The sequence below is a fragment of the Mesoplodon bidens genome, assembly GCF_964165515.1.
Source record: "Mesoplodon bidens genome assembly, chromosome: 5".
Taxonomy (NCBI): domain Eukaryota; kingdom Metazoa; phylum Chordata; class Mammalia; order Artiodactyla; family Ziphiidae; genus Mesoplodon; species Mesoplodon bidens.
Window position 1 is genome coordinate 4536638 of NC_138161.1, and position 70432 is coordinate 4607069.

Sequence of the window (70432 nt, forward strand, 5' to 3'; positions counted from 1 at the left end):
TGAGCGCCTCCACATCAGGAGGTCCTAGTCCTGGAATGACAGCCAATGATCTGACCTGCATGTGCTGCAGGCAGCAGAATTACCTGGGTGACCCGCACAACGAGCTGGCTGGGACCACCCCTCCCCCCCGAGCCCTGGTACCCATGGACCTGAGGCTTCTCCTCCCTGAGCCGAGACCTGTGGCTCCCCGGGGCCCTACAGTCCCAGGTGCAGGCCGCTGGCATCCGGATGACACTTGAGGGCAGGCGCCCCACATCCTGACTGCCTTGGCACCAAGCCTCCAGCTCTTCCTTGTCGTCCGGTCTGTCTGCCCACATTTGCTCCATAAGGAGGGAGATGGAGCCCCCTCTCCATGGGAAGGAGTCCCTTCAATGGGACACAGACCCACCCTGAGTCTTTGCAGAGAGCCCGGCCCAGCATACTTCCCAGGAAGAGTGAGGGTGCAGGATCCGGGGCTTGGTGCCGCTGTTTACCGCCTGTTGCACTTGGGCCTTTCACCTCCTCCTGGGTGCACTGTATCACCCCCTCGCGTGACCATCTGCAGCTTGCCCTCAACCCCAGGAATTCTCTCTTCCTAGTTTTAGCCACAAAACAGGGTAGCAAGGTCACAAAGGAAAGAGAAGACACGGCCGCAGTGTTGGGGGAAATGCTCTAGAAATCCACAAGCTGCCCTGTCGGAGTCTCCAGGATGATCCGGGGCTGGGGTTGAGGGTGCTGGGTCAGGAGCGGCCGCCGTTTCGTTTGTGCGTTGCCATCCTCTGTTCTGGGAACGCACACGGACTCATCACCTGGATGTCGCCAAGGACCATTAAGCTCGCACGTCTGACTCCGAAGTTCATGACCCCCGGCCCCAAACCTGGCGCTCCCCGACTGTCCCCACTCACGGCCCACAGCCCTGCCCTCCACCTACTGGCACGGGTGGGAGCCCAGAGCCATCCCACGCTTACACCCCCTGTGCCTTTGGGAATGTCTGGGTGTCACCATCCCCATGACCACCTTCCCAGCTGACAGCCCCTAAGGGTCCACCTGGGCCCCTCTCGTCCCCAGGAGTCTGTCCTCCACACGATGGCCTCGTTGGTGTCATTCTATGTGTCACCCGCGCACCAAGGTCAGCTCCCTGGACACGCCGATCCTTTCTGCGGCCTCGAGCCTGCGGGGGCTGCCCCGCCTCCCTCCCCATCCTCTCCCAGGGCCTCCGCTCGCCCAGCACCCTGAGCCCCCGCTTGGTTAATGCTGCTTGGCCCTCAGATGGCGGCTCAAACGTCCCTTCCTCAGAGAAGCCTCCTGGAATCCCCCGGAAGCCCTCATTTCCCGCCCTCTGATAGCAAGCAAGCACAGTGCGCCCAGTGGGCAATTACACTGGCTGTTTACTCATTGTATGCATTTGTTCCTATATGTGCCTCCCTGCTGTTCAGTAAGTTCCAGAAGGGCGGGGACTGTGCTTCTTCTCATCATTTCATCATTTCCTCTGAGCCCCCCCACCCCCCGACAGTAAGCCTGACCCACAGAGATTAATAGGCAAGTGTTTTTCCCAAGGGTGGCCACCAAAGCTTTGAAGCACTCCCCCACAAAAACCTAACTAACTTCGTTATATCCGGTTGGAATTATCACTTGAAATTTCTGTCTTCATGAGACTCTTGGAAATCCTAATCTCCAATGACTCGATTTTATGGATAAGATTATTAATTACTTCTTCAACTTTGTTTATTAAGTTATGATTTTTGCCCCTTGTTAACAAATAGTAAAACATAATCAAGCCTTTTGATTCTTCATACTTCATGATTAATGGCAGATGACCATTTAGCAGAAAATGGTTCTTTCTTTACAACAAGTGCCCTTCGTTATGTTAAATGATCACATAATGGAAATGGCAGTAAAGAAGACACTCGGGCTTCCCTGGTGGCGCAGTGGTTGAGAGTCCGCCTGCCGATGCAGGGGACACGGGTTCGTGCCCCGGTCCGGGAAGATCCCACATGCTGCGGAGCGGCTGGGCCCGTGAGCCGTGGCCGCTGAGCCTGCGCGTCCGGAGCCTGTGCTCCGCAATGGGAGAGGCCACGACAGTGAGAGGCCCGTGTACCATTAAAAAAAAAAAAAAAGAAGACACTCATTCGACACAATCATATAGGGTTCATGTCCAACATTGTAGTACATTTCTGCAGACCCTGAAGTACATGTCAGCAAGCACCCTATGGTTTTCAAAAATCGTATTCCCTGGACTGCCCCCATGCGTGCCAGTCATCCCTACATCACTTTCTAGCATCCTCGGTGTAACAGTCTATTGGAGACAAATGATGAGTGGAATAGAACAATGGAAGTTTTTTTTTTTTTTGGAGTATGATCACTTTACAATGTTGTGTTAGTTTCTGCTGTACGACAAAGTGCATCAGCTATATGTACATATATCCCCTCCCTCTTGGACCTCCCTCCCCTCCCCTGCCATCCTGCTGGAAATTTCTAATAAATGCTATAGTGAAAAACAAAATACCCATGCCTCGTGTTCTTAGTATCTCAGTATCTTTTCACTGCGCTTGGTTATCTTTTTGGTAGGTTGGACACTGATTTTTCGAGTTCTTTAGAAACGGAGCTGAAGTGCATGTCCCTAGATTTTCAGTTTGGATACATCTCGTAAGCATCAGCAAAAACATAACTGAAAGGAGTTGTATTTGTTTATTTATTTTCTGTACGTGGACCTCTCACTGCCGTGGCCTCTCCTGTTGCGGAGCACAGGCTCTGGACGTGCAGGCTCAGCGGCCATGGCTCACGGGCCCAGCCGCTCCGCAGCACGTGGGATCTTCCCAGACCGGGGCACGAACCCGTGTCCCCTGCATCGGCAGGTGGACTCTCAACCGCTGCGCCACCAGGGAAGCCCAAAAGGGGTTGTATTTAAACAGCCTGCATGTCAATTTCAGATAAGAAGAGTGACAGCCCCAACTCCTGCTTTCTCGGGGCTCCACCACCGTCAGCTCAGCCAGTCCCTCCAATGGCCCCCTGAGATGGCTGTCGTCTCATAGTGACATGACGCGGGGTTTCTCAAGCAAAGGGTACACTTCACTGCCAGTGGAATATCGTTAGAAAACGTTGTCTTAATGGATCTGTAATGTCATGTGTGTGGAATTGGGTTTCTTTGCTTATATTTAGAACCGTGTCCGTACTTTTGGAGACATTGTGAATTTTTGCCTGAATGGCCAAACAGTTCCTCTTAAGAAAAGAAGATGCCAGTGTAGCTGGCCCACACCAAGCCAACATTCTTAGGCTTCAGACTAAGAGCATCCCACAGGGATTCATCAGAATGTTCCCCAAATAACCAGCATCTGAATGTGGCACCAAATAGTACAGAGACTTTTTTTTTTAAACAGAGGCCTATTTTTTTCCTTTTTATTTTTTACAAAATTGTATTGAAGTATACTTGATTTACAAAGCTGTGTTTAATTTCTGCTGCACAGCAAAGTGACTCAGTTATACCTATATATATTCTTTTTCATATGCTTTTCCATTATGGTTTCTCACAGGATATAGTTCCCTGTGCTCTACAGTAGGACCTTGTTGCTTATCCATTCTATATATAATAGTTGGCATCTGCTGACCCCAAACTCCCAATCCTTCCCTCCTGCAACCCTCCTCTCCCTTGGCCACCACAGTCTGTTCTCTATGTCTGTGAATCTGTTGCTGTTTCGTAGATATGTTCACTTGTGTCATATTATAGATTCCACATATAAGTGATATCATAGGGTATTTGTCTTTCTCTGTCTGAGTTACTTCACTTAGTATGATCATCTCTAGCTGCATCCATGTTGCTGCAAATGGCATTACTTCATTTCTTTTTATGGCTGAGTCGTATTCCATTGCATATATGTATCACATCTTCTTTATCCATTCATCTGTCCGTGGACAGTCAGGTTGTTTCCATGTCTTGGCTGTTGTGAATAGTGCTGCTATGAACATTGGGGTGCATGCATCTTTTCAAATTATAGTTTTGTCCAGATATGTGCCCAGGAGCGGGATTGCTGGATCATATGGCAACTCTACTTTTAGCTTCTTGAGGAAACTCCATACTGTTTTTTTCCTCTTTTTAATTGCAAATGCAACAAAACATTATGACTTCACTGGCTCCCATCCGACTGTTTGTCAGCCGTGGCTCAGCTTTCCCGCTCTGGCTGTAATTACCCTCACCCCACCCCCGATCTGCCTTCAAGGGGGTCAAAGCCTAAACAGTCTAACCGGCTAGTCACCAGGCGCAGTCAGACTTCTGACTCTCCAGGGCTTACCGACGCCTCTAGCTTGCTGTGCAAATCTACTACCATCAAAACTCCTACTGGGAACCAGCTCATCCCGGGCTCATCCCTGGCTCCGGTGACTCACAGCCCAGAAGAGCGTCTTTTCCTCAACTTGGGAACAACGCAAGCTTTACAGCCCTGAGCTGCCATTCGGCAACTGATTTCAAACCAAGAACAGAAACATGGCTAAACTCCCCCAGACATGATTTGTTTTATTGTTAATGAGGCAAGTGGAAGAGGTTTGTAATTAATGTAATTGTTTCTGTCCAAAAACATCCTCATGTCGGATAATTGAGGGTACTCCTTCCTGTTCTGTTTGTGATAAATATCAACGAGAGGTGATTATAGCCTTTTGTCTAATAGCCTTTCACTTCTCAAACCCACGAACCAACTTCCTAACCTGCACTAGTCCTGCAGCCTTTTCTCTTCATCTTTTCTCCTCTCGGACTTCCCCCTGAACCTTCAAGGGTTTCAATTTTCGTTTTTTATTGAAGTATAGTTTATTTACAATGTTGTACAGCAAAATGACTCAGTTATACATATATACACATTCTTTTTTTTTTGGCTGCGTTGGGTCTTCGTTGCTGCGCGCGGGCTTTCTCTAGTTGTGGTGAGCAGGGGCTACTCTCCATTGCAGTGTGCGGGCTTCTCATTGCGGTGGCTTCTCTTGTTGCGGAGCACGGGCTCTAGAGCATGGGCTCAGGAGTTGTGGCGCACGGGCTTAGTTGCTCCATGGCATGTGGGATCTTCCCGGACCAGGGATCGAACCCGTGTTCCCTGCATTAGCTGACGGATTCTTAACCACTGCGCCATCAGGGAAAACCTAGAATAGGTTTCTACTCTTCATATTCATTGAGCGTGTTTTTGCAAATGAGTGTTTATCAGTACATCAGAGTGTAGGTAGAAATGTCTTCTGAAATACTTACATTTGCTGATCCATTATCACAATTTATATTTAAAATGTTGTAATCGCAATTTTATTTTGTTTTGATTATTTCTATCTGTGTTCAACTCTGCTTTCTGTGTGGGCCTCACTGGTATTTACTTTTACCTCATGTAGATTTTCAGGAAAAATATGAGTTATATGTTTAAAGAATCTTTTATTAAACCATACTTTACTAACAAGTTTATGTTTCAGTTTTTGGTGCGTTTGTGTTTAATTTTAGAGCATGTATTTATCAGTATTGTAGCAAATACTTTGCCAATAAGAGAATTCTGTGGAGCCAGATTAGAATTCCTGGTGAGTTAGAATGCTTTGTACTTTTCCGATAATGCACAGATCACTTTATGGAAATTTTTTAACTTACATTAAAAAAGATATGTCACTTTATAACTATGTACTAGTCTATTCTGAAAAGGGTAAAGAATAAGTCAAGTTTCTGAATTTGATTAATTAGAGTCTACCAAAGCTGAGGAAGGAAAGACCGAGGTGAATCCCTAGAGAAAATGACAAATTCATCTTAAAAAAAAAAAAAAAAAGGACTCTTTATATTCTGAATTTCCTGGTAATGAGGTTTTTTTTAATGGTGGTTTTCATTTTTTTGGCACCTGGCCCATGATTTGATGCTGAATAGTTTAGCATAGAAAAATGTTTGGTTTCCATAGCAACTATGATTTCTTTCTCTCAGTTCATACCTCTGACCAAGGCAATCTGCGGTTGCTTGCAGTGTTGGGGGCGCTTCATTCTCCCTGCAGCTTTGAGTGGCCACGGGGAGCCCCTGGCAGTTAGTAGGGACCATCCAGTCCGACCTTCCCTTGTCAATGCACCGAAGGGAATAGGAAGCCAGCACGGGGGTGGGGGGTTGAGGAGGAAGGGGGCCCGCGGAGCCCACCCCCTATCATCGTTGAAGTAGAGACCATCCTGGAAGTGTGGGACCACTGGGCTGTAGGTTAAAATATTTTAAACCGCTGCTTTAACACACGCCACAGCACCCTACAAATAGCTGGGGCTTGTTGGAAACAGAATGTATATTTATTCAAGACAGTTGACATTCCTTTAAACATCTTTGCTACTAAATTACCTTTTAATAGTAATGCAAATATTACGGCGGTGGCTTGCAAAGGCTTTTGTCTGGTTTTGCACATTGAAGAGGTAAAATCTTGCCTCAGATAAACCGGATTGTTTTCGCGTTTCCACCGATTTCCTTTTCAGTAGCTACGCAAGCTGTCTGTTGTGCCCTGCGGTTTGTGTAAATGTCTCCTCTCTGAGACAGACGTCTCTGGAATTGTGGTTGCTGTGACAACTGGGCAAAATCAGGAAGACAGCTGGACGAAAGTAACGGAGGTTGGTTGTCCTCAGGGATCACTGGTAGCAAGCCAGGAACCGTACACCTGGGAGGTGTCATATGCTTAACTATAACACGAAGCTTCTTACCAGCTTGAAGAAAAGTCAATGGGATAGTTGGTTTTTTTAATTAAGTAAGACTTTATTGAATGAATGAAAGAATGATCTTCAGCACTTCAAGTTTCAGATATGATGGAGAGGTTGAAAAGCATTTCTGATTTATGTTATGCGATCTTAAAATAAGAAAATGATCATATGAATTTGAGTTAATAAAATATCAAATTTTTGCTTAACATCTTACACCAATATGGAACAAAGCCAACAGAAAAGAGAAAGACAAAAGGCTATATCATTTAATATTTTCTCCATTAAATTCATAATGGTGATTTATTTTAAATGCCATACCTTTCTTAAATTTAATTTTTATTTTATATTGGAGTATAGTTGATTTACAATGCTGTGTTAGTTTCAGGTGTCCAGCTAAGTGATTCAGTTATACATATACATATATCCATTCTTTTCCAGATTCTTTCCCCATATAGATTATTATAAAATATTGAGTAGAGTTCCCTGTGCTCTACAGTAGGTCCTTGTTGATTATCTATTTGATAGATAGTAGTATGTATATGTTAATCCCAGACTCCTAAAAAAAATGGGTAGTTTCTTTTGTTTGTTTTGGGTTTTTTTTTGCGGTACGTGGGCCTCTCACTGTTGCGGCCTCTCCCGTTGCGGAGCACAGGCTTAGGACGCGCGGGCTCGGCGGCCACGGCTCACGGGCCCAGCCGCTCCGCGGCATGTGGGATCTTCCCGGACCGGGGCACGAACCCGTGTCCCCTGCATCGGCAGGCGGACTCTCAACCACCGCGCCACCAGGGAAGCCCCCAAAATGGGTAGTTTTTTGTGTAATAGATACAAAAGCATCTCCAGGAGCGCTTATAGAAGGCTTTGGCGTGAACGGCAGGGATCTCTCCTTGAACTCTAACCCCAGGTTGTACCGTGGCCCTCAGGGGACTGACAGCCCAATCTTGCTGTCTCCTCCGGGCTCCGGCCTGTCAGTATTTACCTGGCTAAGGTGCACCTGGCTCCCAGCCCACGTACGCACGTCTGCCCCTTCTGCTCGCTAGTGACTTGTACGCAGATATTAGCCGGTTGCAGAAGAAATTATTTCCACAGAAAGTGAAAGTATTTAAAATTGATCCCAAAATGGAACACTTAAAAAAAGTCGGGCTTCCTTGGCATTGGTGGGAGATCAAAATGGTTCAGCTGCCTTGGAGAACTGTCTGTCAGTATCTTCTAAAGTTAAGCGTACATCTCCCCCTCAGTTTAGCAATCCCACTCCTAGGTATTTACCCAAGAGAAATAAAATCATTTGATGGGGGTGTCTCAAGGTGAGTGCCCCAACCGGGGCTGGGAGATGAGGTGTGAGAAGTGGAGGGTGTTCTGCTGCCTTGTCCTCCCTGGTTTCGTTCTCTTCCGAATTTTTACTTTGTGGACGTGGAGCACATACTGTAGGCCAGTCCTGGAAGGTCCCGGTGTTCTTTCTTTGATAACTTTCCAATCTCTCCATTTCTCTCTCCTCCTTTTTTTGGAATTCCTGTGAATTGGACGTTGGCCTTTTCCTGCTGATCTACTCTAATTTTTCCTTCCATCTCTTTGCCTTTTGTTGAAATCTCTGGTAGACCTCCGTGGCTTTTCAATTTTTTAGTTTTACAATGGTGTGTTAATTTCTAAGAGTTCTTTCTGGTTCTCTAGTAATCTTTCTCCCCACCGCCCCATCTTGTTCTAACTTCATAGGTGCAAATATCTTGTTCCCCTGAGCTTATGTGCAGGTCTCTTGTTTTAAGTTTCCCGCAGTTTTCTCTGGACTGGCTCTGTTTCTTCTGAGTTCCCCTTTTCTGATTATTTTCTGCCTCTCACACTGGAGACGTTCCTCAAAGCTCTGCCGGTCCTGCTGGTTCTTTGGGTGCGGGTAGGGCTACCTTCACCAGTCCCTTGCCCAGAGGCCCCCGAATGCCATGTGTAGAATGTGGGGTCATCTGTGTGATGGGCAGTGGGTGTGGCGGGCATGTCTGGGTGACGGTGCCCTGGGGAGGGGGTCTGGTGCAGCTGAGTGGGGAGACCCTGGTTCAGGTTCACACACGTGCACACACACAGGGTAAAGAAAAGTGCTTTAGACCTTAGGAGGGAATGCAGTTTCAGAATAAAGTTTTATAAAAGTTAATTAATTTTGCCATGTATTCTGCAGTCATGCCTTTGATCTTTTCCCTGCTTCCCTCTAGACAGGTCTTGTATTTCAGCCACGTTCTTTAATAATAAATATTGACTTTTTTGGGCTTCCCTGGTGGCGCAGTGGTTGGGAGTCCGCCTGCCAATGCAGGGGACGCGGATTCGTGCCCCAGTCCGGGAAGATCCCACATGCTGCGGAGCGGCTGGGCCCATGAGCCATGGCCGCTGAGCCTGCACGTCCGGAGCCTGTGCTCCGCAGCGGGAGAGGCCACAACAGTGAGAGGCCCGCGTACCAAAAAAAAAAATTGACTTTTCTCTCTGCAAATTAAAAAGGAGCATTTAAAAATGCACCGTTTGTTTAAGCTTTAAATTACAAATGAAATGTGTAGCCATAAAGCAGAGGTGTGTTTGAGAATAATCGAAGGATGACATTGATGGAAGTCACCTTCATCTGAGTTCTCTCCAGCTTTACAACTGCCAGTGCCTCTCTAGGTGAACTCGTGGGAACCTCACGTGACCAGTCTCTCAGGATCAGCAGGTGGGATTTCACTCCAATCACCTTCCAGCATTTCGGATCAGGAGTCCGAACAGGAGTCGATTACTGAAAGTATGAAAACCCTGATTTCTGCAGAATAATTTTATTCGTTGCATGTATAACTTGGACCTACTGTTGTCTGATGACTCTCAAACGCGATGTTATTCCAGAAAGTGAATAGGTTTTGTTGACCTTTAGAATTAATAGTGAAAAATAAAAAATTTTGATAATCTCGTCAGTGATCATGAATGGAAGTCATTGATCAGGCGGGGAGGGCTTTGGCATTTTAAGAGACTGTAAGTAAACTTTGAATAATCTATCTCACCTTTGATTCTCAGGATGGCCTAAAGGTTCACTGCAATAAATACAATGCCTCTCATTTTGGTAGAAATGGGAATTCTGTGTCTATATAAAAATAGTTGACAGAAGGTGCAGCGGAGGAGAGACCTTTGCTGTTTCAAGGAACAACCCCCCCCCATATATGCACTTAGATTATGATGGATAACCAGCCCAATTTACAGCACGTTTACAGTATCTAATTTTATCAGTTCTGCTGACGACTCTGAGCTAATATTCCCTTTAAGTTCAGAGCTCCTTAACTTCCACTCTCTCAAAAGGAAAAAACTCCACAACACAGGTAATAACAGACTCTGAATATCTCATTTGCTTTATTCCTCAACATACACCAGTCCCAGAATAATAATACCCACAGCATGATTGTCGGGAAAGGTCTAAGATTTTTCTCTCTTTCTCATTGTTCTTTTTGTCCTCGGGTATTTTCCCCAGGAGTGACTTTCAAATTTCCATGTTTCCAAGTCACCTGAGATAGCTCCCCTCTGGTCAGTCAGGCCTCCAAAAGGATATACACATGGTTTGTCCTATTTTATTTTTGACCTTTAGGGATTGCTTTTTAAAAGTTAATTTGTTTTGTAAGTAAGTGAAATATTTGCATGGTTCCAAAGTGAAAACTTTAAAACAAGGCACGTCCAAAGATGGTGGGTTTCCACCCCAGGTCTTCCTGTTCTCCACCCCCCCACACACATAGGTATCCTTCAATGATACTTATGGATTATTCTCCTATTGCTTATTTTTAAAATATAGATAGATAGAAGATAGATAGATGATAGATAGTTGACAGTTGATAGATTATGATAGTTAGATGATAAATAGTTGAATGATTGCTGATTGATAGATGGATTATGCTAGATAGGTACATAGATAGTTGATAAATAGTTGATAGATTATGATACATAGCTGATAGATTATGATGGGTAGATGACAGATAGATAATTGAACAGCAGTTGATTGATAGATGGGTTATGATAGATGGGTAGCTGGCTGCCTTCCTATCCCCCACCTGTCCTGGACAAGCTGTAATGCACGCTTCGCGCTTCGCTCCCCGTTGCTCTGTCCACAGAGATCTCTGTGATCGCCCAGCGCCACCCCTAGGGATTGACTTCCTGCCTCTTCCTGACTGCCAGCTACTCCTCCATGTGGATGAGTGACAATAATTCACCCAGGGCCCCATCACTGGGGATCTGAGTTGCTTCCACTGTTTTGCTTTTACAAATTGTATAATATTTTAACAGAAACGTATTTTCAATGGGAAAGTACACCAGATGGAATTAACAGCAGAAGTTTTCAGTGCATCACTGAAAGCCCATGAAAACAGCCCAGACAGGAAGAAAAAACACAATCGTGCTGACGCTGGCACAGGCCATGCAGACACGGTCCTGGGGACACGTTTGTCTGTTTAATTCCCACAATCCTGAGAAGTCGGGACCCTCAGTTCCACCTTCTTCCTTCTACAGAGGGAGAAACTGAGCAAAGAGAGCTCATTCACCCGCTGGGAGGTGGCGAGGCAGGACTGGACACCACGGGCAGCCCGAGCACCACCATGCTGCCCCTGTAGCCCAGTCTGATGGACCCTGGGGGCCAGAGCCAGGCCACGGCCACCCTTGCCTACACGGTGCCCGACACAAAGCTGCGCACCACGAGGATCTCTGCCGAGCGACCGGCAGACCGTTTGGCTGGGAGCCTGATTCCCCAGCGGCCGCCGTTGCAATTCCCACGCTCGGCCCGCAGGTGGCAGAAGTCCACCTTGCCGAGACGCTCCCTTGAGAACTTGGTAAGGCCACCTGGGTGTGTGTGAGAAGTACCCAAGGACAATTCCTTTCCAAATAGACGTCTTGGAGAGGAAGGTCTTGGCTGGTGAGGGCTGACTGATCTGGAGCAGCGATAGGAGAGACCCTGCAGGCGACGTGCATGCAGGACCCGGGCCCTGGGGTGGGCGTGGCTCAGGTGTGGGGGGCGGGGCGGGGGGAGGGGTTAGCCTCCTCCTGGCTGTGTGAACATCTGTGTACAAGTTTTGTTCGAATTCCTCTTTTCAGTTCTTTGGGGGGATATTCCTAGGAGGGAAATTGTAGATTTTATGATGATTCTTTGCTTAACTCTTTGAGGACCTTCCAGACCGTTTTCCCATAAATACTTTTCAAGTTGTTTGATTCTAAGTTAACAAACAAAACTTCCGGGCACTTCTTTGGGCCTAGGCACGCTGAGATACTAAACGTACGTGTGGGGAGGAAGTCTGGGGACTTCCTGACCTAGGGAGCCCGTGCTGTACCACCCAGGCCCTGGGGGCTCTGGAGGCCAGCCAAGCAGGACTCATCCTGAGTCACCGAACTCACCAAGAGTGGGTGTCAGCAGAGAGATGACAAAGCCCCCAGCCTCCCGCGTGACTCCGAGGGGCTGCCGTCCGGGTAGAGTGGGTCAGTGCTGTTGTAGACAGGAAGGGGAGGTGGTGACACTGAACAGACAGAGATGAAGGCAGGTGAGGCCCACCGACGATTAGGGCCAGAGCGTCCCAGGACCAGGAGCCACACATGCAGAGGGGCCGGGGAAAAAAGGCCAGTGGCTGGGACAGACAGGGGGTGGTGATCAGTGATGAGCCAGGACAGGTGGGCGGGGCAGCCTCAGACATGGGCCTCTGCCGGGGGAGGGAGAGAGGCTTCCCTGTCCCCACGGGGCCCAGAGTGGAGGAACCAGGTATTAATCAGCAGCCCCCCGGTAAACACGATGATAGACCCAGCCACATGCCCCATGAGCTTGTAACAAAAGTATGTGACTGGGAAAACAGAGAGATGAACTGAGTGGGACTAAACTAGGCTTCAGCTGAGCTTCCCAGACAGACAGGACAGCTTGTGCAAAGGCCCTGGGGAGCCTGAGTCGGAGGACCTGGGAGAAGCAGGGTGGGGGAGGGCCGCCCAAGGACAAGAGCAGTGGAGACCAGAAGATGAACCTAGAAAGGCAGGTCCATTTCCAAACTCAAACAGTGAGGTGGGTTTTGTGTTTTCAGAACATCAGCTGCAGTGTGAAGACTGGAGGGGGGCTGTAATGACCCCGCTGGGAAATGACCAAATGGCCCAGGGGCTGGCATGGGTAAAGAAGTTCCCCCAGGAGGTTGTCAGTAGGGTAGAGCTAGTGTCTTGGTGATCAGACCGTGCAGACATTTCTCCCGGGAATGGGTACAGACTGAAATCTACATGCTAATTGTCAAAATTGGTGAAAATTATAAATCAAGCTATAACAAAATGTTAAATAAAATGTATTCTGTCCTTCCGCTTTGACAAACACACCTTCACAACACCTTGGAGGGCCAGAGTCCAGCTGGGAAATCTCAGACCCCAGCCCCTCCTTCTCTCCACCTCCAGCTTTGTGGCCTGCAGAGAGAGGCCTCCCAGGCCCACCCCCAGGTCCACCCTCATCCCCCGCAGATAGCTTCCTCTGGCCATGCCTTAGGCCTGGGGCGCTCACACCAGCAGTGGGGTCATCCTCTGGAGGACAGATCCATGCAGGGGGTGAAGAGTGGGCTTCGGGACATTTGGGCTAGGAATTCCGGGGTCACAGGTGCCCAGAGCTTGATGTTGGAGCGTGAGCACCTCCTGGCTCTGTGTAGATGGGCAGGCCCAATAAGGGCCAGACAGGGGCCCTTTGGAGCAGCTCTGTTGTCCAGTGCGGCAGCAGAGGGCCTGGGTGGGGCTTTAAGGAGCCCAGCATGCAAAGCGGTATTACAGGTGTCAATCGACAAGCATCTGCTTAGTGCTGAGCTCTTGCACCTGAGCGCCTCTGGATGCTCTGTTCCCAGGGCACTGACCCAGTGAATGACCTCACAGGAAGACCCCCAGGAAGGACAGGTATGGGACCACTAGCGTCAGAGAAGGGGTCTCTGAAACGGGAGGTTTGGGTAAAAAGAACATGTTTGCTTGAGAAAAGCTCGAAATTGGGAGTCAGGCCCCCCCTCCTTCCTTTCCTTCCCAGCCCCTGGGGCGGCTGTGAGAATGCCCGCCAGGAACCCTGCTCCTGGTGCCCTCTTCTCCCAAATCACTTTTTCAGAATTAATGGAGGCAGAATGGCAGCAGTGAACAAGTTATGTTCTTTCAGCAAATAGCGTTCAAATCATGCGGAGAATTCTCAAGAGCAGCCATGCAGGCAGCGGCAGGAGTTGCAGCTCCGGGAAAGCAAGGCCACCTTCCTAGGGAGGAGCCTGCCGGGCAGAAAGGGGGGAGGGCTGGGAGGAGCCGCCGGGAGGATGGGGGAGGGGAGAGGGGCCAGGAGGGGGCGGGGAGAGGGCGGGGAGGAGGAGGGAAGGGGAGGAGAAAGAGGGGCAGGGCGGGGAGGAGGTGGGGAGGGGGTGGGGAGGAAGGGGAGGGGCGGGGGAGGGAGGGGAGGGGCGGGGCCGGGAGGATGCCGCCGATTGGCCTGGGCTCGGCTGCCCCCTCCCTGTGGGCCGCTCCAGCGGGAGGACATTAAAGGCGCTGGCTTCGTTCTGGACCCCGGGACCACGGTCAGCTTGGCTCCAGGACCTAAGTGAGTCGTTCGCCTACGAAGGCTGTGTCTGGGGGCGCGCTGCTCCGGGGACCCCCAAGGAGGACAAAGATAGGTTTAAACCCACGGAACAGACACACGTCCCAGAAGTAATAAACCACCGACGCTGTTTATCCATCGCCTGGTGCCTGCCAAGCGCAGTCCTTGGAGCCCGACGCCATCCTGAGGCAGGGACCTCCCCCCCCGCCCAGGGACCGGCAAACTCATTCATAGTCAAGGCGCCGGGACCCTGCCCCATGAGAGTCCTCGCCCCTGTCTGTCCTTGGCCTGCAGGGTCGTCCTGACCACACGGTGGGACAGAGAGGCAGTTCCCGGCCCCTCGCCGGCTCGCAAGGTCAGCGCGCCGTGCTAAATGGCCACGTGGAGGGGGGACATCCCCTCGCAGCCGGGCACAGCCGGAGGGACCGCCTATGAGATGCGCAGGCCGAGGACCCGAGGGAGGAGGAAGCCGACCTAGGAATTCTTAGGGAAAAGGACCAGCAGCATCCCTGGGGTCTCGCTCCTCTCTGTCCCTCCCCTGCTCACCAGCGCTCCCGTGCGCCACAACTACTGAGCCGGGGCTCTAGAGCCCCGCGAACCACAACTGCTGAAGCCCGTGCGCCTAGAGCCCGTGCTCCGCAACAAGAGAAGCCGTCGCAATGAGAGAAGCCCGCGCACCGCAACGGAGAGTAGCCCCCGCTCGCCGCAACTAGAGAAAGCCCACGCGCAGCAACGAGGACCCAACGCAGCCAAAAATAAATAAATAAAATAAAATTTAAAAAAGAAGTTTTCAGTGATATAAAAATTATTGACACTGGAGTGGGTTCAATCATTTCAGCGAATATGAATGTTTACAAAATTATAGATGAAGTTTCTCTGTTTACTAAGAAACTTGCTACAGCTCATTAAGATGCAAAATTCAATCCAGTATGCATTTTCTTATGTAATATTCTAATAAGATTTATTGTATTTGAAAGCTAACGTTAAAAGTTTTGAATTTCAATTGTATATGCTTGATCTCATATATAAAACGGTATGTTAGGAATTTTTTTTGAAAGCTTACAAGTGCTAAAACATCTACAGTTAAAAATAATGGATCTTTATATTTTGTGCCTTTTAAATGATTTGCTGTGTTCATTTTAAATCTTTTCACCTAGTTCATCGCTGTTACTTGCCATGTATTTAGGTTAGATATTTGCACAAGAAAATAAGACTATAAAAAATTTCCTTTAGACTCTTTAGTCTCATATCTTATATCTTCTATATGTAAACCATCTTTGGAGTTTCTTAGATGGCCATGGAGTAACCATGAAGGTTTATCTCCTCACACAGTAAAATAAACAATGCTAAAATAACCATTAAAATATTGAAGCTATAACTTTTTAAATCAGTGATTTATTTTATCTTATTGAAGTATAGTTGATGTAACTTACAGGTGTACAATATAGTTATTCACAATTTTTAAAGGTTATACTCTATTTATAGTTATTATAAAATATTGGCTGTATTCCGTGTTGTACAATATATCCTTGTAGCTTATTTTATACATTACAGTTTGTACCTCTTAACCACCTACCCCTATATTGCCCGTCTCCCTACTGGTAACTACTAGTTTGTTCTCTATATTTATGAGTCTCTTTCTCATTGGAAGTTACTTTTATACTTGGAAATGTCAACCTTACCTGCCAACGACCAACAACCATTAACATAAATAACGATTACTCTCCTATAACCCCATAGGGTCTGGAACCCACCTGTCTTCACGATTCCTGCAAGGGACTTTGTTTTCCTTGTACAGATTAAACACCTGACCCTCAGAGTGGGTTGAGTGGCCGGTATGAGGACGCTAATGAAGTTAGAGGAGCAGCCAGGCCAGTCCACCCCACTTTGGGCCCACCCATCCTCCTGCAGCTGGGGGCTGGCCCAGGAGCCCAATGCTGAGCCTGCTGCAGCTAGTCTGTAAATATGTGTCGAGTGGAGCAAGCAGGTGATTAAAGAAGTGAAATCGGTGTGTCTTACTACTAGACTGGTGTGGACTGTTAGTCACCGATGCCGCTGAACTTCCTGTAGATGAGACTCTGGATGTGATAGGAAGTCTAGAGAAAGGTGCCACAAGCAGCACCGACGACTCATTTTCTACTCAGTTTGGTTTTTTTCCCCACCAAAATAATGACCATGTTTATATATTTCAAGGTATCTTTATATATTTTAAATCCGATTATTTTTAAAATGTTAGTTTAAATGTTAGTTACATTTGCCACAAACAAGCTTGAGATAACCATTTGCCACTCCAGTCTCAAGGAGACCAATTGTGATTTCAACATCGTATGGAAAAGGATGTGGCTGCCTGATCTTCCTAAGGCCCTGGAACAAGCACTGTCCTGTTCCAATGTGTGAACACCCCCCGCGGAAGAGAAGCCCCGGGAGAGAATGGGTTCAGTTACTAGCTGTAAAATTAGATTATGTGCCCAGGGGAAGGTAAGGTCTGTAGAAGCTGAGTCTGAGGCTTCTATGTGCTGGCTAAGATCAACCTCTCCTTTTGCGTGACTGACATAAAAATACAGTTGATATCATTAAAATGCTCCCTCTCATCTCCCCCATCCTGCCCCCATTATTCATGTCATTTGGCCAAAAATAAATCTTCCTTCACTGCACAGTCTACACCGATGAGTGTTTTTTTAGGCGTAGAAATTCGCAATTACACTTCCCGACCTCTGACCCAGTTATCTTTGCAAGAGCAGGTTGCATTCAGGCTGGAAAAATTTTTTTTCCTCCCAAAGGTGGAAAAACATCTTCTCAAGTGGTCTGTTCTACAAGTAAAAAGAAGCCCTACCCTAGGAAAGAACAGGAACCCCTGCTGTCTTTGGAATGCACTTTAGATTTGCTGTCTGGGTAACTGGAAAAAAAAAGAAAAGTGGAAACTTCGGTGTAAAAAAGCGAAAGGTGGATCTCCAGGAAATTATGCTGAGTGCAAAATGCCGATTCCAAAATCTCCCACGCTATGCGATTCCTGTGCGCAAACATAATGTATTTTGAAATAACACAATTTTAGAAATAGAAGAAAGATTAGTGGCGGACGGGGCTTGGGAGTTCAGTTATAAAAGGGCCACGGGCGGGGTTCTCACGTGATGTAATGTCCCACAAACTGACTGTAGTGACAGATACACGAACCTACACAGGTGATCGCATTGTATAGAACTTCTTACTCACTGACAAAGACAAATAACATTGGGGAAATCTGAATAAGACCGGTGGATTGTATCAAAGTATCTACTTTTTTCTTTTTTTGCAAAGTTTTGCAAAGTGATAGCACTGGGGAAACATGTGGCAGAGTGAATTATTTTTTACGACTGCATATGACTATACAATCATCTAAACACACACACGCGCACACGCAGGTCAACAGCCGCCCGCGGCGCCCGGGCCTTCTCGCGCAGAGCACACGGGGAGGCAGCGCTGGTTCCTCACCGGTCCTTGGGTCGTTTTGCCGCGACCCGGCCCGGGGGGCGGGGCGCGTTGCGGACGTGACGTCAGTGGGCGGGGCGTGCACCTGGGCACCTGGGCTGCCGCGGCGGCGCGGAGCGGCGGCTAGATGCGCGCCATGGAGGGCGAGAGCCGGAGCCCATGGGCCCTGGGGCTGCTGCGCACGTTCGACGCGGGCGAGTTCGCGGGCTGGGAGAAGGTCGGCTCGGGCGGCTTCGGGCAGGTGTACAAGGTGCGCCACGTCCACTGGAAGACGTGGCTCGCCATCAAGTGCTCGCCGAGCCTTCACGTCGACGACAGGTCAGCGGCCCGGGTGGGGGCGGCGGCGCTGGGGCGGGCGGCGGGGCCCGGCCTCACAGCGGCGCGCGGCGGCCGGCCGGGGCCGGGGTGCTTGGATTCCGGGCGTTCCCCTTCTCTCCACCTGAGTCGCCTCGGGAGCAGCCTCGGAAGGAAGCGCCGGGCGAGACCGTGAGCCCCCGGCGGGGTCCGCGCCTTTTGCTCGGCCGGAGGGACGTTGGGGTGGTTTGGCGAGCACCGGGTCTAACTGCTCACGCCGGTGCCCCGGGCTGCGGCTCCTACGGGGAGCCTCGGGAAGCCGCGTTTGCCTGAGACGGTGTTCAGCGCCCGGCATTGTTACCTGGCTTCCGGTGAGCCCCGGATTTTCAGGGTCGCGGGCTCACCTTGCGCCTTGGACCCGCGCCCCTCGGAGGCGCGTCCGGCCCGCCCAGGACCCACCCGGGCGCTGCGGTTTGCGCCCGGCTTAGAAAAAGTGCCGTGTGGGGATCTGGGTTTTGTGAGTGAGTTAGACTCCGTTCGACTTACTTAGTAATTTACTTTGGAGCGCAAATTGGTGTAAGACGGTAATTATTTCGGTCGGAAGCCCTGGCTTGGCTTGGCCAGGCTTCCTCGGCGCCCGGGCACTTGAGCGTCGGCCTTACCGGACTTGGGCCTGGCCGTGGGGTCCGGCATGCGGCCCGGGGGGCCAGGTTCCAACATTCAGCGCTCTCTGGCCGTACCCTCTCGTTTTAGCTGACTTAATTTCGAGGCCGAGCCTCTGCGGAGCGGCCTTGCACTTATGGCTGGACCACAGTGCCCTCCTGGACCCCAGTTTCCCCATCCCAAAACTGGGAGGCCACCTGCCTGTCCCTCGCTAACAGAGGTGCTCAAGTTAAAGAAGACAGTTGGAAAGGACCGGAGCTGCCCCAGTTGAATTCGGTCGGTGGATTGTGGTCTGTGTATATAATTTAAGGGGTGGGGTGGGAGGAGGGTCTTGAGAAGTAGCTCTTTTTGGGTGAGGGGTGTTCACTATTTACAGTTGCGTTTTAATAATTTATAAGCTTCGGTTGCGCGCATTTAAATTACCTATCCTTTGGTGAAGTTTGCGTTCTACGTGGAAGGTGTGTGGTGTTTGTGTTCTGGTGGAGAGCCCCCTGTACAGTCAGCCCCGAACACACACAGACTCAGAAAAGCAGCTCCTTTCCTGTCTCAGAGACCTGGTTTCTAATCCTCGGCTTCCTGAGTGCTGGGGCCTCCAAACTCCAGCTTTTCACCCCCAGAATGGTGGTGATGCTCATCTCCGGGGTGGCTGTGTGCGTGTCCCTGGACTAAGGTGCACAGAGGATTGCAGCGTGTGCCCCCTCAGGTCCCGGAGAGGAGGAAGCCCCCGCGCACTTAGTGGCTTTGTGTTTTCCTCCTGGCCTGGGAGGTTATACAGCAGAACTATTGGTGGCTTTTTGCTCTAAGCCTCAAGCACAGTGTCTCTTGGAAACTTCAGCAGAGTGGTGACGAGTGTCACGCAAATACCACCAACGCAAAGGGGAAACCGCTTGTGAAGCTGTGCCTCCCTCGGATCCCAGGAACTTCTCAGGCCGGGAGGGGCGCCGTGGCTATTTTGATGAAATCCAAACCTCTTTGAATGCCAGTCACTAGTTAGAGCCTGAAAGGCACGACTCTTGCCGGTGTGTGGATATTTTTACGCTCTCCGGGACGTTTATTTGCCTGCTGGAGTCTGGCCGAGTTTTCTTCATCAGCCGCAGGTTTTAGCACCAGCGTCTTGTATTGGAAGAGCCTAGTAAACAAGCACGTCCCCAGGCTGACTCAGCAGCCTGCACCCTCAGGATCTGTTATTTCCAGCGACCAGGCCCTTGTTTCTTGGGTGGCCCAGTTGGAGGTGGGGTTTCTCCACGTGAGGCGGGCCACTTAGGATCTTGCATTGCCTGGTTGCAAAGTTTTTTGTCCTTTACCTGGAAGGCTTTCCTGCCCTGCCCCAAATAGGCAGGTGGTGGCATGTACTGGACAGCTGGGTAGAGGTCAGCATTGCCCAACAGGAAGAGATTCACCTCTTGCACTTTGCCAGGCTGGGTGGGGCAGGCTGGCCTTCTGCGTTAGCGGCAGGAGCTGGGCTCTCTGAGACGGTGGTCAAACCCCCGCTCCTTGTAAAGAAGAGTCTTCTGGGTTCATTATTGACTCTCTCTGGCTTGAGATTCCCATTAGGCGCTTGTGTCACGTCCGCTGTGGTGCAGGAGCAGCTGCTTGCGTGGCGGGGTTGCCTCTAGACCTGGAAATGGCCGCTGTGCTCCCCGTCCTGCCAGCTTTTGGCAGGTTGGCCTCGGTGCTCTTCTGATGAGCTGCCTCCCATCTTGACCCTTCTATCTGCAAGGTGTTCCCTGGAGTGGGGAATAAGATTTTACTGGGGTTCCTTGGTGCAGCCCTCAGCTCCGTACCCCTCCCGGCTAAGCCTTGTCTCACCTGTTTGAAGGGTGGCGCCTCTCACCCCTGCCATGAGGGCCTGACCTTTTCTTTCCCGGGGCCTCCTGCACTGGTTACATAGGGACCCACCGCCGGTACAGGTGTGAGTCCTTTTCATCGCCTGCTTCTCCCTCCAGGCAGGCTGGGGGCTCCTGGCCCCAGTCTTCATGCCACCCCTTGACCACAGCAGGGCCTGATCCCCAGCATGCACCCTGGGCCCTTGGAGCAGCAGGCTGCCCCAGGCCATGTGAGCAGGTACTTCTGGGTGGGGAAGGTCAGGGGCTGCCCGATCCCAGACACCCCTTCAAGTTCCCAGAGAGCAGAGAGACACCTGCCAAGGGGCTTCCAAGGGGCACCCCCGGGGAGTTCCCAAGTGATACCCCATTGATCTGCACTCCCTCTCCTTACAGGCATATCTGGGAGCTTTGGGGAGACGTGTAGCCACCCTGGTTGACCCTGATTAGGGGATCATGAGGGCTCGGCCGGAGTCTAGTTGGGGGGGGACATTCCCATTTAGGTGAGAACTAAGCCTTGGAGGCCCGTTCCTCCGGCCCCCAGCCCCTGGCTAAGAGGAATCCCAGGATAACTGAGCGCCGGCAGCTGCTGGAGATCGGCCGCGGCTCGTCAGGGCGAGCCCGAGCAAACCCCGGGTTTGTAAGCACAGAGCTGACAATTGGACAAGCCCGGTTCTTGTCAGTTTTAAAAATAGCAGTGTGGGAACCCCTCGCAGGCTCCCTGGGAACATAAATGGATTGGTGTGCAGTGAGAAGGCCTGGCTGGGAGGCATCAGTAACAGATGATTAAACCATTTTTCCTGCCGCCTTTTCCCACAAGTGGGTCCCAGGTTTCTCCCTCTGAGGAGCACTTTGTTACCGGGCGCCCTTCCCTATACCCCGACCCTTTTCCCTCTTCCCGTAGTTTCCTGCTACTCCTCTTTCAGCAGGCCCGTCCCAGGGCCCGTTTTCTCCCCCTTCCAAGGTACATGCCTCCAGAAAGCTTCTCTCGCCCGCTGGATGTCTTTGGAATGACTGAGCCTGGAGGAGAACCCCACCGCTTCTCCAGAAAGTGTCCGTTAGAAATAATCAGTTTGATGAGATTTCTCATATCTCTCCCTACCCCGCTGCCCTCCCTGGGTTGGGGGAACTATGCTTTGGCCAGCCTCAATTGGGAAGAAAAATTGAATGGATGTAAGTGCTGTTGAGAAAGTATCTTTAACAAATTTTGCCCCGACTTGGTCCCGTTAATGCCTAGATTTTCCATCTCAGACCAAGAGGGGTGGGGCAGGGGTGATCTCCCCATTCCTGCTGGGAAACGGAATTAGCAACCCTTCCCCAAATGGGGGAAAGGAGCTGTGATGGGAATGATTTCAGAGGAGAAATATGACGCCAGCCCTACTGAATTGTGCCTAATTGTAGACACACTTTTAGCATGTCACCATTCTTAGGTTGTATGGATGAAGACTGATGTCCGTGGACTCGGGTGGCCTGGAACGTTGCTCGCTCGTCACTGGGTAGAGTGGGATTTGATGCTGATGGTGTGGCCGTGAGGAGGCTGGGCTCCTGAAGGCCCCCGGCCCCCCTCCTGCACCTGGGCTCTGGGACTGGCTTGAAAATCTCTCAGGTGCTAAAGTGATAACAGTCATCACAGTAATCCATCTCCAGTTCCTTTGTGCTGTCGTCGGCATAAACTGGAAACACTGCTTCGAGGAAAATATATTTAAAAAAATAATTGACACAGTGGTGGCTTCATTCTGGGTGAGAAGCACTTTCCCGTCTCCTCCAGCAGTGCCCGGAGAGGGCCCAGCCCAGGCTTATGGATTGCTGATGCTGCCAGCTGTGGAGTTGGGGGGAGTGGGTACTGGGGGGTATCCTGGGGGCAGCTGAAGAAAGACCTAGAGGATGGGGTGGCTTGGATTTCGGCTCAGTGGTTACTAGAATGTAAACGGGATGAACGTTTTTTGTGCCGACCCTTCTGAACGCGACCAAAGAGGGCGGTTAGGGGGCCCAGCCAACCCACTCCCCAGGCCTGAGTGAGGGGCTCCCTGGGGGGGGTCCCCTGGAACCCCCTGCTGGGTGATCCTGGGACCTCCTTCCTCGCCCCAGGGGTGCAGCCACGGCGGGGTCCTCGGCCCTTAGGCATTTCTGATTGAGCCGTCACGGAGAAGGTGATTTGTCCTGGAAACAAGGCCTTATCTTCCAGGAGAGCTGGCCTTCCTCCACGAGCTGTCCTGGGATGTGTGGTCTGCGGGACTGAGCTGCCTGGTGTTGCTTCCGGAAAGGGTGAGGGCTGTCTGAGCACATTCCGGCTGTGGCCAGCTTTCTGGAGCAGACAGCTGCAGTGGTTCTCAGTGCGGTGGGGAGGGCCCGGGGCAGGGGAGAGAGCCGCGAACCTGCTGACCTGGGTGCACTGGGGCGGGGCTCTCCCGCCAGCCGCTCTTCTGAGTCTAGTGAGCTCAGCCGGCAGAAGTCACCTGGCTCTGACGTATGTATGTATGTATGTATGTAGCCCTTTGGGCGAATGGAGCCTCACTTAACAAGACCTGCAGCTTCAGTGTCATCGTCGACATCCTCCTCAGCTGTCGGTCTGGCTGCATCTCAGAATGTCTGCTGAAAGCGGAAAAAAGCCATCCTTGTGAGTGGCCGGCCTGTAACTCTGGAACCCCTAGTGCCTGGAAGCCTGCGGGCCTGGAGGGATCCTCCCTTGGTCTCCCGGCGGAAGCGGGTCCCTGTCCATCCTGCGGCCGGGCCCGTGCCAGGGCCACGTGGGTGCAGTGTGCTGGACTCACGCTGGTGGGGAGCGGTGGCACAGTGGCCACTTTGAAAGAGAATAAAGGCAGTGGGACCAGACAGGTTGCAAAACTGATTCTTAAAATAGGAAACAGAGCGGCAGCGGTACTGATCCCCACCGCGACCGCGCGGGAGAGAGTGTTAGGAGTGTAGTTGAACTGGTTAGTGTAGGTGACGTGAGGTCTTCCCCGGGGAGGAGAAAGGAGATGGGCCCGAGGGTGCCATTTTCTCTCCTTAAATGACCGCCCTTATTTGAAATGTTGCTTGATGCAGCCCTTTCCTCTTTCAGATGTCCCTCGGGACTGGGCACAGCGCCGGGGTCTGCCTGCATGTCACCCTGGCACCCAGCAAGCACTGTGGCTGCACCGGCGCTGGCTGGCCTGGGCCAGGCACCTGCACCCCCTCTTCAGCCCGGCCCGGGGACCCCCACGGGGGCTCTTGTGGGCCTCGTGTTTTCCATTCGTTGGCTCTTTGACCAGAGCGCTAAGAGAGCACGTCACGCTAAGCTCAGTGTTGTTCTACAGTCATGTCATGATTCACTCCTGATACCTGTCGCACTCCTTCCTGAGGCCAGGGGGGTTCTTTTGCTCCTTGAGCCTGTTCAGAACCAAAGTCTTGACCCCCTTGCCCCCTGCCTGCCCCGCTCCTGCGGATTCCGTAACTGGGGAGCCGCCCAGTGATCCCCAGTGACATCTAGGGTCATCCTTGCTACCTCCCTCTTCTCCACGTCCAGTCAGTCACCAGGCCTTAATGATTCTCCCTCGAAAGTGGGCCCTGCGTCCACCAGCTTCCTCCCTCTGCACTGATGGCGGCCAGGGCCCCGGTGACCACCTGAGTGCCTCGTGGCCACTCTGCCCCTCTGCTTCCAGCCTGGGGCTCCGGTGCAGGAATGGGGCTGGGACCTTACGAGCCCAAGCTGCTGCCCTCTGCCCACCTGGGTTAGGGACCCCCTTTATTAAACATCCCCCGGTCCCTGTACTTCCCCTTCAAAGAACTTGGATCTTCAACTACACTTCTTTTTTTAGGGGTGATTTTCCACCTTCTCCCCTAGAAGGTAAATACCCTGAAGGCGCAGGGAAGGGGTCTCTTTTGTCCTCAGTTCTAACAGGTAGAGGATGCTCAGTAAATACTTGTTAATAAATGAATTTTAATTGGATGCAGATTCAAATTAAAGTAACTGCTGGGAGTACTTAGGTGGGTGATTCCAGACTGTAGTGGTTTATTAAAAAAAATTTTTTTTGGCCGCACGGCATGGGCATGAGGGATCCTAGCTCCTCAAGCAGGAATCGAACCGGCACCCCCTGCAGTGGAAGTGCAGAGTCTTAACCACTGGACCGCCAGGGAAATCCCTTTAGTGGTTTCTTTTAAATTTGGCTGAAAATGCGTGAGCTCTGTTCCAGTGGTGGTTAGGCTTAACTCTTGGCCTTTGGGGCTGGGTAAGTCTTTGCCCGGGGGGCCGTCCTGTGCGCTGCAAGGTGCAGGGTGGCGCTCCTGGCCCCTATCCGCTGGATGCCAGCGGCGGTGCCCGATGTCCCCCGGAGGCAAAGTCGCCCCCAGGGGAGAACCACTGGTCTGCGCCCAGGGATCCTCTCCCTGAGACACCCGCCTTGGCCAGTGCTCACCTAGGGGAGGGCGGTGGCGGGGGGGAACTCCTCTCCCATATGCAGGGGCTGGACGGGCGGGCAGGGGCGCTGTGTTCCTGTCCAGCTGAGCCCACCGCAGGCAGAGCTGGGTGCCGCAGACCTTGGTAAACAGTGCGGCGTGGTTTCTCCTTGCAGGTGGCCTCCTCCCTGGGAAGTGTTTTTGTACCTGTAAAGGAGGCCTGGGAGTGAGCTGCGGTCTCAGAGAGGAGGTCAGATCAGTAAGAAACAGCCTCATTTCCGTGGTAGTTTCTGACTCTCCAGCAGGCTGGGAAGCAGGCGCAGGCGCAGTGGGGCGGGCAGGTGCACCCAAGCTCCGGAAGAGCCCCCGTGGTGGGAACGGAGCCGTCCTGGGTCATGGGCCCGGGGGCTTGTGTGGGAATCTGCATTCTCGGGCGGGGGGTCGGAGGTCCCTGAGGCCGCCCCGGCTGCTTCCTGCCTCAGTTCCCAGCTCCCATAGGCTGTGTGGTTCTAGACTCTTCCTTTAGGAGCTTCCTAGAAAGCAGGTTCCTGGCACCCACCCAGAGCTCATTCTCCAGGAGCGTAGCCCGGGAGTCTGTGTTTCAGCCAGCTCCCCCGGTGCTTTCTATGGTGGCCGTGTTTGAGAACAGGCCAGACCCTGTCCTTGTGGGATTTGGCCTCTTCTCCTGAACGCACTCTGAGACTTTGACCCATCACGCTGACACCGACCAAGGCCCTGGATGCTAGTCTGTAAAGGCTGCACCAGGAAGTGACCTTAGACCAGAGGTTGGCAGACTTTCTGTGAAGGACAGAGAGCAGACCTTTCAGGCTCCGCAGGCCACGGGGTCTGCGTTGCAGCTACGCATCTCTGCCGCGAGTGCGGAGACAGCCTCCGCCCCGCCGGACGTGGATGGGTGAGACTGCCATCCAGTCAGTTTCTTTACAAAACAGGGGCTGGCTGTGGACAGCAGTTTGGCAGTTGCTCAAAAGGTTAAACACTGAAGTACCACGTGACCAGGCAACTCTCCGCCTCGGCACGTATCCAAAAGAGTTGAAAGCAGGGACTTGAACACCTGTGTGTATCGATGTACAACATTAGTTACAGGAACCGGAAGGTGAAAACGACCCAAGTGTCTTGTCCATCCACAGAGGAGCGGATAAGCACAGTGCAGTACGTTCATACAATGGAATAATGTTCCGCCATAAGAGGAGTGACGTTCTGGTTTGTGCTACAGCGTGGATGGACCTGGACAACATGTGATGAGTGAAATAAGCCAGTTACTAAAGGACGGATGTTACATGATTCCACGTATGTGAGATCCCTAGAGCAGGCACATTGATAGACGGAAAGTGGAGGAGAGGTTGGGAGCGGGGCCTGGAAGGAGGCGTTCCTGTGGAGGGGGTACAGAGATTTTGTTGGGACGACGGCGAAGTTTTGGGTGGAGTGCGTGGTGTTGGTTGCACAACGTCGTGAATGGGTATGATGCCCGTGAATTGCACACTTGTGAATGGTTACGGCGATAGATAGTACGTTACGTACATTTTACTACAGCTTAAATAATGGTTTTAAAAAGAAGGTGGCTCTTGGGCAGCGGTCCGCAGACCCTGCTTTAGACCAGTGCTCCGTTAATTTCAGCGTGGGGTTGGGGTTCAGTAATGATGGGGCCAGCTAGAGCGATGGGCTCCGCAAAGAAGGGGGCCGGGCTCTTTGGATGGATGATTCGTTAAAGCTTCTGGTCAAACCTAAACGTCCCTTCCGTCACCCCGAGAGAAGGGATTGTCAGTGTCGGCCTCCCCATCTGAAGCTCAGAGCCTGCACTGGCTCAGTGCTCCCTGAGGGTTTTCAGATGATGATTGCAGTCTCTCTCCTTCCCGCTTACAACAACCCCACGACGCGGAGATGCGTTTGAATAACCATGGACTGAAGACATGGGAAGGCCTAGAATTTAATTATGGGACATTAAAGTGAGCTCTGTGTGTGTGTGTGTGCGCGCTCACGCACATACGTGCACTTGTGCACATGTGTACGTGCATTTTAGTAATTTTCTCAGCCGTGTGGAGCTGCTTATCTCCTGGACACAGTGCCTGTGCCTGTGGCCAGGTGACCGCTGTGCACACATTCCTCACGTCTTTGAACTTTTCCAGGGAGCGCATGGAACTTTTGGAAGAAGCCAAGAAGATGGAGATGGCCAAGTTCCGTTACATCCTGCCCGTGTACGGCATCTGCCAGGAGCCCGTGGGCCTGGTCATGGAGTACATGGAGACAGGCTCCCTGGAGAAGCTGCTGGCCTCCGAGCCGCTGCCCTGGGACCTGCGCTTCCGCATCATCCACGAGACGGCTGTGGGCATGAACTTCCTGCACTGCATGGCCCCACCTCTCCTCCACCTGGACCTCAAGCCCGCCAACATCCTGCTGGACGCCCACTACCACGTCAAGGTAAGGACTTGAGGGGACCAGGTGGCCGGAGTGATGGATGCCCTGGGTGGGGGGCCACGGGGCTGGAACCTCAGGGCCAGCGAGAGGGCCGAAGAGGAGGTGGTTCGCTTGCGGGAAAGAACTCAAAGCAGAGGCCTCTCTCAGCGTCAGGATCCCCAGTCTTGCCATGTGTGGCTGGTGTAAATGCCACAGATGTGTAACTGGAAAATGGATTCTTGTGAACGAGGGTCACTCCCCCAAATCCTGGATCAGGCCTCTAGGTTCTGGGCACCCTGGAAAAAGAGACTGTGGATTTGTGGATTCCGGTCTTATTGGCCATCTTACAAGATCAGATTGGAAAGCAGACCTCGGCTCGGCCGTCTCCGTGTGGGGCTGGGTCAGCCTGTTTCCCCTTGGTGGTTCCCGGACTCAGGGTGATGGGAGTCTCGGGGTGCTCGGAAATGGGGACTGCGGCGTGTTGTGGAGAGGGGCCCTGGAGGGACTCATTCTGTTCTCTTCCTTTAAGGCCTGTGTGTTCTGATATATATATATATATATATATATATTTTTTTTTTTTTTTTTTTTTGCGGTACATGGGCCTCTCACTGCTGTGGCCTCTCCCGCTGCGGAGCACAGGCTCCAGACGTGCAGGCTCAGCGGCCATGGCTCACGGGCCCAGCCGCTCTGCGGCATGTGGGATCTTCCCAGACCGGGGCACGAACCCACATCCCCTGCATCGGCAGGCGGACTCTCAACCACTGCGCCACCAGGGAAGCCCTGATCTTTTTTTTTTTGATAAGTTTATAAAGCAGAAAAGCACGAGGGATAATATAACTAAAATCAGGTGCCGTCCCCTTGGAATTGGCCCTTGTTAGTGTGGTAGGTTTGTGTTTCTTTGAAGACGTCTCTCCCTTGGAGGGCCATCGTGTCGACCATGGGTGGCACTAGCCGTGGCTTTCCCACTCAGTGACATGGGTTCTAGGCTTGCCCACCTGCCGAGGTCACCCTGTCCCTCAGGAGAGCGGGTCAGGAAGGGCCCCACGCCATGGCCGGGGTCGCCTCTGGCTCCTCGGCGCCGTGGAAGGAGGGCTGGGCCCGGGGGTAGGCACACAGCCACCCCACTGCACCCCGACTCTGCGGCAGGCACAGCACTCCGGCTGAGCCAGCCTGTGGCCAGTGGGGGAATCAGTTTCCACGTCGGACACTTAACGACAAGGTGTCCTTAAGGCAGTGTCCTTCGAGAACAAGATTTTATCAGAAGCTGGAAGTACCCTCCCGCTAAAGTGAAGCGGGGAGTTGAGGGAACAGACAACAAGTGGGTGGTTCCCAGCCTCCCTGAGTTCTAGCATCCCTGCGGTCCTGTTTCCTTCTGGTTGGGGTGCTGGCTTCACACATGGACTCTGCCCCCGACCAGCATCGCAGAGTTGTGACGAGGGGAGTGGGGTCCATGGGCTCCAAGTCCGAGCGAAACCTTTGATCTCAAACTTGAATGAGCACAAGCAAGGGGAGGTGAGGATGGGTCCCCACTGTGTGCAGAGGCCCTGTCTCTGGGAGCTGCCCCGTCTGCCAGGGGAGGTTCCGAGTGGACGGTGGCTCCTGCTAAGCCGAGGCTCAGAGGGTTTAGATCGAGGGTCCGTGTTGTCCAGCTGTATGTGGTTGAGCAGTGGTTAGAACCAGGCTCTGCGGCCCTGGAGCCCTTGGTCTCCCACCCGACCCACTGCCGTACATGAGATGCGCATAGACATCACGGGTGGCACGCGGTGGCGCACGAGGGCAGAGGGGGTAGCGGGCGGCAGGTGTCCAGACGGCTCCTGGGGGTGCAGTGGGAGAGGAGTCACTGGAACTCCAGCTCGGGTGAGGGTGTCACTGGATGGGACTGGTCTTCGGAGAGGACCAGTCAGGAGTGGGGGCACCTGCAGAAGGACCTTTAGGAGGAGGAAGCAACCCAAGGAAAGTCACGGCAAGTTCTGGGTTTTTAGGTGCAGGGGAAGCAGGAGGCATAGTTGGATTAGGGTACAGGGTGTGGGAGGGCCTTCCACTTGTCTTTAAGGATGCTGAGATGCCATTGTAATAGCACGTGCCTTTCTTAAGGAGACCCCGCTGATTGCACCCCATCCCTTTGAGCGGTCTTTTCAGAGTCACGGAGTGCAGTTGGCCCAACTGGACCTGTATCTCAGCTCACTCCCTTCCCACCGTCCGGGCCGCTCTCCTGACAGCCATGTGGGATGTTTGGGGCAGGAGGCCCGCCCTTTGAGGACCACGGTGACGTCCTCCTTGGCAGCACGGCCCTCGCGTGCTCTGTCCCCGGCAGGTGGGGTGGTGGCCCTGCTGCTGGGGGGCTCCTCGCCTGGCCTGTGGGCTGGTGCTCTGGGTGCTGGGAGTGGCCAGTACATAGTCTCCTCCTGTCCTGTCCACGCCAGGATGTTGACCTTCATCCCGGGATGGTCCCCGGTGCTGGGTACACAGTAGGACCTAACGCCCGCCCAGTAGGGCACTGACTGCCGCTCGCCGGCACCCGGGGCTGATGTCCTTGTGGTCGTTTCTGCGTTGGCTCCTGGGGCTCCTTGCTTTGAGCGCTTTCTTCCTCCTCTGCTTGTCAACCCCTGGCTTGGCAGGCCTGGCACTTCGTGGCAGTTTTAGGAAGTGGGTGAACATTTCTTAAAGGACCAAGTGGCTTGTTGATAAGGACCTGGGGTGGCTGGGAGCAGTCTCCACTGACAGGAAGCGAGGGGACAGTGCAGCTCCGAGGAGGTGGCCAGGCCACCGGCCCCTCTTTCCCAAAGGTCGGGAATGCACTTCTGTGACTCCTTTTTTTTTTTTTAAATAAATATATTGATTGATTGATTTATGGCTGCATTGGGTCTTCGTTGCTCCTGCACGCAGGCTTCCTCTAGTTGCGGCGAGCGGGTGCTACTCTTCGTTGCGGTGCGCAGGCTTCTCATTGCGGTGGCTTCTCTTGATGCAGAGCATGGGCTCTAGGTGCGCGGGCATCAGTAGTTGCGGCACGTGGGCTCTAGAGCGCAGGCTCAGTGGCTGTGGCGCACGGGCTTAGCAGCTCCGCGGCATGTGGGATCTTCCTGGACCAGGGCTCGAACCCATGTCCCCTGCGTTGCCAGGCAGATTCCCAACCACTGCGCCACCAGGGAAGCCCTGTGACTCCTTACCCAGGTGGACAGTCACCGTGCACAGCCCCAAACAAGCAGAAAATATATTCACAGGATGCGTTTCTTTCATCCTCAGGAACAGCTCAGCGGGAGCCTCATCTGAGGTTCTAAGTCGGCTGCTGGATTTCTGGGCAGTTTTTAGTTGATGGTTATTTTTAGCAATACAACTTTAATCTGGAATCTTGAAATAAGATCCTAAGTTGTCACTCCACCCCCTTCCCTTGGTCCCTGGAGGCTACATTGTTTGTCCATACGTAGGATGATTGGAACTGAAAATTTCACAGCAACCACCTGTTTTTGGAAAGTGTATTCAAGACATTTTAATATTAAATTAATATGTGAGGCTAATATTAAGTATGCTAAATATCACTCCTAAAATATTAATTTTAGTGTCAGTAGTAAACCCATTTCAAGTTGATAATGGAATAACTCGATTAAAAATCTCAAGCTAGGGCTTCTCTGGTGGCGCAGTGGTTGAGGGTCCGCCTGCCTTTGGAGGGGACGTGGGTTCGTGACCCCGTCCGGGAAGATCCCACGTGCCGCGGAGTGTCTGGGCCCGTGAGCCATGGCCACTGGGCCTGCGCGTCTGGAGCCTGTGCTCCGCAACGGGAGAGGCCACAACAGTGAGAGACCCGCGTACCGCAAAAAAAAAAAAAAAAAAAAAAAATCTCAAGCTATACTTGGGGCCCACTTTGCCCAGACCAGGCTATATTCAGAGGGATGCCCAGGGTCCTGTTCTCTGTGGTCCAGAATGGCCTCTCACTCCAAGGTGGCACAGCCCTGACCCGGCCCTTTGTTAGTCTCTGTTAGCTGGGCCCGGCAGGGGCAGGGCCATGTCTTGGGGGCCCCTGTGAGCACTGGCTCCGGGCAGTACCGAGGCGGACGCTAAGTGCGGGCTCGTTTGTAAATTATAGGGCGCTTGCTGTTGTCAGGGATTGCCACACTGTCCCACTGTCTGGGAACCCGGGGGCAGACAAGGCAGGCCCTCCCTGGGCAGGACAGGTGAGAAAGGGCAGGTGGAGAAATCCTGTGGGCCGGAGGGTCGGTGGCCATCAGAGAATTCTCATTTCTGAGTTTGCCTTTTGATGCCGGAGCTTTTACGTAGAATTTAGGCTTATTTTCTTTTCTTCAAGTGTGTATCTTGAAGCAGCTGGCTGTACCTGAAAACAGCAGAAATAAGAAGAAAAGGCTGCCAACGTGGGGGTGGGGCACCAGGTGCCAGGATCCCTGCATCCCCGTCCGTCCTCAGTCCTGAATCGGACACGTCCACGCTGCTGGGAGTTTGGTACTGAAACTTTCCCGCTCGTCCACCTGTTACCTTGCATTGCTCTGTCCTCGGTCCCGAGCTGCAGGGTCGGGGTGATGGGTTCGTTCTGGGGAGCTGGCACTTCCCTTTCCCAAGTGGAAAGTTTCTTGGAGGTCAGAGCACGGACCGCTGCTGGGGACCCCGAAATGGCCAGGCCGGCCTCACTCGCGTGGACCCACGCCCCGCCCCGGGCAGAGCCTGACTGCAGAAGTGGGGGCCAGGTCCAGTGTCGCAGGCTCTCTTCCCATCCCCCACCCCCCCCCGCAGTTGTGGTCAGAGACCCCTTGAAGGAGCGAGTCCCCAGTCCTAACCTCGCCCTGCTCAGCGGTGATGACGCCAGGCCCCTGGCTCACCTTGTGGGCAGGTGAGCCCAGAACTAAAGGCCTGGCTCAGCCGCAGTTCCCATCACTCCAGAGGTATGTTTGAGGGGAGCCCGGAGTTAATTAGAAGGCTTAGAAAAACCCACGCGCCTCGGAGGAGAATTTATGAAGGGGCCGTTTTCCACGTGGATCCTGAGTCCCTTAATGCCAGAGTGTGGCCTAATCCCACACAGCGTTTCACCGCCTCTGAGGGCTCTGATTCACACCCCGGGTTGCGGGGGGGAGGGCGGGCGCCCCGCAGTGACTTCCCCCTGGTGGGTTCCCCTGAGCCTTCAGGACGCCTTGGCCTAAGGAGACGCGGAGGTAGAGGTGTATGGGGCCCGAGCTGCCGGGTCCAGGTGCCCCTTGGGCCGGTGGGCCCTGCGGCAGAGGGGATGTATGTCACACCTGTCGTTTGGGCGCTGTGTTTGGAGCCAGCAGGTGTCTGTTCCTAGAACGTCCCAGGTGGAGGACAGAGGCCCCGCCGAGGTTGGCAGGGGGTGTTTTGCCCGCTTTAAAGGGCTTCTGAAGGCGCATTTCCATTTGAAGAAGCAGCTGCGGCTTGCCCGCAGGGCCAGCTGTGCGATTGCATAACTGCTTTGCCTCTGAGGGTGCCCCCTCCCTTGCCTTCCTCCTCCCAGTGAATTCCTTCCTTCAAGTGTAATCTTTTCTCCTGTCCATCAAGCTCCTAATGGTTTCAGGCTTGGTTCTGCCCAGGCTGGCTGGGCCTTCCCGCCTGCGCCGGGGAGCGCAGGTGATGTGAGAACCGTGGTGCTGATTCCTGAACGCGGCTGCTCAGCCAGGGCGGGGCACCGCGCTGTCCCCTGCGCTGTCCCCCGACGTTGCCAGGGTCCTGGGGGAGGGCATGCTGATAAAACGTCCCAGAGCAGCAACGCCGGCTGCCTCACTCAGCAAGCTGCCAGCCAAGCTTGACGAGCTCCTTCCCGCCCCTGCGTTGCAGATCTCCGACTTCGGGCTGGCCAAGTGCAACGGGCTGTCCCACTCGCACGACCTCAGCATGGACGGCCTTTTCGGCACCATCGCCTACCTTCCTCCTGAGCGCATCCGGGAGAAGAGCCGGCTCTTCGACACCAAGCACGACGTGTACAGGTGTGTGTCAGGCGCGCAGCCCCAGGCCGCCAGGGGCTCTGCACCTGGATTCCTCGTGCGCCGAAGGGGGGCTTTGCCGGGGGCTCCTCGGTGCCACCAGATAAGAGGTTCAGTCCAAAGGAAAGGGCTTTTAGGCAGAGGGTACGGGCTCCCCCAGGACTTGCTTACAAGAGGGAGTCCTCTGCTGTGAGCACTGCTGGCCCAGGATGGAGAACGTTAGTGGTTGGTGTCAGTTAGAGCCTGTTATGCAACTGGATGGGCAGCTCCCACACCATGAAAGCTTTGGTGTTTGTAGGATGTAGGAAACACGGGCTCTATAGCTTGTCTGCTGAGAGAACCTGCTGCTTCAAGTGGTCTGTGTGTCTGCGTGTGGATTCAGGCTCCAGAATCCGGTCCCCTGTGGCCCGGAAGTCACACTTCCTAACGTGACTTACGTGTGACAGGAGCACAGACACCCTAGAGGCTGTTCCCAAACTGGCACCGGGGATTTCTGTGCTAGAGAGCAATCGTGAATCATTTGGCGCCTTCCTTTTCCATATGGTAAAGGTCTTAATCACTCAGACTTCTGGGAGAAGGAAGGCGAGAGGGCGGGTGCCAGCGGGCACTTAAGCCCCTCCTTGTGGTTCTTGGCTCACACGGGGTGACTGTCACCCTGAGCCCCACCTTTGGGTCACGGCCACCGCCTGGAGTCCTGGCCGACTGGTTTGACCGTAGCCGCCCGTGCATGTGCTTTGCTGGGCTTTGAGCTGGACGTCTGTCGGGGAGTGGCGCACAGGGAGCTGGGCACCCGCCTGTAGGGTTTGGGGAGAATCAGATTCTCTGTTTATTTCGGAGTTGAGAGTTTCAACTTTTTAACTTGTAGATTTCAGTTAATTTTCAATGGGGACTTACTGCGATTCAGTAAACAGCTGCTCTTAACCCAGTGCAGGCTGGTAGCTCAGTGCTTGGACTTATGGTTCTGTTTTTTTTTTTAATTTTACCAGATTGAGCTCTTTTGGGGTATATCCAGAGTAATCATCTATATATAACTAATATATAAATTATATAAAGGTAACACACACATACACACACACACACATTACACACAAGTATATATCATTTCTAACAACCACAAAGGGCTCTGGGAGGTTCAGCTGGTGCCCCCTCATCTTTTCCACGCACTCAGATGACGTCAGTGGGCTCGAGACGCCCAGAGCTGTAGTCGGTATTTTGAGGCCCAGTGTCTGCAGGATGATGGTGTGGAAGAAGCAGACTCTGCCGTTCTCCCCACGAGCTGACGGTCCAGGGACAGGGTGGCGGTCCTTTCCGGAACCCCTCCTGCTGTTTGGTCTGATAGTTCAGTTGATGGAGCTTTGTCTGCTGTCTGACATTTGAGCTTTCCACATGCCTTGTTCCACAATAAGAGTATTTGCCCATTTAAAAAAAATGCATGAAAGATACCTTGGTGTCCCCTCTCTCTCTCTGAGTCTCTCAAAGACTCTGGGGTGGTCTTCCTCAAGCTTGTTGCTGTGTTTGGGGCCTCTGGCTTTACTTGAGGCTCTGGCACGCAGACACTGATGTGCCTGTTCCCTTCCAGCTTTGCCATCGTGCTCTGGGGCGTGCTCACACAGAAGAAACCGTTTGCAGGTGAGTGGACATGTCTAGGGGTGATGTGGCTGCCTCTCCCCGAGCAGTGGAGGGCGTGCTCTGTGGTCCTTCCTCTGTGTCAGAAGTGCCTGCGAATCACAGTCGGGGCCGCTCTGGGCCGCGGTGCTGGTGGGCCGTCTGGTGGGGAGCGGGGCTGCCTTGTCCTGCCTAGCAGGTCCGCACAGAGACCCACGGCCCACCTCATTGCAGGCTTTCATATATGCCGACAAGGCGCTCTGCCGTGCAGCTCCCGTACAGGGAAAGGCACGGATCTGATGGGGTCTGTTCAGTGACTCTTGTTAGGTACTAACTCATTTGTGTGTGTGTGTGTGATATAATACACGTAACATAAAATTTATCATTTTAACTATTTAACCTGTACATTGTGGCATTAAGTGCATTCACAGTGCTGTGTACAATCGTCACCACCATCTGGTTCTAGAACATTCCATCACCCCAAAAGGAAACCCCGGACTGGTTAGGCAGTCACTCCCTTCCCCCAACCCCAGCCCCTGATGACCACTAATCTACGTTCTGTCTCTGTAGGTTTGTCCGTTGTAGTGATTTACAGATACATATTTTCTTAATTGTCTAATTTTTGATTGTAAAACACACATCACATAAAAATGACCATCTGAACCATTTTGAAGTGTACAGTTCGGTCATGTGAAGTGTATTCCCATTGTGGGGCAACCAGCCTCCAGAATCGTTGGGTGGATGCTCCCCGGGTCAGCACACCTGGCCCGAGAGCTGTGGGTTTCCTCCCCCTGCCAGGCACCCACCCTGCTGATTTCCGGCCCCTAGGTTTCAGTACCTTGACTTGGTTTACTGGAAAAGTCAAGTACCTGGGCTACTCACTGTTTTCTGGTCTGACCAAAAAGATCTAAGAATGCAGATCAGAGTCGGCATGTGGCCCCCAGGTCTTTTGCAGGGTTTTGTCTGGTACGTTGTTACCCTGTCTCCCTGCCATCTTCTCCTCAGTGGAGGTCCGTGGTCTGGATTCTTTTCAGCATGGCCAGGTGGCACTGTCGCTCGGGCCGGCTCATTGCCTGGCCCGCCGGGGGCCTGCGCTTTGGGGTAGAAATTCAGGAGGACTTTTTCGTCCAATCTGGGCCACTTGGGGCTGGGCAGTGTGACTCCATGATTTATCAGTGTTCTTCCCTTTGGTGGGCATGGGCCCCTTTGGAACCTATCTTGTTCGATATTTTTCTCCTTTGAACTTGGTTTTCCTTTGAGTTTGATGCCCAGAAAGATCTCTGTAATACAAGGCAGTGATTCCATTTAGGTCACAGATAGTTTCTAAAACCTGGAAAACAGAGGACAGATGTGCCCTGCAAGGTTAAGGATTAAAGAACGCTCAGTGCTTTGAGAAGGAAATACCGTGTCTCCTGGGCAGGTGGTGGTGACGTGCCCCAAACTTTCCCACGGTTGTCACTCCTCCCAAAGATAAGAAATCCTGCCTCAGCCCCACGGAGCTGCCCTGACTTGTGCACCTTCCCTTTGCAGATGAGAAAAACATCCTGCACATCATGGTGAAAGTGGTGAAGGGCCACCGCCCCGAGCTGCCGCCTGTCTGCAGACCCAGGCCTCGTGCCTGCGAGAGCCTCCTGCACCTCATGCAGAGGTGCTGGCACGGGGACCCCCGGGAGCGGCCCAGCTTCCAAGGTGAGTGCCCCCAGAGGGTTCCTGGAGTGTTGCTGCTTGAGGGTCATGCCGCTGTCCCAGGTGACAGTCGACGGCCGGGACAGGGGAGGCCGTCCAGGGACAGGAGCACCAGGGCGAGCCCGGCACCCGCAGGCTGTGCCCGCCTGTGGCCCCTGCCTGTGACTGGGGCGGGGAGGCTGGAGCCACGTGGTCAGCTCCAGCTGTCCACCCCCGGCTGGGACCTGCTGCCCTCAGGGGCCTGCTCTCGGTGTTGTAGGTTCAGATGCAGCAATGCATCTTTTAGGGATGATGTGACCACTGGCCTGCGGCTTTCTTTGCATTTCTCATGGGGCCTTGTCCCTGGGAAATGACTGTGTCCTTTGGTTAGGAGAGTGATCTTGACGCAGTTGAAATTGATCTCGACGTTTAAAACGTATGGGGAGGGCTTCCCTGGTGGTGCAGTGGTTGAGAGTCCACCTGCCGATGCAGGGGACAGGGGTTCGTGCCCCGGTCTGGGAAGATCCCACATGCCGCGGAGCAGCTGGGCCCGTGAGCCATGGCCGCTGAGCCTGCGTGTCCGGAGCCTGTGCTCCGCAACGGGAGAGGCCACAGCAGTGAGAGGCCCGCATACCGCAAAAAAAAAAAAGTATGGGGAAACCAGCGTGAATGAGGTGGGAGCCTCTCGCCAGGAGCTGGCAGCCAGGCCGTCGGGGTACGCGCTCTGGCGGGTCTGGCTTCTTGGGGAAACGGGGCCTCGGTGACTCCTGCTTGGAGTCTCGCCAGACCCTGCATGTGGTTGCTGATGGGGGCCCCTGCGGGGTTGCCGTGAGCTTGGCCGGGGGCCAGCAGCCTGGGAGGCCGCAGTGCTGACCGGTCAAGAGACTGGATGCTGCAGGTGCTTCCTCTCCTGTTCCAGCCTGAGGTCACACACTTAAGTAGAGCATTTGTGTAAGTCAGTGTCAAGGCGATATACCCCTTTGTGTTTTCTCCCCAAAAGAAATCACTTCTGAAACCGAGGACCTGTGTGAAAAACCTGATGATGAGGTGAAAGAGACGACTCAAGACCCAGATGTGAGAAACCCACCTGAGGCCGAGGCCGAGGTAATGGGGACCTTCCCGGGGGCCTGGTTTCCCCTAACTTGGCTTCGGGGGTTGAGTCTCTCTTTTCTGCAAATGCCCTGCCAGCCTGGACCACTCGCCTCCTGTTCTGAGGCTTGGGCCGTCCCCCTGCCCCTGTCCCTAGCTGGTCGGCCTCGAGCTTGCTGCCTTGGTGAGCTGGCCTCGGAAGCCTGCAGGGGGCAGGTCCATGGCGCGCTGGCCTCAGATTGATTTCCTGGCTGACAGTGACCCGTCCCCATCGCCTGTCTGTGGTTAGGAAAGGGCAGAGTGGGCCCACGCTTGACATTAAATAGCCGCCGGCTGGATGCTCTTTGAACCAGGGGAGCTGAAGGCCCCTGCTAGGCCAGATTGCGGAGGGGGTCTGGGCTCTGGGGGTCTGGGGGTCTTTTTGCACCTCGAGGTTGGGGATCTGTCCACTTTCTAACTGCCTATAAACGTTTTGTTTTATGAGTGCCACACAGGTTAGGTAAGATGTGATAAATTCTAACTATGCTAACTAAATAAATACCTTTCAGGTAATAAGACTTGTAAAGTGGAGCCTGCTAAACTAACTTTATTGGGTGTTATCTGGTGTTATCATCCCAGGCTGTGCTTTAAGGCCTGGAGCTAAGTAAGCATTTATGGTGCGTCTGCTGTCTGAGCAGGAAGGGGCGTGTGCATGAGGTCAGAAGGCAAAGGGGCAGGGAAGGTGACCTGGTCCCCACCACCCCCATAAGGGGAAGAAAGGCCCAGCGTGTGGGTGTGACTCAGTGCACCAGGCCACCAGTTCCCGAGGAGAGGGAGGATTTGGGGACAAGTGGGCGGGAACCGGGAAGAATCACGAGTCGCCTGCAGATCCTAACCCCTCACCACACTCTGCCTTTCTCGCGGCCGGGCAGGAGAGTGCCCTCGGAAGGGCCCGTTAGGATGAGTTGTCGTGGAATGCCGTGCTGTCCCTGGAGCTCGGCCCCTGCCCCGACCCTTGTACACATGCGGCCCCCCAGCTAGACTCGCACAGCTCCGGGGAGGGTGGCAGGTTGTTAGGACCCCAGCCCATCTCCTTCCTCCGTTTCGTATCAGCGCTGACCTGTCCTGGGTGGACGCGGCCAGCACACAGGCTTCACCTCCTGCAGCTTATTCACATCTTGTCCAGGTAACTCAGGGCCACGTCACTGCACAGATGGGGCCCAAAATGGTGACGGGTGTTCCGTCCCCATCATCGTCTTTTCCTACCGTGACCTCCCGCCGGGTGCACCCAGCGCAGGGTCTCTGGGCCCCCTAGAACCATGGTAACAGGAGTTAAATTCCCTGCATGGCTCACGGGGGACCCACGTGTTCCCCACCTCCTCCGCCCGCCCCGTCAGGTCACGGACGGAGCCTCATCCCCTCCGTGTGCTGTCTCTGCAGGCGCCTGTGGCCACCCCGCTCAAGCGAGCCTCTGCCCCGACCTTTGACAACGACTACAGCCTCTCCGAGCTGCTGTCCCAGCTGGACTCAGGCATCTCCCAGGCCCTCGAGGGCCCGGAAGAGCTCGGCCGCAGCTCCTCCACGTGTAAACTTCCGTCGGCGGGCAGCGGCAAGAGGCTCTCAGGGGTGTCCTCGGTGGATTCTGCCTTCTCCTCCAGAGGGTCGTTGTCCTTGTCCTTCGAGCGGGAGCCTTCAGCGGGCGGTGAGTGGAGGGCCCAGCCCTGGGAGATGAGGAGCTTAACTGGGGGCCCGGGGGGCCGCGCAGAGTGTGAGCGACTGACAGGGACCAGGCGTCCGGCTTCCCGAGCTCACGGTAGCTCTCCTGTGTTTTCTGCAGCCCTTTACTGATTGGGTTTGGGTGTCAGTGCAAATGCAGAGACGCATGTGGGCCGAGCAGGCGTCACTTAGATGTAAGGGGGGTGAGTCACGGCCCTGGCTGTGCGGGTGGGTGTCACCCGTGCCAACACGGCCTGCAGGGGCTGACCTCCGGTTTGCAGGTTGAACTCGGGTTGCATCAGGGAGCCCAGTGGATGTAGGGAACCCCTCTCCCTGGAGACCTCTCTCTTGTAACGTCAGCCCTGTACCCCCTTTCCCAGACGGTGCTGGGAAAACACCCCCATTCTTTCTTATTCGTGGGCTCCCAATTTACCATAGCCGTGCCTGTTGATGGGCGAGCTGTCCTTGGAGGCTGTAACTCCCTGGTCCTGTTTCTATACCTTGGGTTTTCTGTCTAGAAGGTGCTTTCCCCTGCCCCTGCCCTGTCCCGGGTGCTGGCCCTCGGGTGGGTGGCTGGTGCTCACTACAGCCCCCTCGTTGCTGCCTGTGAGGATGATGTGTGAGGTTTCCTTTCCTTTCCTTTCCGTGCATGCTCATGCTCGGGGCTACAGCGCAGGGGTGGCCAGAGGGGCGTGGGAAGGGTACAGACCCCAGGAGGAAGGGGGGCTTGTTTTTCCTGGGGAATCGGGGAGTTCCTCCCGGAATGAGGACCTTTCCTAGATGCCGTGGACCTCCTGGAATTTTTAGAGTAGAATATTTGGGATGAGGGGGGGCACTTAGGGTGGAGAAAGCTCCTTACAGAGGCGCAGAGGTGGGGAAGGCCTGGCTGGACCGGAGGTTAGCAGCCAGCGATGAGGCTGAAAAGAAAGAAGCGCCCGTCTCCCACGGAGAAAGACGTAGAACTTTCTCTCGGGGCCTGATACCCTTAAGCGACGTCTTCATGCTTGGAGAGCATCAATCACTGGCCCGTCTCAGAAGCCGGCGTTCAAACACCAAGTCCCCACTCGGCTAATTCCGTGTTCTTGATACACCCCACGTCCCCTCCTCCTACGCAGGGCCCCTTGAAAATGTGTCACGTGAAGGCGTCTTGTTTCATTTAAATCGGAACCCGACAGTGTAATAGGATTTTTATGTTAAATCTAACCTTCACATCATGAATAACAGTCCTTCTAAAATGGGAGACTCGGTCCTTTAAGGATTATTCTAGAAAGCGTCCTTCGTGATATTGCTGAGACGAGAGGCATCCTTTGGAGGTTGGGCGGGGAGCAGGTGGTGGGCCCTGGAGGCGTGGCCTGGGGCAGGAGCTGCCAGCTGTGTGGTGGGTTGGGGGCTGCTGCCTGGTCTGTGCTGCCATTTCTGAGCACCAGCAGGGGCCTGAGGTTTACATCCCTTATCTAATCACGACCCTACCGGACGGGTAGAAGGATTTTTACTTTGTACGTTGACAGAAGAGCACTTTGGAGACATGCGTTGCCCTGCCCGAGGTCTCCCCACTCGATCTTAAATTAAACCCGCATGGACAGCACAGCACTTAGGCGATTTCAGATAAAAAGCGGCCTGGAGGCCACGGGGAGTTGGGGGCCGCGTAGAAAACACTGGCCGGGCCTGGGGAGGCAGCCCCACGTGACCCCTGCACCTGCTCTCCCCGCAGATCTCGGCGCCAGCGACATCCAGAAGAAGAAGCTCGTGGATGCCATCGTGAACGGGGACACCAGCAGGTTGATGAAGATCCTGCAGCCCCAGGACGTCGACCTGGTCCTGGACGGTGGCGCCAGCCTGCTGCACCTGGCCGTGCAGGCTGGGCAGGAGGACTGCGTCAAGTGGCTGCTGCTTAACAACGCCAACCCCAATTTCACCAACAGGAAGGGCTCCACCCCCCTCCACGTGGCCGTGGAGAAGAGGGTGCGGGGCGTCGTGGAGCTCCTGCTGGCGCGGAAGATCAGCGTCAACGCGGCGGACGAGGACCAGTGGACGGCCCTGCACTTCGCGGCCCAGAACGGGGACGAGGGCAGCACGCGGCTGCTGCTGGAGAAGAACGCCTCCGTGCACGAGGCGGACTGCGAGGGCCGGACGCCCATGCACGTGGCCTGCCAGCACGGCCAGGAGAGCATCGTGCGTATCCTGCTGCGCCGTGGCGTGGACGCGGGCCTGCCGGGGAAGGACGCCTGGGTGCCACTGCACTATGCCGCCTGGCAGGGCCACCTGCCCATCGTCAAGCTGCTGGCCAAGCAGCCGGGGGTGAGCGTGGACGCCCAGACGCTGGACGGGAGGACGCCCCTGCACCTGGCCGCCCAGCGCGGGCACTACCGCGTGGCCCGCGTCCTCATCGACCTGCACTCCGATGTCAACGTCTGCGGCCTGCTGGCGCAGACGCCCCTGCACGTGGCCGCGGAGACGGGGCACACGAGCACCGCCAGGCTGCTTCTGCACCGGGGCGCCCGCAGGGAGGCCGTGACGGCCGAGGGCTGCACCGCGCTGCACCTGGCCGCCCGCGGCGGGCACCTGGCGACCGTCAGGCTGCTGGTGGAGGAGCGGGCCGACGTGCTGGCCCGGGGGCCCCGCCACCAGACGGCGCTGCACCTGGCCGCCGCGGGCGGGCACTCGGAGGTGGTGGCGGAGCTAGTCAGCGCCGACGTGCGTGACCTGTCTGACGAGCAGGGTCTCAGCGCGCTGCACCTGGCCGCCCGGGGCCGGCACGCCAAGACGGTGGAGACGCTGCTCAGACACGGGGCCCACGTCAACCTGCAGAGCCTCAAGTTCCAGGGCGGCCCCGGCCCCTCTGCCACGCTCCTCCGGCGAAGCAAGACTTAGCCTGCCGCCCCCAGAGACGGGGCCCCTGCGGGGTTCCTGTCCCTGCGCCGTGCTCCGCTTGCCCCGTCTGCGGCCTGCGGGGTGCCGTCGAGAGGCGGGTGGCCGCTGACTCGGGATTCGCGCCGGTGTCTGCTTGGGCATCACCTGCCCACCCTCCCGATGAGGTTGATCAGAGCGTGCGCGACCACTGCCCACGGGTGCGCCCAGTGTCGGAGGGACAGTGGGTCGGAGGCGTTTGGTCGTACCCCTCGCTCCTGCCGTCGGGCCCTCGGTGACAGGGCCGTGAGGCCCCGCCCCCGTCGTGAGCGGAGCCACCTGCCGCTGGGAAGGCGGGTGGGCAGGAGGAGCTGCGTCTTTTCTCTCCGTTTGCAGCGGCAGGCAAAGACGCCTGTTCCAGAAGGCTTTCGTGGAATTCTCGTTCTACGGAAGAATATCTTTAATAGATGAACAGTTCAGCTGTCGCTTTAGGTCTGTTAAAAACTTTCATCTCGTTGGATAGTCTGCTTTCTGCGCAACGAGTGTGAACTGGCGGGTTGGTCTTTAAAGCAAAAACAGTCACCTCACCGGCCCTTTCATACCCAGGTTGTCCGTCACTCAGTCCTCGTGGGTGGCCACACACCTGTGCCATGAGTGCTACCTGCCGTAGTTCATTTCTTGTTGCAGGAAATGTTTGAACTTGAGAGTCAAGTGTCTAAAAGGAAAAATTAACTGGCAGCCCCGGTTTCGGACTCAGAACCGTGTTACCTGGTTAGATGAACCGCCTTCCTCACCGTTTTCTTTTCAGCCATCGGTCTAGGCGGGGTGGCGGTTTGTGCCGAGTGATGCTGTTTTAGGGTCTCCAAGGGGGTTTCTGACCTGCTTTACAAGCGGCTACTCTGTGCAGGGGCCTCAGCTTTTAGGGTGTGACCCCCGAGTCGGCTCCAGGAGACAGCCTCACGGTCTTGGATGGAAAAACCCCGTTCTTTCGTCGTCACCTGTGTCCCACATGCGCCCGCCCCCCCACACTATTATTAGAGTCAGTTTGCTGCGGGACCTGACCCTGGATGCAAACATGCCCTTTGGACTGGTGTATGAAACAGAGATTGATGTTAACGTACCATGTATGTTAATGTGAATCTGTGGGCAGGATACTTCTTTTCTGTGACAGGAAATATCCGGACTGCTTAGAACTGGCTATGTTTTAATATGCCTTGTGCTTTTAATATGTTGTGCTACTGTTGTATGTAGAACACGTGGAAGAAAAAACTTCTGTTTGACGTCAATAAAGCTAAGTTCTCTTCCGACCTTTTTGAAGCCGCTGAGACTACATTTTCATATACGTGAGCTCGAATAATCTGATTTCTGAAAATCAGATTTTGAGGCAGTCACGTGTGGTGTGGAGATGCCCTTTGGAAGGGCAATCTGTGTGCCCTGAATTTACCCATGATCGGGGTGGGGGGAGGTGGAAGGGTGGACCTGGGCCTCCTGCCTCCTTAGCCGGGGACCTTCCTCCTGCATGTGTGAGCCGTTAGGGAAGAAGCTCCCAGCACCAAAGTTTTTATTTCTTTGTAAGTGTTTTTTTTTTGGCCATGCCACGTGGCATGCAGGGTCTTAGTTCCCTGACCAGGAATTGAACCCACGCTTCCTGCGGTGGAAGCATGGCATCCTAACCACTGGACCGCCAGGGAATTCCCCTTAACTTTACATTTTGAAAGAATTTTAGAATATAGAGAAGTTGTAAGAATAGTACATGGAACCCTGGTGTCCCCTTCGTAGATCTTCCATTTGTTTACATTTAACTCTTTTGCCTCGTCGTTCCCTTTTCTTTCAGATCTACCCACCCGTCCATCCCCCAACCTCCTCATCCATTCATCTCTTCGTCCCCCATGCACTTATCCATCCATCCATTCCCCCCATCCATCTCCCCATCCACCTGTCCATCTGTCCATCCATCCATCTGTCTGAGTAGGTTGCAGAAAGTATGCCTCATGACCCCTAAGTACTTCCGTGTGTATTTCCTAAAACAAGGACTGTAGCCACTATGTAGCCACAGTGTATCTATCAAAATCAAGAAATGAACATTGATACAATGCTATCATCTAATCTACAAATCCTTTTCAAGGGTTTACTGATTGTCCCCAGAGTCTCCTTTATAGGAAAAAACCCAGCCAACCACAGTATCAGCGCTCCATTCCATCCTGGCCCAGGATCTCGCTGTGTGGAGTTGTTAAGACCCTTCAGGCTTCAGCCCTCGTCTCTCAGTCTCGTCTTTCTTGACCTTGCCTTCAGGGAGGTACAGCCACTAATTTCGTGGACTGCCCTCAGCTTAGGTTTGTCTTAGTTCTCTTCTGGGTTTGACCTGGGCTAAGCATTTTTTTTTTTTTAAACGTCCTTATTGGAGTATAATTGCTTTACAATGGTGGCTAAGCACTTTTGGCAGAAATCCCACAGACGTGACACTGTGTATGAAGTATAGCTTACCTTTTAATTTTTTTATTTGTATCATGTGCTCACGCATTCCTATTTGAACGATTATTATCATTTATTTTGATGTTGGAATTATCCCTGGTTTGGCCAGTTCACACTGGCTCTTGTGTCCCTTTGATGCATCCCCATCAGTCTTTGAGCACTTCCTGCTTCCTGACCCAATGAGGTGGTCCAGGCACATCTTGTACTTCCTTCATCCCCGCCTCAGAAGCAGCCATTTCTCCAAGGAAACCAGTTTCCTTCCGTGAAGAACGGTATTTAGAAGCCGAGATCTGGGCATTAGATGTGCTTATTGTTCCTGGACTGCCATTGCCTCTTGTCCCTCAGGAGATAGATCTGGGAAAAGCGTGTGTGTGTAACTTGCATGTATGTACACATACATGTCCCCATGTCTTCTTTTTCTCTCTCTCTCTTTTTTTTTTTTGTTTTTTGCGGTACGCGGGCCTCTCAGCGTTGTGGCCTCTCCCGTTGCGGAGCACAGGCTCCGGACACGCAGGCTCAGCGGCCATGGCTCACGGGCCCAGCCGCTCCGCGGCATGTGGGATCTTCCCGGACCGGGGCACGAACCCGCGTCCCCTGCACCGGCAGGTGGACTCTCAGACACTGCGCCACCAGGGAAGCTCCCCATGTCTTCTGGAGAACCGTGATTTCACATCGATGCCTTCAATTACAGCCCAACACCCCAGGGTATATCCCAGCAGAATTCTCCGTACTTGTATCTGCTTCCTCTGACAGTGAGGAGGTTGGTCTCCATCGTCCTCAGTATATTGTGCCCATCGGCCCCGTCCCCATGTGTGTGACAAATCTCCCTGCTGTACTGGCTGCTCCCGCAGCCTCTCTCCCTCCTCGCCGCCTGAGCCAGCAGGTCCCTCCCTCCCTTCCAGTGCAGCAGCTGGGAGCTCCCTGGTCCGTGGAACGAGGATTCTTTTAAAAATCCTTTTGTGCCAGGAGTCAAGACGCAGGAACTTTCACTTACTAAGCCTCTGCCATTTGGCTTAAGTTTCCTTTCCTTCCAGTGTGTACCGTCTTCACTTCCCTTCCTGTCTTGAGATAGTTTAACAACATTACATTTTTCCTTCTTTGCTTCCCATAAAAGTTGGGCCTTTCCCCCATTTTTCTCTGATCCCCTATTCCATGCTTTTTCATTTAGGAGCATCTTCTGGTTTGAGGACTGCATGAATTTTTCTTAGATTTTCTGCCTTAGGAAAAAAAAATGCCTCTTTATTCTTGGGAGGAAACAAGAGTGAGTCTTAAACTTCAGATGCTTTGCTGTTGCTCTGGGGCTGAGGGTCCCTTGGGACACTCCCCCCCCCCCGATAGTGCCCCCTGGGGCCTGGCCCGGGGCAATATCAGAAAGGCATGCCAGCCTTTTCTTCAGCAGCTCTGAGAAGTGGAGATGGTAGGTTCTGGAAGAGAAGAGGCTGTTATGAAAGGGCTAAATCTTCATCTTCCACAGTCAGAAATGAAGACCTAAAATCAAACAGAAAAAGCAGACAAGCAGCAGTAAACGTGTGTGATGGGGTGAACGCTAAAGATTTGAACTTCAAGATTTGAACATGGCTGCCCCGCTGTGTGAGAGCTGGATCCGGGTGGTGGGCAACCACTAGGGCAGGGGACGGCTGTTTTCTGTTTCCTTGTCTTGAGCTTTTTACTTTTTACACTGTGTATTTTAAGAGGGGCCCCTGGGGCTTGGGAAAGGGCAAAAGGTAGGGTGTCACGGCAGAGCCCCATCTCTCTGAAGGATCCCAAATTGCAGAAATCTAGGGGCTCTGCTTTCACTTTTTAGGGCAGCCTCCTTGACTTTCAACATCAATTCAACAAGCGTTCTTCAGTACTTCCCAAGTGCCAGTGCCTGAATTAGGAGCTGAGAACCTCCCGGCTTTCACGAGGGAGAATGGAAGATGCACATGCGTGATGCCCACCCAATCGACCTCAAAGACTTGCTCCGTTGATTTAGATCTGACACACTGACTTTGTAATTAATCCACACAGATTTTCCTTTCTATGCAAACCCACCCTCAAAGGCTCACGGTGGCTTCTTGGGAAGGTGGCATTACCAGGAAGCTTTCCCTCTCGTCCCTTTAGCCCGAGTGGGAATAAGCAGTGTTTGCTTGGCGCTGAGTCACTGGGTCAGGCTTTGTTCATGAACTTGTCCCTCCCGTTCCCTTCCCTTCCTCCACCCAGACTCAGGATTTCCCTCTCTCTGTGGGAGGCTGAACCTCGATCGCTCTCTGAGGCCCTAACCAGGTTTCCTCTAGCTGCCCCAGCATGTGGACCAACCTGGTTAGTTCATGTGGCTTGGGTGGGTGGTGGCAGCCACGTGGGCCCCACCGCTGAGAACACCACCTGCGGCCTGGCCTGGCGGGTGTTGCCGAATATGCTAAGGCGAGTGGACACACCTTCCCTTCCCTTCCTTTACCATCATGGCGGCCTCATCTCTGCTGGGAGAGAGCCAGAAACCTGGGTCCCAGGCCTGGCCTGCTGCTCCTGGTCAAGCAGTGATGCCTGAAAACTGAGGGTCCAAAGGTCCATGAACTCTGAAGAACTATTGGTGGTATATATCCAAAGAGCTGCAGACAGGGACTCAGAAAAGTGCAAGTACACCCATGCTCAGAGCAGCACGTTCACAACCAGCAAAGGGGGAAACAGCCCAAGTATCCAGCAACGGATGCCTGGATCGACCCAATGTAGCATCTCGACACAATGGAATGTGTGGAGCCACATCCAGCCATAACAAGGAAGGAAGGGTGGATGTCTGCTACCACGTGGATGAACCTCTAAGTCGCTACACTTGGTGAAAGATGACAGACACCATGGGTATGTTACATATTGCATGATTCCATTGATAGGAAATGTCCCAGATGTGGTGGTCAGGCCTGGGGGGAGGGGCTGGGGAAAAACTGCTTAGTGGTCCAGGGTCTTCCTATGGAGGGCGGGAAACGCTGGGGTAGCACAACACTGCGGATGTACTGGATGCTTCCAATCGATGACTGTAAAATGGCTAATTTTATGTTGTGTGTGTTCACCTCAATAAATTTAAAAAAAAAAGGCCCCTCAACAGAAGCAAGTCCATGGCTGCCAGGACCCCAAGTGATGCCAGCAAAGGGCTGCCTGTGCAGGTTCCTCCTCGAGTCCCACTAACGAGGTGGGTGGTGCCCGGTGCGCCCATATTTTACCCTCATTTCCGTCTTGTTTTATGATTTGCTGTGCTGCTTTTGTAGGTATCATGAAGCTGTGCAGCGTGAAGATGTTGGACTAAAGCATCCGTTCAGTCTATCTTTCACGCCTTCATTTCCTACCTCGTTTGCACAGACCACATTCCCACCAAGCAGCCTGGGCCATCCCTTGTCCTCTGGGTCCCAAAGGGCAGTACCACCAAGCCCACAGGCCCAGAGGTCCCCAGCCTGAGGAGTCAGCCCTCAGGTGGCCGCTGGCTGACGGTACTGGGAGGTCAGGGAGACCAGGAAGCCCTCTGCGGGTGCAGACAACGAGCTGGGGTGTGTCATGGGCTGGGATGCTGGGAGGTACTTGGATGCTGGCCGGAAACGGGCTGCGGGAAGCAGCCTGTGTTGCCCTCAGAGTGAATTCTGGCCCCTTTTTGGAGTCAGCTGAGCAGTGGCTCAGAACACTGTCCCCTCCTGTGGCCCCAGCATGGGAATGAGGAGGGAGCATCCTGGCCTGGCCTGGGCTCTTCCCAACAGATAGGATGAACTATTAGGACCAGGTCTCGTGGGCTGGCGAGATGGGCTTCAGGCCAGGGTGACTGTCCAGGTGTCCCCGCCTCCCACCCTGTCCTCCACCGTTTCCTTCGTGAGTGTCCGGGCTCGCTCCCCGATGAAATCTTCATGACACGACCCCCTGCGTGACTGGAGTCTCCACTCACAGGACACGTCTTCCTGGGGAGGGGGCAGCTCAGACCTGGGCCCCCAGAGCCACACCTTCTGTAGGAGCACTTCTAAAATGGCAAAACAAAGATACTCCCAAGAAGTCGGAGGAGGCCTGGCCTGGGTGGTCTGGAGCACTGTGTGGGTGCAAGGGTGGGTGGAGTTTCCTGGTGATTACCTCCACGCCCTGTGGCCGAGGCGGTGTCGAGGACAGGGGGTGGGGCTGGCACATGCAGGAGGGGCTGGGGGAATTCTGGGGGCTCTGCTGGGTTACTTGGCCCAAATCTGGCCCCCTCCAAAAGGCTTCTCCCAGCCCTGGCCGAGCCTGGGGAGCTGCGTGTCTGATGCTTGTCTGCTCCTCCGGGTCTTGGGGGAGTGAGCAGGCCTGATGCGCCCTGTGTTCGTCAGGTCTGTCCAGAGAAACAGAACAAGAGGATGTGGAGATATCTAAATTAAGAAATTTACTGCAAAGAATTGGCTCATGCAGTTATGGAGGCTGGGAAGTCCCAATCCTGTGGGGTGGGCCAGCAAGCTGGAGACCCAGCTCAAGTCTGAAGGTCATCTGCTGCAGCAGCCGTCTTCTTCAGGGAAGGACAGCCTTTTGTTCTATTAAGTTCTTCAACTGATTGGGTGAGGCCCACTCACATGACAAAGGGCAATCTGCTTACTCCAAGTCCACCAGTTTAAATGCCCATCTCATCTGAAAACACCCTCGTGGGAATTCCCTGGCCATCCAGTGGTTAGGATCCGTGCCTCCGCTGCAGGGGGCACAGGTTTGATCCCTGGTCAGATCTCGCAAGCCGCACAGTGAGGCAAAAAAAAAATTAAAAATAAGTAAATAAGAATGTAAAAATACAAAAACACCCTCACAGTAACATCAAGAATAACGTTGGTTGTGAAGCAATTATACTCCAATAAAGTTGTTAAAAAAAAAAAAAGAATAATGTTGGACCAAATGTCTGGGCACCGTGGTGCAGCCAAGCTGATGCATAAAATTAAACATCACATTCCCCCCACCCTTACCAGCAGCTCTGGGTGCTGAGGGCTGCACAGAGTCACCAGGCTCCCATGGAGCCCCCTTCAGTTGGGTGAACATCAGTGTCCCCACCTGGCACCCAGGTAAACCCACAGAACCAAAGGTGCTGGCTTCCCAAGGGATGCAGGGTGGGTTGGCAGTGCCACTGGGGCCTGGAGCGCACTTCCTCTCTGGAGATGAAACATCAGGGGGGAGGAGCTTAATACAGACAACCACACAGCCGCTGAGGATGCCGAGTCACAGGAACCCGCTTCTGCTGATCCGGGCACATTTTTCCTTCATTCATCAAAGGCAGAGATGGCCCGTTGGGACCTGCCACAGGAAATCATCACATCGACCTACCTGAACACGCCTTCCTGGGTGGCCTCCCCAGCGTCCTCACTCACAGCCCGGCTCTCCCTCCACCTTCAGCCGCGGGGAAGGGCTCCCTGCGTTCCCACTGCCCCTCGGAGGGAAGCTTCCTGGCCTGCCTGAGTCAGAGCATCACAGCCAGGGGCCGACTGCCCTGACCTTGTTGGTTCAAACCGAGGCCACTGTCGCCACAGCCAGGGGATGAGGAGGCTCCTGACTAAATGGGGATGAGGGCGTGGGTGACGGCACTGACACCTTAGACGTGGAAAGACTGGGGCCCCAGAGAGGCAAACCTATTACCCAAGATCATTTTCTAGTGAAAGTGTATCCCAAATACTGCATGAGACATCCTTACGCTAAAAAGTTAGCCGTGACACAGTTTATTAATTTTTTATTAAAATTTACATTTCTCAATTTTACTAACATTTTATTTGAAATTTTAAAAATGATTCATAATTTTTGCATAAGTATACCCCAAATATTGCATGAGACTTACAAAAATTGACGAATAACTTATGGCTATTTATAATTTATACTTGTACTTTATTATTTATGACTACTTATGATAAAAAAATTGTTGTTTATCTGAAATTCACCCTTAACTGGGTGCCCTATATATTATCTGCCAACCCTATTTATATAACATCTTCCTAATAATTCTTGGTTGTTTGAAAAGTATAAAACTTAACAATTTTTAAATTTGTTTTTTGTTTTATTGAAGTAGAGTTGATTTACAATGTGTTAGTTTCAGATGTACAGCAAAGTGATTCAGCTTTATATATGTGTGTTATTTTTCAGATTCTTTTTCATTATACAAGATATTACTACAAGATATTGAATGTAGTTCTTTGCGCTATCCAGTAGGTCCTTATTATTTTATATATAGCAGTGTGTATCTGCTAATCCCAAACTCTTAATTTATCCCTCGCCCCTCCAAAACATTACCTTTATATACTTCAGAATTTGGATTTCTCCCAAGTAAGCTTATTCCATAAGTTTTACTGCAACTCACAGAGGTCATAATTCTATTAGAAAAGGGGTTACATTTCTCGCGTTACAAAGGCAACATGCTTTGCCATTTGCAACACCAGCCATGAAATGAGGGGAACAGGATTCTCTCCAGCCTGGTGAGTTGCTTGTTTCTTGTCTTTGGCTGCCACTTCGGGGCCAAGGACACTGGGGGAGGCGTCAGGGTGACAGAATCGGAGGAGACACGGCCCCCGTCTGCAGAGGCTGCAGCCCCCAGTGGGCGCTGGGACAGGACACGGTGGCAAAGCGCCCGGGGTGGAGCTAGACTCTAGCCTTTGTCCAGCCCCACTTCCGGTCACCATCCTGGACCTCCCTCCCGGCCCCTGAGGGTCCAGCGGCCCCACTCACACATCGGTCCCCTCCCCCTGGGTCTTCCTGGCTGGGCCTGCTGCCCGCCCTCCCCCTCCTCCACCCAGTCCTGGCCGTTTTCTCCAGGAAGCCTCCGCGCCCCACGTCCAGGAGTGTCGGGTCCCCGCATGGACCCCGTAGGAGGATGCCCTTTGTCGCCTGTGGTACTTTCCCGCGGGTCTGCCCTGAAGGAACTGTTGAGGGCGTCTCCCCAGACACCCCTCCCTCAAACCACCAAAGAACAGGTAACAGGTACCACTCGTAACAGGTGCCCCACCCCAAGAGAGGAGTCGTTTTCTTTCCGGCAGGTGCCAGGCCGATGGGTGTAGGGAGCGGTGAAGGGCTGGGGGTGGCGAGGAGGAGAAGGAGGGCGCGAGAAGAACACGTATTACACGATCCCATTCATATGAAGTGTCCAGAACGGGCGTGTCCGTAGACAAACAAAGTAGTCTTCTGGTTGCCAGGGGCTGGGGGGGAATTGCAGGGTGTTAGTGAAAAGGTAGAGTGTTTCTTTCCAAGTGATGGAAATGCTCTAAAGTTGAACCTGGGGATGGTCGCACAACTCTGGGAAGGTACCAAAAGCCACTACGTTGAACACTTTGAAGGGGTGAATTGTATGGTGTGTGAGTTGTATCTCAGTAAAGTGGTTTAAAATAATCATGGCTGCTTGATAACCAGCCCCACTCCCATCCCCGCCGTGAAATGAGCTTAGCCGAGCTGTGGACACAGCAGCGCCCGGGACAGATTCTGTCTGGGATGTGGGCCCCCTGCCCCCGCCCTTAGCTGCCAATTCTACAGACGGGCTGCGTGCGGCCTCGGGCCTGACGTTCTCGATTCCGTCCTCATGGGGAGGGCTGGCCTCCGGCTTCTAGGTCACTGGTGAACTGCTAACTGCTGTTTTCTGAACTTGTAGAGACAGAGGACACATGTTCGTGGATTGTGGCCACAGCCAAGCGCAGCAGATATGTTTATACGCTCCCCAGGGGAGCCCTCAGAGCCTCGGTGGCAAAGAGGTTGAATGACACCACAAAGGGGCGGAGCCAGGACCCGACCCTGGTCTCTGGTGCTGTCATTCTTGACCCTCTGCCCAGAGCTTCGGGCCACAGGCCTGGCCTCAAGAGGGACATCCCTGGACCAACAGAAGACACGGATTCTCCAGTCCTGTGAGGAGGAGGCACCAAGCAGTTGCATGGGCAATGGCTGCAGGGGTGAGGTCTGAGGACAGCTGGTCGGTGCCAGGCCCCCCGTGCTACCTTCCCTGGGCCTGTTCCCACTTCTGAAACATGGCAGGTTGGGCTGGAGCATCACTTCTCAACCTCGGTGTCCTGCCTTGAACAGCGTCCCCTCCAAAGTATGTCCAAGTCCTACACCTCGGTACCTATGGGTGTGACCCATGTGGAAATAGGGGCTTTGCAGATGTAATTCATTTAAGGATCATCCTGGATTTGGGGTGGGTCCTAAATCCACCGACTGGTGTCCTTAGGAGACCGAGGCAGAGGGGGAATAGTCACCCAGAAGAGGAGCACGGAGACAGACACCCAGGAGGAAAACCACGTGACGGAGGCAGAGATGGGGTGATGCGTCTACAGGCCGGGGAGCACCAAGGCCTGTCGGCCACCAGCAGAAGCTGGACAGGGGCCTGGGACAGACCCTGCCTCAAGAGCCCCCAGAGGGAACCGGATCTGTGACACTTGACCTCAGACTTCCAGCCTCCAGAACAGTGAGAGAATAAATGCGCTTTGTTTCAGCAGCTCTGGTTAACTCATACTCTCGGGTAGCATGAAGCCAGGGTGAGAGGAAAGCTATTCCTGCAAACTACCAATGCCAGTTTAAGCTACTTTACTTAGGGTTCTCACATAGTCATAAAAGCAAAGCAAACTTGTAAAGTCAACACAACCTAAATTTTTAAAATACCATTTAGATAAAGAGCATGACTTATCTTGATGGATTAGGTTTGGCTGAAAGGAGGCCTCTGCAATGACAAAGTTGTGCTTTTTCAGGCGGGGCCCCAACCCCACGCCTGTTCTCACTTTAACTAACAAACCACCTGGGCTGTGGCGGGGGTAGAGGGTAAACGCCCTAAGTCCACGTGGCCCTTTTTTCTTTTTTCTTTTTTATTCTTTTTTTTTTAACCTCTTTATTGGAGTTTAATTGCTTTACAATGGTGTGTTAGTTTCTGCTTTATAACAAAGTGAATCAGCTATACGTATACATATATCCCCATATCTCTTCCCTCTTGTGTCTCCCTCCCTCCCACCCTCCCTCTCCCACCCCTCTAGGTGGTCACAAAGCACTGAGCTGATCTCCCTGTGCTATGCGGCTGCTTCCCACTAGCTATCTATTTTACGTTTGGTAGTGTATATATGTCCACGCACGTGGCCCTTTTCTGTGTAGCCCACACAAGGAGGGTAACGCTGCCTGCCCCTGCCCCCGCCCCCGTCCCCGCCCCATCCCTGCACCAGCCCCCGCCCCCACCCCCACCCCGGGGCTGTATTTCATGGAGAGACACGTCCTGCTGTGGTTTGCTGGGCTCAGAGCCAGTGAGAGGAGCAGGGTCAGGCCGTTTGTCCAGTGGGTGTGGATGGACAGGCATCAGGCCCACCAGCCCCTTGCAGAGAGCGGGTGGCGTTCAGGTCCTGAAGATGTGAGTAGCCTGGTCTTTACTCCTGAGGAGCGACCAGTGGGGAAGGGGGGCTCCCCAGCGGGGAAAGGCCTCCTTTCAGGACACGAGTGGAGCCTCGTTTGTTTCCTGGGCCCGGTTTTCTTGAAGGCAGCCCTGTGTCTGTGTGCACCTGGGGAAGTGAAGGCCTTCGGGCTCTACCGAGATCCCTGTCTTGGCCTCTGGGTCCTCAGCTGTAAATCCAGTTACAGTCGGGGCCTGTCAGGTTCCCCCTAGGCCGAAAACTGGACCATCGTGCTCAGAGGCCGTATTGGGAGGGAAGAGTCTGGAAGTCGAAGGTGGCAGGAGGAAGACGTCAAGCACAGGGGGAGGGCCGGGCTGGGCGGGGCGGGGCGGGGCCTGGGGACGGAGCGGGAGTGGGAAGGCGGCCGGGCTGGCCCCCCGTGGCTGCTGTAAGGTGCTAGCGCGGGCTCAGCGGCTTAAGACATCGCGCGTTTATCAGCTCGCGGTGCTGCAGGCCGGAAGTCTGATGTGGGCCCGGCGGGGATAAAATCAGGTGGCGGCGGGGCCGGTTCCTTCCGTAAATCCCGGGGGAGAATTCTTCCCCTGCCTTTTCCAGCTTCTAGAAGCTGCCCATCTTCCTTGGCCTGTGGCCTCTTCCTCCATCCTCAAAGCCGGCCATCGCATCCCTCCCTCTTCGGCTCCCCCAAAGGTCTCCTCCTCTGACTGTCCTCCCCTGGGAGGGCGGTGGGCCAAGCCGGATAATCCAGGATAATCTCCCAGCCTAAAGATCCTTAATTGAAGCACAGCTGCAGAATCCCTGTCACCAGATAAATTAACACTCACATGTCCCAGGACCAGGATCATCGTCCCTGGCGGGGGGAGGGCGAGTGGCCTTTATACTGCCCACCATGGGCACCTCCACCTGAGAGCAGAGACATGGCCCATGGAAGATGCTCGATACCTGTACTGAATGAAAGAACAAGGGGTTAGATGAAGCCAAGTCTATGCTTGCTTGTTAGTTAATAATCCAGGAGATGTTCCAAGACCTTCTCCTGCTCCGGGAGCAGCTGGGTGAACGACGTATTCAGGGGGTGCCTCATAAGTGCTTCTGCCCACCTGCCTGCCTGCTTCGTGGCTTGAAGGTCGGCAGGCAGGTCGGAGAGTTCTATAAATAGAACCTTTACACCTCCGGACCTGCTGCCCAGGTCCGGTCCTGCGGAGGGTGAGGTTGGGGGCAGGCTTCCCCTTGGCCCCCTCCTTGCTGTCCTAGGGGTGCTGAGCCAGTGTCCACTTCTGCCCTTGGAGCTGCCTGCTAGGCACACCTAGGAGTCAGAAAGAAAGGACCTGTGACAACACAAAAAGGGCCCTTGTCCTGGACCTTAGGGAAAGAATTAGTGACTACTGCGTGAGAATAATAACAATTAGGCCATTAAAGAGACGGGCCAGGTGAATCTGCCTTCCTACTCCCTACCCCCAGACTGAACCTTCAACCCCACTGGACAATCCGCCTCCACTGCAGGTGTCCCGGTCCCCAGGGCAACTGGGAATCATTTCACAAACAGAAGTTTATGGTCTTGTGGGAATGGAGAGTTGAGGAAATGTCAAGGGGCAAAGTTTTCATTTATAGCATCTGTGTATGTAGGTGTTAGGCCAGGTGTCAGCTACATTCTACCCAGAATGACTAAGCTGGCCTCCTGGCCATTTATTTGTCTGTCAGCAGTATGACTCTAGTGCTTTTGGCCATAAATAATAGAATCCCTAACTCTCAGAGGCAAAAGCAATACTTTCTTTAAAAAAATTTTTTTGTGTATTTTTTAAAATGAAGTATAGTTGATAACAATACTTTCAATTGCCTCATGAACTGTGGAGGGAGGGCACTGAGTTGAAGAGATTTTCTTGGCTTTCCCCACAGTGACAAGATGGCTGCAGGGGCTCCAGTCATCACATCCTCCTAGGACAACAGCCAATGCAGGGAGAGGCAGGCAGCAAAGGGCTTCTTTTCTCACAGCTCTTTTATTACCTTGTCCAGAAGCCCTTGGGGACTTCACCTTCCTGACCACTGACCAGACAGAGTCCCACTGCCACTGCCGGACTCAAGCACTTTAAAGAAAAGGGAACAGGGAGCAGGGAGCTTCCTGAAGTGTCCGGTCTCTGCAGTGGACAGCCTGTGTCCCCTTCCACCCCCATGTGCACACACACACACACACACACAGAGACACACATGCACACACTCACTTTTGGTCCAAGCAGTTCCCAAGGGGCGAGGCTAACCCCTTCTCAGGAGTGGACACCCCAGCAAGACCTGAATCCGTCAGGGCTTCCCCCACCAGGCCCTGAGGAATGAGTGAGGGGTGGTCTCTGTGATCCTGCCCAGCACTTTTTCTGGCACAGTCTGGAAGGAGGTGCCCACTGGAGTTAGCCAGTGGCCAGGACCTAGCTGGAGCTTCAGGGCCACCTGCTCTTTTCTTTCTTTCTTTTTTTTTTTTTTAAGGTTTTTTTAATTGAATTAAAACAACAGCATACAATTTTTTTTGCAATTATAAGGTTAATATAGAAATAAGTGAAAAATTAATCCTATGACATCTGGATCAACTACCTGAATTTTCGAAGTGAATAAGAAATATGCAATTTTCATTTTATCAACTGACTTTGGCCAACAAGTGAAAAACACATCAATCCTTGTGATGATTTCTGTGGGATGCCTGTCAAGCATTGCAAGTAATAGAGAATGTATCAGACTACAGAGCAATAAAGAGATTTATAGCAGAAACACTGATTAAAATGATGAATGTCCCAAACTGTGGAAGGAGCATTTTGCTAGAAGTTGCAGACGGATGGGTTTTGTGTGAAGGCAGCGCCCTAGAAGGCCCCCTCGCCCCCCCCGCCCCAGCCCCATGGCTCGGCTGTGGGGCTGCTGAGCTCCTCATTTCCCGCAGCCAGTCTGTGAGCCACCCAGAAAGGACAAGTCCACATTTTGTTTATAGCCTTGCAGACTCTTTTCTAAGCAGATGAACGCGTACCCTTTTCCTTTAAAAAAATAAAAATGAGGTCGTAATCCACAACCCATCTTGTGATCTCCGTTTTTCTTTTGGGAAGATGGGGACACTTTGTCAGGGAATATTCTTCTGCAGCCGATGTTAGTCGCGTCCCTGCCGCACACATGCGCCTGGGCTGGTGCAGCTCAGCCCACTTCACCCCTCAACACCCTGAGTCTTCCTCGTTTCCTGGTGGGCAGCAGCCTCTGCTTGAGTGACGGGGGCACCTGGCAGGGCTGCCACCTGCACAGTCCCCTCATCCAAAAGTGCCGAATTTGGGAACTGCACCCAAACTACTTTTTCCAATCACTGTTCTCATCACAGTTCCATCTCTGTGGGTGCTCAGACCGTCATCAGACCCCTGAGATTCCCTCTTGAGGGTTAATTATTCATGTGGCCCGGGACCCACAGCTGCCAAAGTCCACTCCATTCCCTCCCCCATGCCTGCAGAAGCTGCCCTTTTGGACTCAGGTGCCAAGGAGGAGAGAGCAATTGTTACTGGAGTCAGAAGGTGCAGAACGCCCAGTTAAATGTGAATTCTAGCTGAAGAACCAATAATTGGGGGGTACAAGTATATCCTGTGCCATATTTGTTTATCTGACATTCAAGTTCAAGTTTAACCGGGCATCCTGCTTTCGTTTTTCTCCCCTAAATCTGGCAAGCCTGCATGGAGAGACAGCCCAGAAACCAGCATCTCAGGGAGCACTGTCCCCACCGCCCCCCCGCCCCCCCCCACCCCGCCGAAAAGCTAGAACAGAGGCCTGTTGGGCGGGGCTGGAGCTGAGCCCAGGGAGTGTGCCGTAGAGTGAATGCTTCTCCCTTCCTCCGCCCTCCAGCTGCAGCCAGTGCCTCTCCTTGTCTGAGCCCAGACAGCTGATCAGGCAGCCTGGGAGGTGTGGCATGTGGGACTCAGCCCCGAGATGAGAGGCCAGCGGCTCCAGGACAGATGCGGCTTGAGCCCGCGCAGCAGAAGGCCAGGGTCCTATGTGTTGCTCCCCACGCTTTCTCTGGGTGTGTAACTTTCAGAAGTTGTAATATCCCAGAGTACAGAGTTCTGTAGTGTACTTGACTCTTCCAGAATTGTGCACTTAGGGTCCGTGATTTCCCACTGAAACTCTGCGGGGCAGAGGGCTGCAGAGAAGCTTCCAGACCCGCGCTTGGGGAGGATTTCAGTGGCCCTATGGCTGGGCTCCCTCCTGTTTTCCTAACCCGAGGCTGCCACCAGTTTGCTAAGGTCTGGGTAGAGGCTGCCCCACATACCCAGGTGTTGGGAGGCATCAGACACACCAGGGACATGAGGCTCGGGCCGCGCCGTGAACATTCTTATTCACGGACAAGAACTTGAACTTTGGGTCATGGTCACACCCACACATGGCTGTCTGTGAGATCTTCATGCCTGTGGAGGTTTGAATGAGAACCAAAGCACAGCAGGTGGTTCTGAGAATATGCGGTGTTTCCTCGCCCCACTACATGTGTGTGTGCGCGCGCGCACACACACACACACACACACACACCGTGTAAGAACTTGTCTTGTGAAAGAAAGAGTCCCTTTTGTAGACCAAGTTTATAGACTTATTTTATCCATATCGTCAGTGGTTTGGTTTTCTCAGAAATAAGAAAAGTATGGATATAAATGTCATGGCATTTGAAAAAAAGTATGAGATTAGCGTCTCTCTCAGGTCTTAGCTGCCACCATGGTCCTGCCTTTGGAAAGCGTTTGGTTGGAGCCATGGTATGAGTTCTAGGGGCTGCAGTCCAGTTTGGAAAGCTTCCCTTTGTCTATGGAAGGCTGCAGAGGGAAGATGCGGGAAGTCACAGTGATCTCCATTGTCACCCTGTGCTGATGCCTGGTGTGGAAAATGTGATTCTGGCTTGATTCTGTCACACTTGATTCTGGCTGCAGGTTGGGACTAATTTTAGCAGTTGGACTGGCCTGGAGGAGGCCCAGGGGCAGCCTCCGCATGGGGCAGGGCAGGGGCAGGGCCTCCCCGGCAGCCGTCCAGTGAAGCCAGAGAAGGAAAAGTGCCCATGCGCTCTGGCACTTTCCCTTGCAGCCTGCGTCTGTGTGAGCATCCCCTGCGTGGGCTGAGTCACCTCCCTAACTGTGCTTGGGAAACACCTGGAAGGCTGTTGAATTGGGAAGTGGACAGGGGGTTTGGACCCTGCCCTGCTCTGATCCCACACGATGGGTGGCCCAAACCTTGGGAAGGACGGTCCTGGCCTGTCTGGTACTGGGCTCTGACCCCCTTAGAGGCCTGACGGCAAGGGTGAGGGTCTAAAGGAAACGTGCTGAGTCCTGGCTTTGCAGCCCCACACTGCACACGGAGACCACGCACACCTCCTTGTGAAATGGACACTGAGCCCACGAGTAAGTGGCTTACCAGCGTTCACCTTCGTGATGGTGGTCATGGTCCCTGGCTGGCATCAGACTCCGAGGGTGGGGCGGCAATGTACCCAGGCAGGGACTCAGCGTCCCTCCCCAGTGGGAGCTGCCCTTTCCCCGAGGGTGTGGACCCACATGTATCCTGCCCTCCTTCCTCATTTCCTGAGCTGGAGAAGACCTGAGTCAGCCTGTGAAGGTGGTAGAGGAGACCGCCTTCCGCAAAGAAACATAAATGCCAAGCTGGGTGACCGCTGCCTGGAGCCGCCTCCAGAGAGGGCGTGGCCCAAACCTCCTGAAGATCACAGACTGTCGGTGCCAGGGGTTTGAGATCATCTATCTTGACGTTTGTCAAGCATGTCACTTGGAAAAAGGTTTGGAGGCTGAATCCTCTTGGTTAAATGCCCTGCAGGACTGCTCAAGGCCTTGACTGCTCACCTGCTCAGGGACTCAATAAACAGGGGTATGGGTGCAGCATTTCACCAGGTGTATTTGACTTCAACTTATTATTATTTTTTTTTTTGCCGTACGCGGGGCTCTCACTGTTGTGGCCTCTCCCGTTGCGGAGCACAGGCTCCGGGCGCTCAGGCTCAGCGGCCATGGCTCACGGGCCCAGCCGCTCTGCGGCATGTGGGATCTTCCCGGACCAGGGCACGAACCCGTGTCCCCTGCATCGGCAGGTGGACTCTCAACCACTGCGCCACCAGGGAAGCCCTCAACTTATTTTTAAAAGTCAGGTGTATTGGGATACAGCTGGCATAGAGTAAAACTCAGTTCTACGAGTTTTGACTAATCACACCATTGTGTCACCACCACTACAATCCAGAATAGAACATAGCCACCACCCCAAAGTGCCCCCTGCCCCTTTACAGTCAATCTACCACTTCTGCCCCAGCCCCTGGCAACCAGTGATTGATTCCAATCTCTGCTGAATGGATGCCCAGAATGTCATCTCAGTGGAATCTTCCAGCAGGTGGCTGCTCTGTGTGGCTCTTTCATGCAGCATAATATATTCGCACTGCATCCATGTTGTTGCATGCATATGTCTGTAGATTCTTCCTTGTCATTGCTGAATAATATCCACTCTTGGTGTTACCCTAATTTGTTTATCTATCTACCAGCTGATGGACCTTTGGGTGGTCTCCAGTTTGGGGTGATTGTGAAGAAAGCTGCCATAAACATGTGTATACAAGTTTTGGTGTAAACATTAGTTTTTATTTCTTGGGGATCTACAATTAGCATTGCTGGGTCATTTAGTGAGTCTATGTTGAACTTCATAAGAACTTGCCAACCTGTTTTCCAAAGTGGCTCTTCTAGTAGGCATTCTTATCAGTGATGTGTGCAAACTTCGTTTGCTCCACAACCCCACCAGCACTTGGTATTGTGTATTATTATTGTTGTTATTGTTATTATACCCATTCTAGTGGACTGTAGTAGTGTCTCCTTGTGGTTTAATTTGCATTCTTCTAATGACCGAGCATCTTTATGTGGGCCTCTGGGATTCCTCAGTATCCATTCGTCTTTTTTAGCAATACCTTTTTCTTTTTTTCCCCTGCTGGAGTATTTGATGGGAAATGCTCTTCTGACCCAATCTCTTCATTTTAAAGATGAAGAAGAAAGTCATCACCGGAGGGGTTATGTGACCTGCCTGACGTTGCTCAGTAGCAGCACTGCTGGGATGAGAACTCACACTCAGCTCTGCAGGCAGCTCTCTTCCTTGTAATGTACAGAGAAGAAGAATAAACCCCAAAGCAACTGAGAAAGATTTCTCTTTCTCCTCAACTCAAAATATAAAGTACCCCCTTTTATAAAGAAAAAAGTTAGCTCAATGGCCCTTGATCTTTTCTGGGAGCTCTTCAAGGGACTTCAGGTTTAACATGGTAGATTGAAGATATACATTTATCAGGTCCTTTAAAAAATCCTCCAGAACACCAGCACGGCAACAGTAAGAAGTCACCTCACAAGAACAAAGAGTCGAAGAGGAAGAACCAGCAGGCAGAGATGTCCATGAAAATTTCGATGCACAGACAATCTTTTCTCCCTTTTTTTGCTGACAGAACCCCCGTTTTGGCTGGGGCCATCATGCTCCCAGTTGTCTTGTGTCCCAGAGCTCCTGTCCCTAAGGGTGTCCATGTGGTCTTGTGTAAGTGGAAGTCTGCTGGAGATCCTGGGAACATAGCATTCCTACATCGGAGCCACTCCTTCTCCACCATCTTTTCTTTTTTTTCCCCTCCTTCTCTCTCCTTGGAATGTGGACCTGAGGCTGGAGTGGAGTGGCTATCTTGTGACCATGAGGTTGAAAGCCACAGGATGAGGATGGCAGAGCAGAAACACAGAAGGAAACTGGGACAGTGATAACATCACAGGCTGCTGTCCTAGCCCTGGATGTTTGGGTAAGAACATTAAAATGCTGTTCGGTTGAGCCATTGAATGGGGTTCTGCTACATGCAGCCAAATGTAATCTGTAAGTGATGCACTGGCACCGCAGACCAGTGAAAAAGTGAAGCAAGACTACCTGCCAAAATGATCACAAACCTACACAAGCAACTGACGTGCAAAACTCCAGAATGGCTGAAGAATTGGAGGCACCAAGGTTGGAGTGAGGGGCTAGCTGAACACTGTAGAACGGAAACACAGAATGTATGTCATAAGAAACACTTAGACCCTAAGGTTTCCTCCCCCATCCCACAGAGACAGACAACTGTTCCACCTCCATTGAAGAGAACTTAGGATGTATACACTGCAGAGAAATTAAACCAGACAGGCTCTGGGCTTGGTGACTCAAGGAAGAGCAGAAAGAAGAAAACGTTACCAAAGAAACAATACAAAAAATTTGCTGGAACTGCAGGACATAACTTTCCTGATTGAAAGAGTGAACCAAGTTTCCCAACAAAACATGAAACAACTTCATCTTGAAATTTCAAAACACTGGGGATTTTAAAAATCCTTAATATTTATAGAGGAAAAACAATGGGATAAAATCAAAGTATCAGAATTTCTCAATAATAATATTAGAAAGCAGAAAATAATGAAGCAATGCCTTCAAAGCTCTAAAAAAAGTTTTATCTGGAATTCTTTATCTATACAAATTGTCAATCAAAGGGTGGAATAAAGATGTTTAAAAATATGTAAGATTTTTAAGATTTAAAAATTGTACCTCACATTCATTCTTTCTCAGGAAGCTACTGGAGGATGTGCTTCACTTGAGCAAGAAAGTAAACCCAGAAAGAGAAAGACGTGGGACACAGGACACACTGTATGTAGCACAGAAAATTACAAAGAGATTCTCACTGAAGTTGAAGGGAACTCTCGGGAGGAGAGCTGTGCCACAAGCCAAGAGTTCAACTGTCCAGATACAAACGGGAAGACGAGAGCTCCAGAAAGGATGTCTCCACTGGAAAAACAAACAACAACAAAACAAAACAAAACGTGAATGATTACCTGACGTGTGTGATTTTGTTGAGAGGAGTTTTTCAGGTTTGTCAGATAAAGTTGGGGAATAAGTGGTCCGTAGTATATAAAAAAAATTGAGGCAATAGTTAACTCCAGGAAAAACAAAATGTTGCACAAGAAAAAGTAATCTTAGTGCCATAAGTGGCTGAGTTATTATGGAGTCATAATAATGCCAATCCTAAACATTGGTTTGGCCAAAGATTATGATATAAGTAAATTATGAAGATGGTGGGTAGGATGGAAGAGGCTGAGAACATGTGGTGGGTGGTGGTGTAAGTGCACTAAAATGGAAAAAAACAAGAAATAATACGGTAGTCATGTTAGTTAAAAATGTGGAGGTATAGATTAAAAAATAAAACAGTTAAGAGACTTGAATGTAAGTAACTCAAGGGGAAGGGAATGGGAGGTGGGAAGGGGTATGGTGACAAACACAAACCTTGCAACACTGACTTTTAAAACAATGTTATAAAAATTAATTAAAAAGGAAGAAACAATAATCTTAATAAAAATTACAAACTCTCCTGTCAGGAGAAGATCTGGACACTCCCTCTGAGCTGGTTTTAGAAACCCAAACCCAGTTGTGTGGACCTCAGGGCAGGCATGCTAGGTTGCCTGAGACTCTCCTTTATGCTGTGGTCCAGTGGCTCCAGTGGACCTTGCCGCAGAGCCGGCTAAAGTCTGAGCACAGGCTTAACGTGACTAAAAATCATCTCCTTCCTTTGGCAGATTTATGGGTTGGTACAGGTGGATTTATTGCTGTGCAGGCAGCCACCTAGTAACAAATGAGGGGTTCCAACATGTTGGACTGGCAACAGAGACAGTGGGGAAAATGGAAACTGTCCCCCCAGTGCTATTGTATTGTCCTTTTCCCTACTGTCTTCTTCAGAGTCTTTTTGTTTTCTTTCCCAGTGGAACCCAAATGCTGGTGTTTAAGCATTAAAGGAGCCTGGGAGCTTCTCCTGCCAGACAGTGGTTTCCTGTCCTGTCCTGACACTCTGACATGCCGCATACTTTGGTGATAGATGGGAGATTCTCCTGCAGCCAGCTCCGCTCCCCCCACCCCCAGGGATTCCTGAGGTCCCTGGTGCCCCAGGGGAGAGCGTGGAAGGGAGGGGTAGCCTGCTCTCATCCCTCTGCTCACATCACAAGGTCACATGTGATTTTGTGTCCAATTCCGAGAAATTGGAGTCGATCTGTTTAACTTGTGTATTAGTTTTCCTGTGGCTGTCATAACAAATTATACAAATTGGGTGGTTTAAACAACAGAAATTTATTTTCCCACAGTTCTGGGGGCCAGAAGTCCAAGATTAAGGTGTCGGCGGGCTGGTTTCATCTGAAGTCTCCCGGGGCAGACCCTTCCAAGCCTGTCTCCTAACTTCTGGCGGCTGCTGGCAGTCCTTGGCGCTCCTTGGCTTGTAGATGGTTCACTGCAGTCTCTGCCTCCATCTTCACATGGCTTTCGTCTCTTGATGTCTCATCACATTGTCCTCCCTCTGTTTGTGTCTGTGTCCAAATTTCTTTTTCCTTATAAGGACACCAGTCATATTGGGTTTAGGGCCCATCCCAACCTAGTATGACCTCATCTTAACTTGATTACATCTGCAAAGACCCTACTTCTAAATAAGGTCACATTCACGGGTACTGGGCAGTAGGGGATGGACATATCTGTTAGGGGGACACAATTCAACACCCTCCTGGCTGGCTTCACCCTCAACGGCTGCTCAAGACTTCCCCACCCTGGAAAACCCTTTCTTCCACATGCTGACCCTAGAAGCTACATTCCTGTCGCTGTCCCTCTTCCCTTGTCACCAAACTTCTTGAAAACGTCCTTCTGGTTCCCCATGAGCACCATCCACCCAGCCCATGCCTGCTTCCTGCTTATGCTCCAGCACCCGTGCCCAGCTCCCCTCAACTCTGAACAACTTTTGTCTCCTTCCAAAGTCCACTGCACCCTCAAAGGTCAGAGGTCAAGCCAGTGTGCTGGAGACTGAGAGGGGCCCACACAGTGGGCCTCCCAACTGACCGACTGATGCTGGGCAGGGGCCCCTGACCTTTCGAAACCTCAGCTTCCTCATCCGGAAAGTGGGGATGGTGGTGCTTTCCTCCTTGGATGACTGTGGGAATTAAACGAAATACACAAGCCACATACTCAGGCTTAGTGCATGGCATCTAATAGGAGCTCAGTAAACAGTGACTATAATTATCAATTAAATGTAGTTTTCCGGTAAGTGGTGGCCTCCCAGGGTGCCGCTGTGTGCGTTCAGGGTCAGTTCGTGAGTTGCCGGGCACACCTGCAATGACTCACCTCCTGCAGGGGCTATTCTGGGGCCAACCGCTCCTCCCTGGGCTGTGACAACGGTGCTTCCCTGGGACAATGAAGACAAACAGGTTGGCACCGTCAGCCAGGCTCAGCCAGGTCCTCCCGGGAAGCCCAGGTGGGAGCAGGCAGTTGGCAGGACGTGGGCCCCGCCCGCCACAGCTTCCCCGTGTGAGGGGCGGCGGCCATGGGGTCGGGTCGTTGGAAAGAGCTTAGAGCTCAGAACTGGAGGCCTGGGCTGGGCCTTGGGGGCGGCCAGGTCACTCCGTGGGCCTGAGCTGCCCGCGTCCGCCTCCCACGCCCGGCGCTGGGGCATCCGCTGCCGGGAGAGAACCGCGGTGAGTCTTCATCTCCATCACCTGCCTCCCACGTGGGTCTCTGTCTCCGGGTCTCTCCGCTCCCTGAGACAAGTTGGTGACACGTGGATGGACCTTCACTTGCCGGGGAGGGAGACGTCAGGGTTTGGTGAACTGTTCCTCCCGTGGATGCTTTGTTTGTTTAACTGTGGTAAAATACACAAAACATAAATGTACCATTTCAACCATTTTTAAGCATACAGGTGAGTAACATTAAATCTGTTCACAGTGTTCTACAGCCATCACCACCGTCTGTCTCCAGAACTCTTTTATCTTTCCAGCCTGAAACTCTGCCCGTATGAAACACTCACTCCCATCTCCCCCCAGCCCCTGGCCCCCATCATCCTACTTTCTGTCTCTATGAATTGGACTCCTCTAGGGCCTCACGTAAGCGGAATCATACAGTGTTTGATCTTTCATGACTGGCTTCTTTCACTAAGCATCATGTCCTCAGGGTTTATCCACTTTGTAGCAGGTGTCGGAATGTCCTTCCTCTTTAAGACGGGACACTATTGCATTGTGTGGATGGACCACATTCTGCTTGTCCATTCATCCATCCATGGACACTCGAGGGGCCTCCATTCTTGGCTATTGTGGGTAATGCTGCTATGAACGTAGGGTGTGTAAATACCTGTTTGAGTCCCTGCTTTCAATTCTTTTGAGTATATACCCAGAAGTAGAGTTGCTGGGCCATATGCTAATTCTATGTTTAATTTTTCGAGGAATCGTGAACGTTGCATTTTATTTAATTTTTTTTTATTGAAGTATAGTTGATTTACAATATCATGTTAATTTCAGGTGTACAGCACAGCGATTCAGTTATACACACACGTGTCTATTCTTCTTCAGATTCTCTTCCCTTATACGTTATTACAAAATATTGAGTATAGTTCCCTGTGCTACACAGTAGGTCCTTGTTGGTTATCTATTTTATACAGAGTAGGGTGTATATGTTAATCCCAACCTTCTAATTTATCCCAATGTTGCATTTTAAAGCAGGGGTTTAAAAACGCGTTATCAAAAGTAAGACGCTTGGAGCAGAATGGAGAAAGTGCCTGGATCTTGCCAACCCAGACAGACTGGGGCTGGAATTCTGGCTCTGTAATCACATTCAAGTTACTTCACTTTCCTGAGCCTCAATTTCCTCGTCTGTAAAATGGGAGTAATGCCACCCACCTCATGTCATGCTGGGTTTTGAGAAATTTCAACTTAATTAGGAAAGTTGGGAAGGCTAATGGCTTGGAGCAAGGATTGAAAAGCCACTCCTTGCACCTGTTTTTGTGCTGCCTGAGAGCCAGAAGAGTTCCCACATTTTTTAAGGGTTGTAAAAAAATGTAGAAGAACAGGTCTCAGAGTCCGTATGTGGCCGGCAAAGCCTAAAGTATTTACTCCCGGGCCTTTTTAGGAAAAAGTTTGTGATGCTTCGTTTAGATAATGGGCTCTGAGGTCAGAGTACTTGGGTTCAAGGACAAACTGTGTGACCTTGACCAAGTCCCTCTGTCCATCTGTACCTCGGTCTCCTCGTCTGTAAAGTGGGGATAACAATGCCTGTGGCTTATTGTCTAATCTGTCAAGTCTCTGCTCAACATGGCCATGCTTTGCTCCTTCTAGCACATTCTGTAATGTGTGTCTCCTGTTTTCTGTGTGGTCTGTCTCCCCAGCTAGGATGGAAGGCTCACCCGGGCAGGGAAGTTGAGATGCTTTGCTTGCTGATGGGTCTTTGAACTTTACAGAGAGGAGGCACTCAGTAGGTATTTGCTGAGAGAATTCAGACCCCAGAGGGAAATGTGAGAAGATGAGTTAGCACACGAAGGACATTGAGACGGTGGTGGGATGGGTGAGTGCCCAGCACAGAGTTAGCCCCGGGCTGGCACGAGACCCCCGGGTACCTGGGGGGGACGGTCTTCCTACAGGGCAGGTTCTCGGGGGTACGTGCTCTGGGCACCAGCTCTGCCCCAAACTTGGTAGATGAAAGAGCAGGAAACACAGTGGAAAAGACCAGCGTGCTCCCTGGAGGCTGACACACGGGGTGTGGTGCCAGCAGGGCTACAGACCAGCCCCATGATCCAAGGCAAACATGGTTAGCTCCCTGGGACCTGCCCGACTGGTCCCCACACCTGCTTGAGCAAAGGCGTCGAGATGAGATGACGGGTCCTGTTTGCTGCAGTGTCCTCAGGGTGTTGGAGCCACCCTCTTCAGCAGCCCAGCTCTACCGAGGTGACCAATGCCTGAACTCCACTCTCTCAGGTGACCCCCATAATATCCCACCAGGAGGCTTTGTCCCTATTTGACAAATGAAGGCACTGAGGCTCTCAGTGAGACCGAAATGCTCACTCAGGCTCACTGTTGCTGCGTCACATTGCCAGGCCTTGACCCGGGACAGCATACCACGGGGTCTTCTACTGTGCCGAGAATGGGCGAATAGAAGATACACCTAAGAAGGTGGGCATTAGAATCACTGACCTTCTGAGGAAGAGGTGGGAAGACAGACCATCTTTTCTGGAAGAACCAGGGATGAAGTGGGTGGCTCTCCAGGCAAGGCCCGTGGCTGGGGGCGGGGGATGGGGGAGATGGGGGAGGGGCTTGATTTCGTGCTGCAGAGACACAGACTCCTCTTGGATGATCTGCAGAAAACATGGAGGTGCGTGCGCTCCGACTTGTGGGAGGCTCCTCCCATGCCTCTAAAGAGAGTTTCCCCAGGGACAGGAGGCTTAGCCGTCAACCCCCAAAGACAAGATCTCTATGAATCTCCATGGCCTTTCATCTTGGCCACTCGGGGGGCTGACTTAACCTCACAAATGTGCTGACCTGGCTGTTTTCAAGCAGCCCGCGTTCATTTTTTTGTGGTTCTCTCCAGGGCAGGCCGTGCTCCCAGCACAAAGGCTGGGGGGAGGGGGCAGGGATGGCCAGGAAGGAGCCGTGTGGAGGAGCAGGTATGAGCTGCTTCCTTGACAGCATCAGTGTCCCTCAGCAGGAAGTGCAGGTCGAGCGACATACCTGAAGTTTAAGAGCAGCTATTAGCCAGCAATCCGCTAAGACAGTCTAACAGGACAGCCCCTGGGTTCTAAGGGCAGCGAAGGAGGGCGTCAGAGAGGCCCAGCTGCCTGGTTCAGAGAGATGGTCCTCGCCCCGCCCAAAAAGGCAGAAAAGGAAAGGGAAATTGCCTGCAAGAGAGCAACAGGAAGCCCTAGGCCGGGAATCCAGGCCTGCACCCCTCCTCCAGCAGCTCAGGGGAGGGGCCAGCGTACTGGGATGAGCAGCTGGAAAGGAAGGGCCGAGACCCAGGCAGTCTCCAAGTGTCTAGAGCAGCATTGACACACTTACATTGTGTTCCAGTGTGTCGTGACCTCAGACTTTCCCCTGATTAGACAAGTGAGAGGGTCATTCTGATCTTTTTGCAGGTGAGGAATTCTAAACAGGCAAGAATTCATGTGAAAAATCATTCAGCAGGTGAGCTGCAGGTAGAGAGAGGGGCTGGCTGGGTGAACTCCTAGCGTCCAACAGCCCCACCCTCAAATGCGTTTCCCTTAAATTCTCCCTGCAGGACGCGACACACCTTTGCAAATTGGTAACCTGGAGAGCCGGGAAAGGAGCTCTGTTTTGTTTTTTAATTTTTATTTGTTTTTAATAAATTTATTTATTTATTTATTTTTGGCTGCGTTGGGTCATCGTTGCGGTGTGCGGGCTCCTCGTTGCGGTGGCTTCTCTTGTTGCAGAGCACGGGCTCTAGGCACGCAGGCTTCAGTACGTGTGGTGCATGGGCTCAGCAGTTGTGGCTCGCGGGCTCTAGAGCACAGACTCAGTAGTTGTGGCGCACGGGCTGAGTGGCTCTGCCGCCTGTGGGATCTTCCCGGACCAGGGCTTGAACCCGTGTGCCCTGCATTGGCAGGCGGATTCTTAACCACTGCACCACCAGGGAAGTCCTGAGCTCTGTTTTTAAAAAGCTAGTGTTGGGAATTCCCCTGTGGTCCAGTGGTTAAGACTCTGCACTTTCATTGCTGAGTGGCCGGGTGGGATCCCTGTTCAGGGAACTAAGATCCCACAAGGCGTGCAGCGTGGCCAAAATAATAATAATAATAATAATAATAATAATAATAATAATAATAATAAAGTAAAAAAACTAGTGTTTCCTGGGCCTGGGCTACTCTATTCTGTGGGTGTGTTCTCTCAGTCAGCCTCCCTCGAGTCACTCCGAGCTGGGAGCTTCAGTGGCTCCATGTACAGAAGAGGAAACAGAGGCCAGAGAAGAAACTTGTTCGTGCAGGTGGATGAAGGTAGAGAGGGGACCTCACATCTGCTCTGTGTGACTCCAGAGTTGCTCTCCTACTGTTTAGAGAAGTCAAAGTATGGGCAGTTTCTAATTTGCCTTTGGATCCTGAGACCTGGCTACTGCAGTGCTGAGAGGTGGTGTGACTGCAGCCACGGCCGTGGCATGTCGTGGAGGTTTATCCTTAGCTCAGTAGCTGCTGCAAGTCTCACAACAATGGACTCATTGCCTGAGGGGAAGGTTTGGATGTCACGGCCAGGAAGTCATACCCGTCAGTGATGGACCTGGTCACGGCTGACCCCAGCCTGAGGAGCTGGTCAACTACAGGAATACTAGGTCCCCCTGATGCCCCCTTAAGGAAAGCCCAGCCAGGGGCCTTTGTGGCTTGGGGAAAGTGGGCTAATTTGGAAGTGACGGGAAAGCCCAGGCACGACCAGGCATGCCTCTCCTCCCTCTGCAGGGGTCCATGGCCAGAGCCACGTTTTGTACGAGGAAGAGGGTGACTGGGAGAGAAGAAAGAGGAAGGGAGAGGTGTGAGGGGATTTTTTTTAAATTAAATTTAATTAATTTATTTTTTATACAGCAGGTTCTTACTAGTTATCTATTTTATACATATTGGTGTATATATGTCAAACCCAATCTCCAATTCAGCCCATCCCCACCCCCTACTTCCCCCCTTGGTGTCCATACGTTTGTTCTCTACATCTGTATCTCTATTTCTGCCTTACAGACCGGTTCATCTGTACCATTTTTCGAGATTCCACATATATGCGTTAATATACAATATTTGTTTTACTCTTTCTGACTTAC

General features: G+C 52.7%; 1 protein-coding gene across 1 annotated transcript; it reads left to right on the top strand.

The window, feature by feature from the left end:
* Positions 1-17746: 17746 nt before the first annotated feature.
* On the top strand, positions 17747-43360 carry RIPK4 (receptor interacting serine/threonine kinase 4). The gene is made up of 8 exons (XM_081234643.1): positions 17747-17965; positions 26946-27237; positions 33007-33155; positions 34732-34781; positions 36288-36446; positions 37423-37526; positions 38931-39192; positions 40918-43360. Exons 1-8 carry the CDS (start codon positions 17775-17777, stop codon positions 42075-42077), a joined length of 2367 nt encoding a protein of 788 aa, XP_081090769.1. The 5' UTR covers positions 17747-17774; the 3' UTR covers positions 42078-43360.
* Positions 43361-70432: the final 27072 nt, after the last annotated feature.

What these genes read in the sequence shown, in the direction of transcription:
- RIPK4 (XM_081234643.1), top strand. Translation starts at nt 17,775, where the DNA reads ATGCGCGCCATGGAGGGCGAGAGCCGGAGCCCATGGGCCCTGGGGCTG. An exon ending in ACGCCCACTACCACGTCAAG is followed by an intron (nt 27,238 to 33,006) that starts GTAAGGACTTGA and finishes CCTGCGTTGCAG; the next exon opens with ATCTCCGACTTCGGGCTGGC. An exon ending in ACAGAAGAAACCGTTTGCAG is followed by an intron (nt 34,782 to 36,287) that starts GTGAGTGGACAT and finishes TTCCCTTTGCAG; the next exon opens with ATGAGAAAAACATCCTGCAC.